Genomic DNA, 72,089 nt, shown 5'->3' on the forward strand with positions numbered 1-72,089 from the left:
ATAACCGTAGTTAATTGTAAAAATACTAGTGTTTTATCACCAACCTTATCAAAGACCAGTTTGTTGAAGAATGGAGATGCTTCTTCTTGCTTAAGTCCTTTCTCCATATTACCCAATTTACTGTTCAAAAATAATTTATTAGTTGGTACGAAGGTTTAAAGACAATTAAGCTTGAATATGCTTTGAAAATGGAACATACTAATTGTATGCAAACTGGAATAGCGAGTTTTTCAATACACCACTAGCCGCAATTTTATCCATGATGCCTACGAACACATTAGTAAATAAATTAATTTCACCAAAATGCCACTATTCTACAATATATAGCTTTGTTAAGATTCATTTTCAATTCTCAAATTACATTTCCATCATATTCTATATTTTCTTAGATTATCATGACTCCTGTTCAACTTTTCACTTCTTTCCAATAACAACTAAATTCTTATTCTAACCCAATAAATAATATCTTGAAATTGCAAGTATCCCACAAAATATTTAAATATCAAACTAACCTGAATATTTTATTTCTACATGACATAACATTTAAAGAGGAAAATGTGTCGTGTGGTAAATAAAAAACCAAACATTCATCTTACTCTGCAATCCATTTCAGAAAAGTACTTTTCTCAAAAAACATTTGCCGGAAAAACCCAAAAGTAATATCAAGCCTCCCTATAGTGTGCAAATAAAGGTGCAACAAAAAGTAAAGTTTGATTATAACTCAAGGCACCAATCTGTTTCAAATGTTGAGTAAATTGATGACAGACACAACAGAGGCTTAATTCCAATTATATCAATAAACAATTGTATACCAATGTATATCCTGTCAAAAACTCTAGGAACTCCAAAAAATAAAGTTGTCTTTAACATGAGGAGATCTTCAATCATGTACCTGATATCCTGTAAGTTTGATGTAAATCCTTTTCGGTGTAAGAAATCATCACTTCAAAATTTTTGGCACTAGAATGCATTAGATTACTGAAATAATTGTCGCAAAAATGAAAATCGTTAAATATTAATCTCACCGCCTACCAAAACCCAATTGAAGAACCTCGATAAATACAGTACGTAGGTCTCAATAATTTGATAAATATGGGCAAGAGGAAGAAAAGAGAAATACACATCCTCTTTTTTACCCTGCAGAAAGACGTGAAATGAAATCACTTAAAATTCTCGTGTCTTCATCAAATTGCAAACCTAACAAAGCAAAAACAGCCAAATTTTTACCACTTTATCTGTTTTTCTAAGAAGGTGATCCATAGAAAATACTTCTGCCACGAAAGCACCATTATTTATGATGACACCTTTAGGTTCTCCCGTTGTTCCACTCGTATACATTATAGTGCATACGTCAGTCCTTGATTTAGGAGGAAGATCATCGTCCAAATTTCCCTGCCAAAACAGATGAGAGAGTGTATCTGGTAAGTTTCCAGTATTTCTGGAAAATATTTTAAACTTTGCAGATAATGGTTGAATTGGCAAATGCGAAATTGGGTTGAAAACAATTGGAGGAAACTGCAACCATTGAGTTTCATCACAAAATTTTTATCCAGGAAACATTAAAGAACGATTCAAAAACTACAGTAAAGACTAGAAATTAGAAGTAGTAACACGTTAAGAAAGAGGAATCTCACATTGGTTGCATTTGGGTGGATGGATTTGGAGATGATAACAAATCCATTGTTCTGTTAGTGTAAATCCACTTGAAAATGGATTTCAAATCCTAAATAGCTAGTTATGTTTTGACTCATTCGCAGGTATTTCAAATAAAAAAGAAGAGAGAAGCAAAACTAACAAGGCAAATAGAGCAAGAGAGGAGAGTATTTCATTCGCGAGCCACAGTCGAGGGGAGAAAACCATCGAGGCAGTCCGCCGTAGGATGCCCTAACCAGCTCCACATAGTGCTTATAGTAATTTTTTATACTCAAACCGCCGCTCGGAGATGAAGCCTTCTCCATTACACTTTCCCTACGCTGGTACATGTCGCAAAGAAAAAGAACCCGCAGTCTCATGTCACGAAATTAGTCGACAGTCAAGCTTTGGGCCGAGAATCCTCAATATTTTGGTACTAATTGAAGCCAAGAACAAGATCTCGCCTTTGTCTAGCTTCAAACGGCATATTTCCGACGTCTAGGGTGGCGAATCGACCTCTTAGAGCGACGGCTAGGGCTAGGGGAGAAAGGGAATCGATAGTGGCAAAGGGGTTTGGGAGGGAGAGAGAAACGATCCTTTTCCTCTTATGTAACTATGTATATATGTATGTATCTATGTATCTATTGTATATCTCATAGACCTCATAGACTACAGTTAAAAAAACCGTAGTCTATTTATTTAAAAAGAAGCTCATAGACTACGGTACAAAAAAACCGTAGTCTATTTGTTAAAAAAAAAACGTTCATCGACTACGGTACAAAAAACCGTAATCTATTTATTAAAAAAACACGCTCATAGACTACGGTACAAAATAACCGTAGTCTATTTATAAAAAAAACGCTCATAGACTACGGTTTTTAAAAACCGATGTTGTAGAACACAAACAACTACGATTTTTACAAAACTGTAGACGTATATTTTTAAAAAACGTCCATTAACTACGGTTTCTGTAAAAACCGTAGTTAATTGTAAAAATACTACGGTTTTATTAAAAACCGTAGTCATTATGATGTAGTCTATTATCAAATTTCTTGTAGTGAAAGTCATTCATCTGGTTTTAGTTCAGTGGCAGCGCCGAGACACTGAGGAAGCTACTTGGGAGCTTGAGGACAGGATGCGTGAAGACCATCCTGAGTTGTTTTGATTTCATTCTTAAGTTGTATTCAGTTCCAAACTCTGTAAACGTTTGATTTGAATAAAGAATGTTTCTGATTTCTGTATTACATTCAGTACTTAAGATCTGATTTCGAGGACGAAATATCTTAAGTGGGGGAGAATGTAGTAGCCCGTAACCAAAATAAGTTATTAAGGGATTAATCAACGCTAATTCAATAGATTGGGTATCGGACAGATCGGAAGCTCCGAAGGCGCGATCGGAAGCTCCGATCGAATTACGTCAGGCATGACGTGTGGCAGGATCGGAAGCTCCAATCAGGATCGGAAGCTCCGATCACCCCTATCCGTAGTCAACCAGTGATATTTTGACACGTGGCAGATAATGATGTTCGGAAGCTCCGATGGCAGGATCGGACATTCCGATCGAGGATCGGAGGTTCCGATCGTGGTCTATAAATAGAAGGCCGAGGCTTCATTTTGATTTGCCAATTCCGAGAATTCCCTCTCCTCTTAGACGTTTTTGAGTTGTTCTATTCTTCTTACGCTTGGCCCGGAGGTCGGCAAGGCATTCGGGAGTCTTAGCGGAGTTGTGCCCAAGTTCTGGAGGAATCGACATCAAAGGGCTAACGACGGACGAAGGTATAGCTTTTGCTTCCTAAAAATATTTAGGAGTATGCAATAGCTTAGTTAAGGCTTTTAGAGCACTTTAATGATAGTAGTATTATTTGGCAGTGTAGAGCAGACTATAGGCGTGGACCTAGAGTTGGTAGAGCTTGCACTGATTTGAGGTACAAAAGTACTATTCGAGATATCCTGACTGAGTATGCATGTATTATGTGACTGCATTATTTATATATCATTGATTTATGCTGCATTCATTTGCATACTGAGCTATCTCCTTCGAGATGTCTATTAGTAGGGTTGTACCCTATCCTGTTAGTGGATGGATTTCCATTGCTTTGGGTCCGGTAAATCCATTGGTATTATGGTATGGGAGCCACCTCCTAAAACGACGGCACAGCGTGCTACATAACAGGGCCTGGTCTGTCTCTATTATCTGATCTTTGACCTCGAGTTATAGGGAGTTCACTTTGCATGCATGTATACTCATATTCTCGTACTGAGCGTTTTATGCTCACGTCTCGTACTCTGTGTTTCTGGACACCCTATTCCATGGGGCAGGTTTGCAATTGGACGAGGCGGGTGGATTCAAGAGGGACTAGGCAGTGGTTGGCCAGCTGGAGCTTCGCCTAGGTTTTATTTCTGTTGTTATTGGATTGATACAACTATTCGATTGGGTTGTATTATTTTTGGGTATTTACAGATTCCTTTGCTTGGGATTGTATAATGTCTATGGTTTCCGCAACTTAATTCTGATTACTGTTTTGATTAAGATAATTGCATGCCTAAGTTCTATTTAGTAGGTGATCCGAGTAAGGGTCACTGATCCTTCTCATGTTCTTCAGCCTGACGAAGCCGAACTTGATGAAACTCTGAGCTACTTCGAGAGACCGATTCAGATCCTTGACCGAAAAGAGAAACAACTCAGAACCAAATCAATTCCTTTGGTGAATGTTCAGTGGAGTCGTCACGGAGTCGAAGAAGCGACTTGGGAGACAGAATCGGATATGAGGTAGAGATTTCCAGACTTGTTTGTTTGACGTGAGTCCTTAATTCTGTTCTTGAATTCTTTATTCTTTCTTAATGAGTTGATATTATTGATTTCGATGACGAAATCTTTGCATAGAGGGGGAGAATTGTAACGCCCCAAATTATCTTAATTGACTTTATTTGAGATAATCAGTGATTTCAGAATTCGAGAGCCGACTTTTTATTGATCAGGGTCTATTTTGCAATTTTCAGAATTTTCAGGGACTGAAACACAAAAACATGAATTTTTATAAATTAGAGACTTTGACTAAGTCTCTTATTCCTCCCTTCATCACCTCCACAAAGTTCCCTTCTCCATTGAAGCGACCAAACCTTTTTCTAAGCTTTGTGATTTCATTTTCTGATCGATCCGTCCGATAGAATTTAATTCTGTATTGATATTTGCAGTCACGATATCGAGAGCTTCGTTCTGTCGTAAGTTTCTCTCCGATCAGTTATGTTTTATTTTTTGGAGGTAGTTGGAATTTGTTTCTTTTTGGGTATGATGTTCTTGAGATTATTCTTATCGTTTATTCTCAGACAGAATTGAAATAGAGTGTCGATTGGATTTGATATGAATTTTCTTTTGATTTTCGAAAATTTGGATTTTGAGATGTGTTGGTTTTGATTTGGAATGGATGTTTGTTGATTGGAAGGAGTTTATTTGGTTGATATTATGATGTCTGCATTTCAGGTTTGTCAAAATATAGTCGTTTTTCCGTCAGTTTGAGTTTTGGGAATATCGTTTGAATGTGATCGTAACGAGTTTTGAATGAGATTTTGAATACCGATATTGATCTTGTGACTTCTTATTTTAGATTGAATCGAAGTCAGTGGAGTGGTGAGATTGCAGCTTTGATCAGTTTGGAAGATTTGAGCCGGTATAGTATCGATTTTCTTACTTATCGATCGAAGAACTTGAATAGATATTGAATTGAGTTTTGTTGTTTTACAGATTGTAGATTGTGAAAAGACGAGAAGGTATCAGATGACTTTGGAATGAAATAGGGAGATTAACTCGAATCCGGATTGATTCGAGTATTCTAGAAGAAATCACATATTGCATGTTTAAATGTTTACTTGATTTATGATTGAAATGATATTTGAGTGCATGAGAATACATATGCATTTCATATTGAACCGATTGATTATTCATTTTTAATTAGACGATCTGGAGATTTTAGCTGAGTGGCCTTGGTAGGAAAATTACTACCAGTGTCGATTAACTCTCTATACTGCTCTAGAGTCTAGAGAATTAAAATATACCTCGTCCACCTCGAAAGGGGAGTTCGGTGTGATTGTGGATATTTTAACCTCAGGATCCCAAACCGAAGAAAGAAAGAAAGAATAATTCCTTTTGATTATCTGAGTCTGATAATCCAAAAGTTTTAAAGTCATGCATATCATTTTAATTCCGCGGTTAAATGAATTACTTGAGGATTTTGTGGAATTTGATTATATATCATGTTTTGATATATTATGTGATATTGTATTCTAGTCTTTTTTACTGGGAATATTATTCTCGTCGCATTATCCGGCTGTTGTCTTTGTTTGTATGTGTACTTGGCAACAGGTGGGGCAAGACCAAGTCAAAGGCAGCATGACTAGGTGGTTGAGATGATAAAAGTGAGGCTTTGATGTTCAGGAGTCGTTTATGCATTCAAACTCCTTTTCGTTTTTTTGAATATGATTCGAAGTAGTTGGATTTATGCTTGGTATATTTTGGAGGATTGTATGAATCTAGATTTGGAATACTTTCATACCTTGTTAAATGGAATTATTATGTTATTGTGGAAGTGCTTGAGTTGAGATTTGTTTTGAGAAAAAGAAAGAAAAACCAGAATTTTTCTGTTTCAGAGTGTAACACCTAAAATCCAATCTACTAAATCGCATGCATTAAATTAAATAAATATCAGGATTATGTTTTTTAACTTTAAGTTTAATTTATTTAAATTCTTTATGTGAATTATGTGTTAATAAAATATTTTATTATTTATTCCAAATGATTTTTATTTTTTTGACTATTTAATTAATGTTTTTAATTGTTTAAGGTTATTTGCCTAATTGATTTTATTGTGCAATTTAAATTGTTTTAAATTATTTTAAAGGTTTGAGCTTGCGTATTTAAATGATTTTAATGGTCTAGTTTTTTCTTTCAAATGATTGTAACTGTTTAGCTTAGTCGTTAAAATATTTTGATTTCCCAACGTATTTATTTTAAATAACTTAATTTTATCGGTTAGTTATTTTAAATTATTTTAAATGTCTAGCTTATTTATTTAAATCATTTTTTTAATTTTAATTGCTCAATTTATTTGAAAGGTTTTTTTTCAGCATGTGTATTTATTTAATGTGCTTTTAAACGTTTGTCTAGTTGTTTAAAATTTTTTTAAATCGCTCTGCTTGGTATTTAAATATTTTATTCGTTGCCGTGACATCTGAATATTTAAAGTGTTTAAATTCTTGGATTTTCAAGCTTGTGCATTTTATAAGTTCAATTAAATTTAAGACCCAAGTTTGCTAGATTGGAGTAGAACTTTTTAAAAGTGTGTAACATTTTTCCCATTACAAACACAACTCAAGATTCAACCCTAGCTTCTAATTTATACTTACACACACACACACTATCGCCAAAATACACACACACACACACACACACCGCACGAACAGGGAATGAAGTCCCCTTCTCTTCTCCTTCTTCGATCCGCCAGCCTTCTTCACGAGAGCTTCCATTTTTTTCCTTTTCTCTCCTCTTCAAGTAAATTGATCCTAGGATAGTTGGTGACGATTCTAGAGCTCGATTTTAGCTTTCTTCCAGCTCTTCTTCCCCAACCTTGCGATTGGCCGCAACTCACAAATCTGTTTCCATCGGCTTTCTTTGCTTGTTCTAGATAGGCAAGATTATGGTTCATTGCTTGCATTATATACTTTTAGCGTGTGTTTTGATTGGTGTTAGAATTATGTATTCCACATTTCCGAAAATTTATATACAACGTGCCCTGATTTTTTTTTTTTCGGTCTCACGGCCGATAACTTGTTGTTTGGTATTTTGATTGCAGTTGATTTAATGTTGCTCTTAAGTGAAGAATGATTGATTTTAAAGTCTTGGAATACAAATGAAATCATGCTAGTGTTCTTTTTCGAAAACCCTAGTATATTTTTTTTTGGCTAACATGTTTCGATTTTCTATGTGTTTGTTGATGGTGTTGGATGGTGTGGTGATTTAGGAGCTACCACGGGTGATACGTAGTTCACGTGGTAGTATTAGAATGAGCTAAGTTGGATTTGAGGTTTTAGAGGGGATATTTCGAACCTTACAGTCTATTTAGGGGTTGGTTTTGGTTGTTTGTGGAGGAGCAATCATGAGGGGTTATGGCAAATGTTAAGGGGTTTTTGGACGAGCCTAGATGTTGGCATTGATGCTAGGATATTGGTTTGAGGATTTAGGAACAATTCGATAGGCTTTGGGTTGAATTTGAGAAAGTGATGTTGAGCAGATTTTGGGGACTTCTTGGCTGTCCAGAAATGTGAAGTTTACAACCAGGTTAGAGGATGGATTTCGGAGAGGGGTTCAGGACTGGTGGTACCTTATAGTGTTGGGAAAAATGACGTTTCAAACGGAGTTCAATTTGGTGGAGTTTTCCCTAAGTTTCAATCCTTGGGACTTATGAGAGATATAATTTTAGACGACAAGTTGTTGTCGGGTTCGAACATTTAAAACAGTGTTAAGATCAAAATTTGGGTATGGGCTCGGGACTGGAAGAAGCTTAAGAGGTTAGGATTATGTCGTTTCAAGCGGAATTCCTTGTTGGCAAGTATTGAGTGAGTTATAAGATTTTAGGGCGTACTGCTCCATTTACCTAAGTGCTTTAACCATGGTTTAGATTCCCGCCCTTGCTACTTCCCTAAATCACCATTCCGGTCATTCACCATCGTGTCTCTTGCATGTTCATTGCGTAAATATTTTTGTTGGAGAATGCGGCGATCAGATCAATCAGAATTGATACCCGGTGCAGCGGAAGTTTAAAATTTTTATATGGAACAATTCCATAATGGGTATCAACCTTACGATTAAATTGTGTGTGTAAAAATTTAAATAACAATTATAAATTTTTACCTCCAATCTCGAAGCGAGATTATGGACACCAACAGATTGCTCTGCTCTTGTTGTATATCCCTGGAACTGATGGACGAACTGTTCTTCAATCAGGTCCACGAACGGATATTTAATCCCTCTGATAGATTGCACTAGAAAATCTATCAGAAGTTTCTACGAAGAGATTAACGAATTTGATCCGTTAAACCAAAATGTAAATCAAAATTCACAGACTGGATTTTCCGAGCAAAGGGGAGAAGGGGGGCGGCCACTACTGAGAGAAAAATAGGGTTTTTTCGAAAATTGTGACCTGTTGTGTCTAATTTCTGTACTGCAATAACTTATTTATAATGTAGGCCACTAACAGCTTAGGGCCCATTAGTCATAAGTTCAAGTCTGACAAGCAAAGCCCGCATGTTCAGAAATTAATATAAAATTCATCGTGACTCAGATTGATAAACCAATTTCACCAATGTTCACAGAAACCATTTCTGCATCTTTTAGAGTCAAGATAAATTTTCTGAATCCGAATTCAGTGATTTCCAAAAATGTCCATCCCTATGTCATTTTAGGAAATCTTACTCCTCTACTCATAATTAAGAAGTCCAACTTCTTTGTTCATTAAATTTAACTCTTTAAATTTAACTATCTCAACGGGGATTAAAAATTCATTACTCTGTGTGACCCTCAATGGTTCAGGGATACAGCTAGCCGTGGGCTCACAACTCCTTGTGACTCGGAACAACAATTTCCGACTTGCCCATCGAATCATGGTAAGAGCGCCTAGAAACATCGCCCCATGATTCCCTATGTATCACTGATAGTGCCTGCAAGAACCAATAGATTTTGGTTAGCGTACAGTACGGTCCCTTCATCCATATATCCCGATCGAATCAACAACCATTGGTATATCGAGAGTCGTTCGAGATTCGATAACTATGCAATACATCTTGAAGATCAAATAGTGACATCGCATGTGTTACTAAGAAACCATTTCTTAAAACACATCATGTACTCTGGCCAGAGATTCGTCACACTAATATCTCCTCAGATCGCATAGGATATCCACACTCGCAAGTATGTGGTGAATCCTTGACAACAAAGCATCGACTCCTATATGTGTTGTAACTGTACCCAATCCCGACACCTGATGACCCCAATAGAGTCGGTAAACAAGTCAAAGCACAGTACTAGCATATAGAGTCTCAATGATGTTTCAAGTAGTAAGGACTAATGGTGTACAACCAAAACCGCGGACTTTATCCACTCGATAAGTGATAACCACTTGGAAAGTCCGGATAGGGTAGTTCGATCATTCATCGTATGAATATCCATTTGCATGCTTCGAACATCTCTATGTTCCTTACCAATGAAACGTGGTACTCTGCATCGCAAATGCTAGTCTCAAACTCGAGCGATCCTTATCCTTATTATCGGACGGCTCAATCGACTAGGAACAGTTTAGAATATACAGTGACTATAAGATGTGTTTCATGATAGACATCTCCATGTTCTACCACATCTTACATACACTATAGTATATTCAAGGTCTTTATCAAAACAACAATAGTATATCTCAATATAACAATATGAAGAAAGATAAAGTCATTGCCATTAATAAAAGTGTAAATTATATTAAACAAAAGATTGTTTATACAAAGAGTCATCAAAGCCCTTAGCCACAAGTTGGCTCACCGGGCACCCACTCTTTCAATCTCCCACTTGCCCTAAAGTCAACTAGTCATACTACGTAGACCCATTGCTTCGCGATGTTTGTCAAATAATGGTCCTGGCAAGGGCTTAGTAAGTTGATCAGCGATATTGTCTGCAGAGGCCACTCTTTTGACAGTGATGTCTCCTCTTTCCACAATCTCCCGGATGATGTGGTATTTCCTCAGTACGTGTTTGGATCTTTGATGAGACCTTGGTTCCTTTGCCTGAGCAACGGCACCCGTGTTGTCACAGTACACCGGGACTGGACCAACAACTTCAGGAATGACGCCCAACTCTTGGACAAAATTCCTCATCCAAACGGCCTCTTTAGCAGCAGCTGATGCTGCAATGTATTCTGCCTCAGTGGTGGAATCCGCTGTGGTGTCCTGCTTGGAACTCTTCCAAGAGACAGCACTGCCATTGAGCATGAACACAAATCCAGTGGTTGACTTCGAGTCATCCACGTCACTTTGGAAGCTAGAGTCGGTATAGCCTTCCAATTTTAGTTCTCTTCCTCCATATACCATGAACATATTCTTAGTCCTTCGTAAGTACTTAAGAATGTCCTTCACGGCTTTCCAATGCATTTGACCGGGATTAGCTTGATATCTGCTCGTGACACTCAGAGCAAATGCTACATCCGGTCTGGTAGATATCATCCCATACATGATACTACCTATGGCTGACGCATATGGTACATGTGTCATTTTCTCTATCTCTTCATCCGTCTTGGGACACATAGACTTAGATAGAGAAACTCCATGACACATGGGTAGATGTCCTCTCTTGGACCCATCCATTGAAAACCGTTTCAATATGGTGTCGATGTAGGTTGATTGAGTGAGTCCTATCATTCTCTTATATCTATCTCTATAGATCTGTATCCCTAGAATATAGGATGCCTCACCCAAATCCTTCATCGAGAATCTACCTGATAACCATATCTTTGTTGACTGCAACATCCCTACGTCATTCCCAATGAGTAGGATGTCATCAACATAAAGTACTAAGAATGTCACAGCATCCTTAACTACTTTCTTGTACACGCATGGTTGCTCCGGGTTCTTGATGAAACCAAAATCCTTTATTGTTTCATCAAATTTCTGGTTCCAACTTCTTGATGCTTGTTTTAGACCATAAATTGATCTCTGAAGCTTGCATACCTTATGCTCGCTTCCCATGGATGTGTACCCCTCAGGCTGCTTCATATAGATTTCTTCCTTAATGTCTCCATTAAGAAAAGCAGTCTTCACATCCATTTGCCATATCTCATAGTCATACCAAGCAGCTATGGCAATAAGGATTCTTATGGACTTGAACATTGCAACTGGTGAAAAGGTTTCATTATAGTCAACTCCTTGTCTTTGAGTATAACCTTTCGCCACCAATCGTGCCTTGTAGGTCAATACCTTACCATCAGGCCCAAGCTTTCTCTTGTAGATCCATTTACACCCTATTGGAACAATTCCATCGGGAGGATCTACTAAAGACCAAACTTGGTTTGTATGCATCGAATCTATTTCCGACTGCATAGCTTCAATCCATAAATTTGAATCCGCATCAGAAATTGCTTCCTTGAAGTTTCTTGGATCACATCCAACATCGGGTTCATCTTGATCCCCTTCAAGAAGAAGACCATATCGAATAGGAGGTCTAGAAGTCCTCTCGGATCTTCTAGGTACAGGCGTGTCTATCAATGGTTCCTGAGGTGTAGGATCGTTATTTTGTATTTCGGGTTCTTCTCGAATTTCTTCGAGTTCCATCATCTCGCCTTTCTTATCCAATAAGAACTCCTTCTCCAAGAAGGTGGCATTCCTTGAAACAAACACCTTTGTTTCAGCAGGATAATAGAAATAATATCCGATTGAATTCTTTGGATACCCTACAAAATAACATAAGCTGGATTGACTATCCAACTTATCTCCCACTGTCCGCTTCACGTAAGCAGGACATCCCCAAATCCTCAAGTACGAATACTTAGGAGCTTTACCATTCCATAACTCGTATGGTGTTTTGTCCACTGCTTTAGTGTGGACGTTGTTTAACAACAATACCGCCGTTTCAAGCGCATAGCCCCAAAACGAAGGTGGAAGCTCAGTGAAGCTCATCATGGACCGAACCATGTCCAACAAAGTTCGATTACGACGCTCCGATACACCATTAAGCTGTGGTGTCATAGGAGGAGTCCACTGAGAGAGAATCTCATTCTCTTTTAGATAGTCCAAAAACTCGGTACTTAAGTATTCTCCACCTCGATCCGATCGAAGTGCTTTAATACTTTTACCTAGCTTGTTTTCTACTTCAGCCTTGAATTCTTTGAACTTTTCAAACGCTTCAGACTTATATTTCATTAAATATAAATACCCATACCTCGAATAATCATCAGTAAAGGTAATGAAGTAGGTGTGGCCATATTGAGTACCAACTCTAAATGGACCACAAACATCTGTATGGATCAAATCCAACAGATTTTGACTACGCTCAGGTTTCCCCTTAAAAGGAGATTTAGTCATTTTTCATTTTAGGCAGGATTCACAAGTAGGTAGAGAGTTAATATCAGACATATCAAACATGCCCTCTCCCACTAGCTTGTTCATCCTCCTTGAGGAAATATGACCTAGCCTAGCGTGCCAAAGGTTTGCCGGGTTTTGGCTATCGATTTTCCTTTTGTTTGTTGTTGCCGGTTTATCAACATAATTTATTGGAATTTCTTTTAGTTTTAAGTTATATAGATCATTTTCAAGTTGTCCATTTCCAATCAAACATTCATTCTTGTAAATATTGCAAATCCCATTCACAAAATTGCAAGAATAACCATCTCTATCAAGCATAGAAACATAAATAATGTTTTTAATCAAATCTGGAACAAATAAAACATCTCTCAAAAGTAACTTAAAACCGTTCTGCAAAATTAAATAAATATCTCCCACAGCTTTAGCTTCAACTCTGGAACCATTTCCGAGCCTCAGCTGGGTCTCACCCATCCTTAGCCTATTACTTCTTGTCATCATTTGCAACTCATTGCAAATATTAGATCTACATCTGGTATCCAATACCCAAGAAGTAGTATTAAGAAAAACATTTATTTCAATATAGAACATACCCTTCGCAGTTCGCAATTGCTCGAGGTATTCCTTGCAGTTACGTTTCCAATGACCGGGTTTCTTGCAGTGATGGCAAACTTGTTTAGACTTGTCCAATTTTGCATGTAACATTTGGCCTTGAGATCATGGTCCAACCATTTATCTAGTTCGGCCAACCTTTCGGCAGTTACATCAGCCGGGGCTGTTTTTCGGAGAAGCCTTTTCTAACACTTAGAAAATCTTTTCCGAACTTAGGACAATCTTAACTTATGGAATCATTCTGTATTGTTTGCGCCAATAAGTTTGTTTTGTTGGAGAATAGAAACATGTGGATTACTGAGATGAAACAGACAATTATCGATGATTGTTTAATTAATTTACTAAGACATAAAATAGGCGAAATTTATTTTATGAATCTCACTCCCACTATTTTAACGATTTCACTACCCTCTAGTGAAAACGGGAAACTGTTTTCCTTAGTGAGAACATGGAGTCCAATTGACAAACTATGGTCCCGAATAATATCAGCCAACCATAATTTTCAAAAGGTAGAGCCCAATTGCTTCCAAAGCAACCTCCACGTTTTTACCTCATGTCCAATAAGGGCCCAATAATATGACGCCGTTTATTGTGACATGTCAAGATGACCCATCAATATTAAGTTGTGATGGACGGTCGCCATGTGGATCCCCCAATAATATGAGCCGATCCCATGGGAGTTCCACCCAACTTACAACATGTGTCGATCCAATGTACAGCTTTCCGACGAACGGGCCCCCCCAATAATATGAGCCGGACCGTATCCGCGGGTAGCATCTCATACATTGATCGTTGATGGAAGGTAGGAACATTTAAACAAATTTAAATTTCCTTTATTTATCTTGATATCAATTTTAATTCATATTTAAAATGAGGGATTTTAATTTTGAAAATTTGTCTCATCATTTTTAAAATTTTGTATGTTTGCCGGATTCACACAATTTTGTCTAAAACATGCATACAACAATAATATCACATATTATATAGGATGATCGATTTCATTTCTAATCGACCCGTGGTTGCCAATCACGAGTCTAAGTCCAATCCTAGGTAATATGCAGTATGCAATGCAATCCTATTACATTTTGCTTCCAATTTACATTTCTTCTTTCTTTATTGTCTGCTGGGCCCACCTCCATCTTCAAATCTTCATTTCCCACTAAATCTAATGTATTTACAATAAATAACAATGACAAGTAGGGGATACATTTTTAAGGGGTGGAAACGGGCCATAAACCAAGCCCACTTTTATGACATATGACAATTCATATTGGGCCATAAACCAGGCCCATTAATAAAACCAACAACAATAAAAACAAATGTAAATTCCTAACATACACCTACAAAATTGGTCATGGCAATCGATCATCCTTATCCAATAACATTTAATTCAAAATTAATTTATTGGATAACATGCAATGGCAATTTAATTTAAAAGGATAAAATCATATTCCATATATAAAATCTTATTTTACATACAAAATCATATTTTATCTTTTTATCAAATAAAATCATATTTTATCTATAAAATCCAATTTTATACATAAAATCATATTTTATTCAATATATCCATAAGATCATATCTTATCATCAATTGTACCAAAAATAATTAATTTCAAAATTCAATTTAACGGATAAAATATTTAAATTTTCCAAAAATTCAAATTTATCCAAAAATCAATTTTAAAATTTTTGGACTCGAACAATTCGATCCGATGCCTCGTGGATCAATCAAAAACAATTTTCGATCGGACCAAAAATAGAATTTTAACATATTAAAATTTAATTTAAAAATTAAAAATTAATTTTTTCCCGCGGGCCGCCCGGGACATTCCCGGGCTGCCCGCGCCCTAATGGGGTCGGGCCGGGCAGCGCCGTGCGCCGCCTTGTGCAGCGTCGTGCGCTGCCCGGGTTTTTGCCCGAAACAAAAAAAATTTATTTTTAAAATATTTATTTTGTTTCAAAAACCGATGCTCAAAAATTTTTGTACAATCGATTAATTTAATCGCTTGATCTGAGCAACCTGCCTCTGATACCACTGTTGGAGAACGCGGCGATCAGATCAATCAGAATTGATACCCGGTGCAGCGGAAGTTTAAAATTTTTATATGGAACAATTCCATAATGGGTATCAACCTTACGATTAAATTGTGTGTGTAAAAATTTAAATATATAAATTTTTACCTCTAATCTCGAAGCGAGATTATGGACACCAACAGATTGCTCTGCTCTTGTTGTATATCCCTGGAACTGATGGACGAACTGTTCTTCTATCAGGTCCACGAACGGATATTTAATCCCTCTGATAGATTGCACTAGAAAATCTATCAGAAGTTTCTACGAAGAGATTAACGAATTTGATCCGTTAAACCAGAATGTAAATCAAAATTCATAGACTGGATTTTCCGAGCAGAGGGGAGAAGGGGGGCGGCCACTACTGAGAGAAAAATAGGGTTTTTTCGAAAATTGTGACCTGTTGTGTCTAATTTCTGTACTGCAATAACTTATTTATAATGTAGGCCACTAACAGCTTAGGGCCCATTAGTCATAAGTTCAAGTCTGACAAGCAAAGCCCGCATGTTTAGAAATTAATATAAAATTCATCGTGACTCAGATTGATAAACCAATTTCACCAATGTTCATTATCGAAATCACAGAATCACAGTTCAAGGATCTAAGTTCACCAAAAAATTATATGTTTATGTTTCAGACACTTATTCATTTACATTGATTATATTCGACTTAGCCATGCATATGTCATATTCATGTTCCCTTTAAATTTTCAGAAACATTTCATTTAAATTTAAGGGCACAAGAGTACTTTTAGTATCCGCTATTTTTAAGTCTGCATGTGCTTGTATTTATGTAGTACTCGTTATTCCCCCCCCCCCCCCCCCATATTCTTGCTGAGTCTTTTTGACTCACTACACTTATTGTTTTCAGGTGAGGATTATTTCATAGAGATTGAGGGGCAAGACTATCAAGTAGACTGCGATGCGGGCACGGCACATCCTTCCGACCTATGATAGTCTTCCGCAAAAGTTTATTTTAATATTTGATAGTCTTTTATTTTGTTACTTGGATTAATGTAAAAGTAAAGATTCATTGATCGTCTTTGGGCATGTAAATTATCAAAGTGTTAATTATTTTTATGGTTGAATTGTCAGATCTTCTTCTCAGGTTTTCGTTCTTTTCTCGGTCTGAATTATTTAGTGTTGTTGATTGTTTTATTTTTGACTGATGTCTGTGTCAGGTGGGTTGTTATATAAACAGAGAGGTCATGCCGAAAGTTTTAAGAAATTTTTTTGAAAATCCGTATTTTATTTAGTTTAATTTAAAATCAAAGTTAGGGACGTTTCACAGAGCATCTCGCTCGATCGGTTGAATATTACCGATCGAGCGAGCACCCCTGTACCGAGGCCTAAAGTTGGGCTTTTCTTGCCCGCTCGATCGGTAAGATTCAGCCGCTTGATCGGTTGAATCTTACTGATCGAGCGAGCACTATTAAAAAAATATTTCTTTTTCTTTAATCATTTTTGTTTATTTGCGTTGGTTGATTGCATTATCCTAAGATTAGTTGATTAGAATCGAGGCCTCACAAGTGTGGCGTGACCATTTGGAATTGGTGGAGTTTGCTTATAATAACAGTAACCATCGCAGCATTGGCATGGCACCGTTCGAGGCTTTATATGGAGGCCGTTGTCGCACGCCTTTGTTTTGGGACGAAGTTGGAGAGCGTCAAGTTGAAGGTCCACAGATGATCCAGCAGATGACCGATGTAGTGGAGTTGATCCGTAAGAGGATTAAGGCGTCCCAGTATCGACAGGCTAGCTATGCTAACACTCACCGCAGACCTCTACATTTTGAGGTAGGAGAGCACGTGTTTCTTCGAGTGTCACCTTTCCAAAAGGTGATGAGATTTGGACTCAAGGGTAAGTTATCGCCGAGATTTATTGGTCAGTTCGAGATTCTCGAGAAGGTTGAAGACGTGGCTTACCGTTTAGCCTTGCCACCATATATTTCCAGTATCCATGATGTGTTTCTCGTGTCCTTGATGAGGAAGTACGTGGTAGATGAGTCGCACATCTTGTATCCGACTGAGGTGCAATTGGATCAAGATCTGTCCTATGTGGAAAGACCTCTCAGGTTTCTTGACAGGAAGGACAAGGTGCTTCGCAACAAGTGCATACATCTAGTTATGGTACAGTGGCAGCATAGGGGAACTGAAGAAGCAACTTGGGAGCTGGGGAGCCGGATGCGAGCTGAGCATCCAGAGTTGTTTTCAGTTTTGTACCTTCCTTTGTAAGAAATATTTGTACTATGTTATTTGTAATAAAGAACACTTGTGTTTATTTATTTACTTTCCTCAGACTTAAATTTCGAGGACAAAATTTTTTAATTGGGAGAGAATGTAGTGACCCATACCCAAGTAAGGTGATTAAGTAATCATAATTAATATTTCTAAGTTTGGATGGCCCGAAGTGGAGAATCGAAGGATCCGAAGGTGTTCAGACGATCCGATCAGAGTTCGGAGGCTCTGAACTCAACCATCCAGCTCTCCGAAATATTAAGTCATTGGTGACATCACTGAGGGAAGTTTGGACGTTCCGAAGGTGGATCGGAGGCTCCGAACTCGTGTCGGCAGGCGTCCTCTAGAAGCAAGACATGTGTTTGGCCACGAGAGTTTGGATGCAGGGATCGGACGGTCGAACTAGACCTGAGGCTCCGAATCCGAGATCGGATGCTCCGATCTCCGCCTATAAATAGGGGTGCCGAGGCTCATTTCACTTGCACCTCAAGTTCTTCTCTCTCTCGTCTCTTAAACTATTTAGCTTAGATCTAGGAAATTCTAAGAGTTCCTTTCAGAATCCGGAAGAAGAAAAGCGATCCGGGTGTCGTAGCGGAGCTGTGGCCTAGTTTTGAGTCAAGCGACAACAAAGGGATGACGACGGACGCATGTAGTAACCCGTATCCGAAATTAACAATTAATGCGTAATTAATCGTGTATTCATGTTTAGATTAAGTAAAACATGATTAAGAAAATTTCAAATGGATTAATGGAGTCCAGAAATGGATCCAGGACTCTCCAAAATGGTGGGTAAGGTTCGGACGATCCGAACTAGGGTTCGGAGGATCCGAACATGGACGGAGCCAGGCTTTGGAGGCTCTGAAGGCTTCGGATGATCCGAATATTGTTCGGACAATCCGAACTATAGCCCAGCCAGCTGTCCCAAAATATTATGTCATTGGTGACGTCATCCAGATAGAGTTCGGACGATCCGAAGGAGCAGAACGGAGGCTCCGATCTGTAGTCCCGGACAGGTGTATGGTTGCATGTGTGAGTGTTGACACGTGGCAGGCTACGGACGGCCCGATGAAGAGATCGGAGGATCCAATCGGGTTCAGATGATTCGAAGACTAGTTCGGACGATCCGAATGTGTTCTATAAATATGAGGTTCGAGCTCCTCATTCGTGCGAATTCCGAAATCCTCTCCTTCGCCCACGTGGCTATATTTTATGGCTTTGGGTACTCTAATTTTAAAGTTTGAGTAGGGAAAATATTCTAGCATAGTAAGACAGTGTCTGACATAGTAGCGGAACAGTGCTCATTTAGTCGAGCCGTGCTCGAGGCTGTGGAGCTGCAGCAGGGGTGTACCCCTAGTTGCGGGATAGTCGCCATCAGTGGGCTGACGACGGACGCAGGTATAATTATGGTCTCCTTAAAATATTTAGGAGTATTCAATAGCTTAGTTTAGGCTTTTAGAGCTTAAATAATGATGCATGGATATTTGCATTGTAGAGTTGTTGATAGGCTTGGAACCTAGAGTGGGACTGCTAGGACTACCTGTAATAAGGTACGTAAGTAATGACTGAGATAGCTAGCGGGTTTTGCATGCTTATATGTTGCATTTGTGTGTCATATTATTATGCGGCATGTGCATATCATATTGTGCATGTACATGTTTTGAGATGAGCTATGGAGGGCCGCTCAGCCCTGTTTGGACGGTTGATGTCGAGCGCCCCGCGATCGACGGGCTTGCCGGCACTGGCATCTGTAAGACACGGTCTACATCCATTGGGAATGAGCATTAGACACAGGGTTTGCTCCTCGGGTTGTACCACTCATGTCCTAGGCGCCATTACTGAGCAGTTTTATATAGTTATCCCAGATATGGATACCCTGTCATTTGCATGCATCATGTTTGTATGTTTTACCCGTGCTTTTTTATTGAGCTTAGAGCTCACGTCCATTTTTTTGTTGTATCTGGACACCGCATTCGACGAGGCAGGTGTAGGTGCAGGATTGAGCACCAGGAGCTTGGAGTAGCCAGTGACCAGTGAAGACAACAGGATTAGCTGTAGGTTTTGCCCTTTAGGCTTATTCATTCGATTGGGTTGTATAATCAAATTTGTTTAACTGGTTGTATTCTGACGGTCTGCTTTTATTTAAGTCTTCCGCAGCGATTTATTTTAATGCATGCTTAATTATGCTCTTAACTTTGATTAGGTAGTGGATCCGGGTTGGGTCGCTACATTTATTTGTATCAGAGAGCATGCATGCAAGAGACTTGGGATATAGTAATGAGACTTTGGGTTATCCTTATAGGATTGATGAGACCTTGGAAGAGGTGATGATGCGGCGATTAGTTTGCCCAGAGACTATCATCATCGACAGGATTTTTGAAATTTTGGCTTATGGAATACCAGCAAGTGCGGACAGGAGTGATGGATCATGTCCGAGCGTTCGAGATTTCTACTCATGTGGATCCTAGCTTTGGATCAAGTACCAGATTCCAGAGGCAGTGGCAGATGATTGGTGGGGACTTACTTGATGCTTGCATCTGTACCGTCATTACCATGATTACACTACTCTGAAGATTCTCCAGTCGTAGTTGGAGAGATTGTCAAATAGACCTTTACCAGGGAATGCCTCGAGTGCCTAAGGCATGACAGGTTTCGAGCGTAAGGTCTTTAAACTCATGCAGAACATAGATTTTCCGGTATGCTTGTATCGATGCGTTCGGTAGGAAAACGGGAAACTTCATGTTCAAAAGTATGATTTGGTTACAAGAAGAAGGCTGACGGTAGATCGTGAGTAGAAGAGGTCGACTCACATGCACTAACGCAGAGCATAGCTGGTTAGCGAGCTCGAGTTAATTCTCTGGAAGTCTTGGCAGGACGAGATACGGAGAGGATTGGTTGGGAGTATGCTTGTATCGATGCGTGTGTCGATTAGAAGCTTCATGCTCAAGAAAAAAAGACTTGTTCAATGATTTTAAATATTGTATTGATGTAATTTGTAAACAGTATTTCAGTTGTAATGAATCATCATACTTTGGTTGTATCATTTCAAGTTCGATTGTACATTTCATTGTATTTTGATTACTGTATGTATTACATGAGATTGTAATAAAGAGAATTGTACATAACTTGAAATAAGTGATACATGTACTTTTTATCCAGCAAATCGTGAATGATTGCAAGTGATTTTGCTAAAGTTTGGATTGGGTTTAGTTGATTAGTGTTCAACTATTGCAACTCATGAGATTTGAGTGGGCCGACTGTGACTGTTTGACTTGTGGTTAGTCTAGGCGTTTTCCTAGAATTAATCTAGTTAGTCAGTGGACTAAGATAGTGCTAGCAATGATTGGACTCATCTAGAGGCATTAAGATTATTGTTCGGTTTAGAACATTGGCTTTGTTCTAGGTTGTTTTCTTAGAACAGTAAGTTGTTTGACCTTCGTTAGGTTGATACTTTTGATGATGGGTTTTTCATCAAGATACTAGGTCCAGTATATGCCAAGAGTTGTGGACTATGACCATGACTAGACGGATGGAGCGCGACCCTATGCCTGTGTTTCTCTGGGAGTCCTTGTACTTCAGAGGGTACCTGGGAGCCTCCGTGCTTCAGAATTGGCGGTGGGAAGGCTACTCAGTCTAGGGATTTGGTAGCAGTCACGACGAGGTATGACCTTGGATTAAGATATCAGGTTTGATATCGATGGTTCGATATCAGGTTTGATACGTCTGGTGTGCCAGAGATATAGTTTGAGTGTTCTGCTATGGGAACCAGTCATGGAGGAATTTCCTTGACAAGTGTGTACTCTGAGCAAATAGGTTTTAACCTTTGGGTTACTGCTAGACGTGTGAATCTAGTAGGTGGACGGATTTCTACCAGCGATGACTAGAGGTTGTCATCAGAGTTGTGGTTAGAGTTTCCCTGTGATATGAATCATCCGAGAACTTGGATGGGGTGTTGTTTTAAGACTTCGACTCGAATACGAGGACTATTCCATGATGAATGATTTCATATGTAATAGGATTATGTCAGACGCTAAGGATTGTATAAGACTAATTGAGGCATGAGGGAAGTGTGATTTATGCTAGTGTACACTTGGTCGTGATTCCAGGTGGGACATCGTGGTAGGCTACCTCAGTCTTAAATTGTTCTACAGTCTTAGCAAGGGATATAGTCAAGAGCGTTTCCGGAGATTGTAAGAATCTTTGGAATTCGTTAGTTATTATTTTAGGACTTGACGAGCCATGGTGTTCATTCTGGATGAACGAAGAAAGGATAGTTAGGGCAGTGTTTGCGCTAACTACTGTCTGATATTCTCAGAGATTGAGCGTAGGATTTTCCATGGGATGGAAATGGGCTTAGTTTATCTTGATGTTTTTCTTGGGTGAACAAGACAACGATTGGTAGTGCTTAGGTGACATGGGATTTGTGCTAATGACTACTAGTGATTGTGTCGATAGGCTACTAATAGATATTTTCTAGTTATCAAGTATGGGTGTGTTGGAACCAGAGCAATTTGGGTATTCCAAGTGTTTGGAAATAGTTTTTCATGGCAGCTGAGTCATGATTATTGATTGAGCCACGTAGGCTTAGATGATCAGGGAATGTTTGATCGGACAAGTGCGAGCATCAGTAGTTCGACGAGATCGATAGGGTAAATCCAATCAGTGATGATTTGGATAGAGCTATCGAGAAATACTTGGGATAGTATTTTGTCGCTTAGTACTTAGGAGATGAGTACTTAGTACAGTCTCAGAGCAGGTGATGATTTGGAATCTATAGGTTTGCCAGAGCCGAATATACTGGAAGATTTCAATTGACTTGTATGGTCAAGTTAGATGTTAACTTGACAGGAGAAACAAGCAAGTAAATTGGTAGTTCCCAGGATAGTGTTCTTGTGATGATGTCTTAGTATACCGTTGTGTTTGAGATCCAACGAGAATTGTGTACTCGTATGAACATCAATGGATGATCGTGAGATGTGACATTAGCTGAGATCTAGTTCTTGAGATCCAGCAGGTGGTGTCACTAATATTTTAGCGAGTGATGTGCGATATCTCTTAAGTGACTGAGATAGTCAAGGATCGACTTAGTAGCCAACGAGGTTTGCCTTTGGGATCAAAGATTTCGCAAGATCGTGACGGATCGAATTTTTTCTTTTGACTCAGTGAGTCATATCCATGCAGACTGTTTGTCAAAGATATTGCATTTTAGCAATGAACGACAATCAGAGGCATTTTGGGTGACAAGTTACTTCGAGCATAAGTGTTTTTCCCGGAGTGACTAGGGAATAGATGAATTAATGTTTTCAGCGCTAAGGCCGATGCCTTCAAAAAAAAGGAATGATTTGACTCTGGAGGATCCGTTGGGATTTAGTTTCCAGGATCTTTATGTTCAACCTTGGGAAGTTGGGATGAGCGATGGTGGTATCACCAGAGACTCCGAATTGAGTTATATCAGATGCATGTAACTGTCGTGTGTCAAGACGGAATAGGAAGAATTTCCATATGTCTGTGTACTGTGGAATGTCACAGTCGGGCATATTGATGGGAGCTTGTCTTAGTCTTGATATGTGTACAGTGATTGCGAGTATGTATAACTATCAGGAGGATGTATATCGATTGAATTCGTGGGTGAATAACCTATGATCGAGATGATGTAGATCATCAGAGGTGTGATACCTTCTATTGCAATGTATGCGTGACTTTGCAGGCCGATGGTTAGAAGATGACTTAGTGTCATTATCGGTGAGCGATGATAGTTTTCATCAGGGCACAGTGTTGAGTTATACTAAGAAACATGAACTGTGATTGGTACTAGACTGGATGGTCTGAGTTTCCAGAAATTGCTTGGGAAGATCGTTTGCTTCGGTGGAGCATGGGATGGATGACCAGTTTGGATTCACGTTAAGCAGTTATGTTGGAGTATAGCATTGGGTCAACAAGATTCTCTTGAGAGGGAATTCTGGTTTTGATGTGTCAACACAGTGTTGGGATTAGTGTTTCCTGACTAGAGGTGTTGAGCACTGAAAAGTTTTGGAACCATTAGATGGTTAGATCGAGTTTCGGTTAGTGGTTCGACGAATGTCTTAAGCCGGTCAGGTTATAACTTAGCCTTCGTCAGTCTAAGACTTTTCCTTAGGACGATGATCTCGATCAAGTAGGTGTTTGTATCTTTTGTGATCAGAGAGATCGTGGTCAGAATGGAAGTTGTATCAGTGTTGCGACACGCTAGCGCTAGAGGAGTTCGACTGTCAACCAGCAGCGCAGTAATCTTCAGTTGAAAGAATATTAATGCGGTGCAGCATTAATGGATGCTTACAAGCAATTTGACAAGAGTCTGAGTTTTTCGGAAGCTATTTTGATCAGACACTCAGGCAAGTGTTTTTAGTACGTTCTCAAGGTTTTACTCTAGATTTCGAGAATGAAATCTTTTAAAGGGGGTGGGAGAATGTAGTAACCCGTATCCGAAATTAACAATTAATGAGTAATTAATCGTGTATTCATGTTTAAATTAAGTAAAACATGATTAAGAAAATTTCAAATGGATTAATGGAGTCCAAAAATGGATTCAGGACACTCAAAATGGTGGGTGAGGTTCGGAAGGTTCGGACGATCCAAACTAGGGTTCGGAGGATCCGAACATAGACGGAGCCAGGCTTCGGAGGCTCTGAAGGCTTTGGACGATCCGAACTATAGCCCAGCCAGTTGTCCCAAAATATTATGTCATTGGTGATGTCATCCGGATAGAGTTCGGACGATCCGAAGGTGCAGAACGGAGGCTCCGATCTGTAGTCCCGGATAGGTGTATGGTTGCATGTGTGAGTGTTGACACGTGGCAGGCTTCGGACGGCCCGATGAAGAGATCGGAGAATCCGATCGGGTCGGACGATCCGAAGACTAGTTCGGGCGATCCGAAGACTAGTTCGGACGATCCGAACGTGTTTTATAAATATAAGGTCCGAGCTCCTCATTCGTGAAAATTCCGAAATCCTCTCCTTCGCCCACGTGGATCTATTTTAGGGCTTTGGGTACTCTTATTTTAGAGTTGGAGTAGGGAAAATATTCTAGCATAGTAAGACTGTGTCTGACATAGTAGCGGAACAGTGCTCGTGTGGGGACCTCGGGTTACTAATCTCATCTTAGGGCAATTAATGAACAATTAACATTCATTAAACATCAAATGAATAAACCAAGAGCCAAGTAAAAAATAATAATTTTTCTTTAAAAAATCAGTTTCTCGCTCGATCGGTGAAAAACACCCGATCGAGCGAGCACAATTGCTCAACTCTCGGATGGAACACAATTTGGCATCGCTCGATCCTTCAACTTCTGCGGATCGAGCGAGCCAAAAACTCGAATCCTCTGTTTGCAAAATTACAGGGCTCGCTCGATCCGTCAACTTCTGCGGATCGAGCGGCCTCCAAATTCCTGAAAAACTGCATGATTATTTTTGCTGTCAAAACCGAGCATTATCACTTCTTGTCATCAAGAACAACATGAGGCATGGTTTAAAAGTTCCAAAACTTGCATATATACATAAACAAGGTCTCAAACATCTATACATGCATTTTATTACATCAAACAAGTCGCTAAAGATCGTAAACGACAACAACTATAACAAGTTTCATTCATGTATTCCAAAACCAACATAACTAAGGTTTAATGCTTCTAAGGTTCAAGACATCATCTACAACCCGAGTCCTCACGTGATAGACTCTCTCCAAGCTGTCAATGACGTCGATGACTAGCTTCTGCCCCATCTGTTGTCATGCACACATACAAAACAAGACAACAGCCGGATAAACTCCGGTGAGAAATCAATCTCAGTATAACCAATATATAGAAAGAGTTAAATCAATAGTATCAACTCTATTTAAATTCGACTCAACAAATAGAGTAAATTAACGCTTCGAATAAGAATTGATTCATATAACTTCGTGCCATCAAGATTCGTAAATGATCTTGACATGGATATCCATCTAACGAGTTCGTAAACGACTCGCAAATAAGGTTAACCGCAACCTTGGCATAGAATCGAATTCAATATAGCATCATAACAACTCGAATATAAAGATCCACTACCTGAGATGGATCGACAACATCACAATCAAATCAAAAACATAAACAAGTATGTGGTTTTTGCGGGCCAACTCAAGATTAGTCGTTGTTGAGTTTCAAAGTTCCTACTTCGCGATGTCGTCATTATACCTTCGTTTATCGAGGTTCTGAACTCTTCAAATCTAAAATAGAACAACCAAAATACTCATATCAAACTTCATTCAATATTATTTTTTCAGAAACAAATCAAAACCATTAATCGATCGTCAATCAAACTCATTTCAAACCTCAATCCACTTTCTTTGGTTCAAAGTCGTTGTCTCGAGTCGTTGGCCTTCCAAACTCAACTGAAACTGAAGAATAAAATTCTATAATATTCACATCATCAAGATAAGTATTTCAGCTTAGCTATCGAATATCAAAACAGTCCAAAAACTCGATTAAACGGCGTAGCGATTGAAAATCGTTAACCGACGAAATCCCGAAACCATTTCTAACTTCTAACCAACTCATACATGTATTTCGAATCAATAACCAGCTGATATATCATTCAAATCTTCATCTCAATAGCTATAATCAACAACTATAAGCTGGAAATCATGTTTAGATGCATTCAATACAAACTTCTCAATCCGATTTCGACATAGAATCGCATAAACGTCGATAAACATAATCGAAAACTCAACATATGATATCTGTCAACTTTAGAGCTTCAAACCATACTGAAAGATATAAACACTTACACTAGATCAAAGCCCTCGTCGTAAGGATTCCAGAACAATTTACGGAATCAAAATCGGATAACCGGTGCAAAAGTTATAAGGATTTGAAGATCGGAAAATCAAAAGAAACGAAAGATCTCGGCTTGCTCTGTTCAACTTTCTCTCAATTTCTGAATAAGGACTGAAGGTACACGTGCATAAGCTGAGTAATCAAACACAAATCTGATAACTTTAATTCTATTTGCACTTTAGTCCCTCAATCTTCAATAATTGCAATTTGGTCCTCGGCCCTTATTTTAATTCAATTTCAATCCTAAATAATTTAAGAATATTAGAATTTAAATCAAAACTCAAAATATTCCCAAATTAAATATACTCGGATTAAAATTAAATAAATTCGGATTAATATTAATTAATCCCGGGCCTTACATTTCTCTCCCACTAAGACATGAGTTCGTCCTCGAATTCATAAACAGTATAGATATGCAGACTGCATGCTCATAAGAATAAATAATAACTGAAAACTGAATAAGAACTCACATTAGTGGAATAGATAAGGAAATCGTTGCTTCATATCATTTTCAACTTCCCACGTCGCTTCTTCAACTCCGTGCCGACTCCATTGAATCTTCACCAATGGAATGGTCTTCGATCGGAGTTGTTTTGTCTTCCTATCAAGAATCTGAATAGGTCGTTTGAAGTAGCAAAGAGTGTCATCCAACTCCGCTTCATCAGATCAAATTACATGAGATGCATCAGATATATACTTCCTCAACATCGATACATGAAAGACATCATGTATTCCAGATAAAGACATAGGAAGAGCGAGTCGATAAGCTAAATTGCCTATCTTCTCGAGAATCTCATACGGCCCAATATACCTCGGAGATAATTTTCCTCGTTTGCCAAATCGAACTGTGCCCCTGAACGGTGAAATCTTTAGAAACACTTTATCCCCCTGATCAAAAGATAACGGCCGTCGTCGTACATTTGCATATCTCGTCTGTCTATGTTGCGCTGTTCTCATTCTCTGCTGTATCAGTTTCACCTTCTCAGTCATCTGTCTGATCATATCTGGCCCTAACTCAGGTACTTCAAAAACATCATCCCAATAAAAAGGCGATCGACACTTCTTCCCATATAATGCTTCAAATGGTGCCATCTCTATACTCATTTGATAACTGTTGTTATAAAAAAATTCCATGAGAGGTATAGAATTTTGCCATGTAACTCCAAAATCAAGTACTACAGCTCTAAGCATATCCTCAAACGTCTGAATAGTTCGTTCAAATTGACCGTCAGTTTGAGGATGATAAGCGATACTCAAATGTAAACGCGTGCCTAGAGCTTCCTGTAGGCTATGACAAAAGTGCGAAGTAAACCTCGGATCTCGGTCAGATACAATAAACTTTGGCACACCGTGTAGTCTTACCACTTCTCAAATATAGAGATCCGCCATTTGATCATGATGATAAGTCATTCGGTAAGGAATAAAGCACGCAGATTTCGTCAATCTGTCGATGATCACCCAAACAGCATCGCATCCTCGAGATGATCGTGGTAACTTCGTTACAAAGTCCATGGAAATGTGATCTCATTTCCATTCAGGAATCGATAAACTCTGTAATAAGCCACCTGGTTTCTTTCTTTCAGCTTTCACCTGTTGGAAATTCAAATATTTAGATACAAATTCAGTCACATCAGACTTCATTTGTTTCCACCAGTACTGACTCTTCAAGTCGTTGTACATCTTTCTGCCTCAAGGGTGAACACTATAGCGACTGCAATGGGCTTCTTTTAAAATATTCTGTCTCAAGTCTGCAATATTGGGAACAATTATTCGGTCATTCACATACAAGATATCATCGTCACTAACCTTGTACTCAGACTGATGTCCTGATCGGATCATTTCAATCGATTTCTGTACATTCTGATCAACTTTCTGTGCTTCTTTGATACGAATTAGAAATTTTGGCTCAGCACTGATTGCATACACTCTCATCGACCTTCTATCTGTCTCAAATACATACCCCGAAATACAACAATCTTCAATCAAATTAGATACACCTATCGTAGACAAGGATAAAGCACATACCTTTCTACTTAGGGCATCCGTTGCTGCATTAGATTTTCCCGGATAGTATTTGATTTCACAATCAAAATCCTTCAACAAATCAAGCCATCGTTGTTGTCTCATATTCAATTCAAATTGTGAGAATAGATACTTCAGACTTTTGTGATCAGAAAAAATTTCAAACTTCTCGCCATATAAGTAATGTCTCCATATCTTTAATGCAAAAACAATTGCAGCCAATTCAAGATCATGAATCGGATACCTGACTTCATGTGGTTTCAGTTGTCGAGAAGCATAAGCGACAACATGTCCTTTTTGCATTAAAATACATCCCAAGCCCTGGTGAGAAGCATCACAATAAACAACAAAATCACCAGTACCTGTAGAGATTATTAAAATCGGCGCCATAGTCAATCTCTTCTTAAGTTCGATAAAAACTTCTTTCACAAGCCTCGGACCAAATAAATGTTGCATTCTTCTGTGTAAGCTGTGTAATAGGCTTCGCTATCGATGAAAAATCTCGAATGAAACGACAGTAATAACCAGCTAAGCCCATAAAACTTCGAATTTCTGGCACAGATGTCGGTCTCTGCCAACTGATCTCAGCTTCAACTTTACTCGGATCCACCGAAATGCCATCTCCTGAAATTACATGTCCAAGAAAAACAACTCGCTGCAACCAAAACTCACATTTGGATAACTTGGCATACAATTTCTCTTCTCTTAATGTTCTCAACACAGTACGGAGATGATCAGCATGTTCACACAGATTCTTATAGTATATCAAAATATCATCGATAAATATAATCACAAAATCATCTAAATATCTTTGAAATACTCTATTCATCAATCCCATAAAAACTGCCGGTGCATTCGTTAGACCAAAAGTCATGACTATGAATTCATAATGGCCATACCTGGTTCTAAATGCAGTCTTAGGAATGTCTTCGTCTCTAACTCTCAACTGATGATATCCGGATCGGAGATTAATCTTCGAATATACCGACGAACCCTGCAATTGATCAAATAAATCATCGATATGAGGTAAAGGATAGAGATTCTTTACCGTTGCCTTGTTCAATTGCCAGTAGTCAATACATAATCTCATCAATCCGTCCTTCTTTCTAACAAATAATACCGGAGCACCCCATGGGGATACACTCGGTCTGATATATCCTTTGGCCAACAAATCTTCAAGTTGGTCCTTCAATTCTTTCAGTTCGATCGGTGCCATACGGTAAGGTGCTTTTGATATCGGTTGTGTACCTGGCATTAATTCAATACCAAAATCTAATTCTCTGTATGGTGGCAATCCTGGAATCTCATCAGGGAATACATTTGCAAACTCACTCACCACCGGTATATCAGTCAATTTCGGACTAGACTTCAGCACATCAACTGCATAGATCAAAAATCCCTCTACTCCCTTTTGTAACAAATCAGTCATAGCAATAACAGATATCAAAGGAATTCTGGCTCGTGATCCCTTACCATAGAACTTCCATTCATCAGTCATATCAGGTTTGAACTTCACGATCTTCTGAAAACAGTCAACTGTTGCTCTGTACTTGGTTAGCATATCGATACCGATTATACAGTCAAAATCAGACAAACCAAGAACGATACAGTCAAGCTCAACTTCATTACCTTCGTACTGTAGTACACAGTTTCTAACAGACTTCACTGATACTATACATTTTCCCAACGGTGAAGATATAGACACTACAGTAGTTAATGACTCAACAGGAAATGAATACAACTTAACAAATTGTTCAGATATGAAGGTATGCGACGCACCAGTATCGAATAAGACATAAGCAGGATAACCATAAATGGAACAGTTACCTGCAATCACATCGTCTGGTGCCGTTTGTGCTTGCTCTTCGGTCAATGCAAACACTCTTGCTTGTTGCCTCGAAGGTTTTTTCACCGTCTGACCTCCTCCTCTACTCGGTACTGCAGGATGTGGTTGAAAAGAGTGAACAAAAGATGTAGATTGACCTACCGGTCTCGATGATCCCGCACCCTGTGCACCTTCAGAACCTCGTTGTGGACACACCCTCGCAAAGTGTCCCATCTTATTGCAAATGTGGCAGCTTCCAAATACACCTCGGCATTATTCATTGGTATGGCTACCACCACACTTGGTGCAATACACATCAGACCTCTGTCCAGCTCTAGACTATCGGGAACTACCTGAACTCGAAGAGTTACTAACACCAGATCTCTTGAATTGTTTGCTCTTGCCCTTGAAAAAACTTTTCTTTCCACTACTGCTACCTCCAGCTTCAAATCGATGTGGCGGTGGAATCTGTGACTGTTCTTGGGACTGTCTCACTGGCTGTGGCACAAACTGTGCTCCTCGTTATTTCAGTATCCCTGCTTCAACACCCTTTGCTCGATTCAGAGCATCAGCAAAGGTATTCGGTCTTCCCGAATTCACAAGTGTAAACACATCAGGATTCAAGCCATTGATAAATTGATCGGCTTGAGGTTCATCACTAACAGCAATATGTGGAGCAAACATCAACAAGCTAGTGAACTTTGCAATATATTCTTCGATATTTAACTGTCCCTGTTGTAAACTTGCAAACTCTGCTCCTTTGTCCTTGCGATAAGACACAGGAAAGAAATGCTGATAGAAAGCAGTTCGAAATACAGACCAGGTAATAACAGTACCTTGGTTTTCCAATGCTCTCTTTGTCGCTATCCACCAACTCTTGGCAAGGCCATGCAGTTGATGAATAACCAGTCTCACACGACGATCATCTGAATAGTCAATAGACTCGAATAACTGCTCAATATCCTCCAACCAGTTCTCGCACTCTATAGCATTCTCAGTTCCTTGCAACTTCGGTGGTTTAAATGATTGGAATCGTTTCAGAAGTTTCTCCATCGGATTAGCATCACTGAACTCATCAGTAGAAGTACTACCCTGTCCATGTTCAGACACTGTCACTGGGACCTGTGCAACATTTGTCTGTTCAGGCTGATTCATAGCCAACGTCTATCTAACTCTCGGTGCTGATCCATGAGGCATATTTAATAATCAAACAGATTAGTGTACAGTTCAATCTCAATGAAAACAAGTCTGTTGCAGTCCACATTGCCTTCATAAAAGATCGAGTTTCGATTCATCCTCATAATACATGCTAGTACTTCAATCAAATAACCAGATAGCATGTAATTCAAACCATTGTATAGCATATTCTTCGCAAATTATCACAGCATCATGTGACAATTTATTATCTGTAATCAATCAATCATATACCATACAATTATGAAAGCAATAAATAAATCAGAATAGAAGACTCGATCTACCCCGCTTATCCAATCTCAGTCCAAGAAACTTATGCTCTGATACCACCTGTTGTGGGGACCTCGGGTTGCTAATCTCATCTTAGGGCAATTAATGAACAATTAACATTCATTAAACATCAAATGAATAAACCAAGAGCCAAGTAAAAAAAAATAATTTTTTTAAAAAAAAAATCAGTGTCTCGCTCGATCGGTGAAAAACACCCGATCGAGCGAGCACAATTTCTCAACTCTCGGATGGAACACAATTTGGCCTCGCTCGATCCATCAACTTCTGCGGATCGAGCGAGCCAAAAACTCAAATCCTATGTTTGCAAAATTAAAGGGCTCGCTCGATCCGTCAACTTCTGCGGATCGAGCGGCCTCCAAATTCCAGAAAAACTGCATGATTATTTTTGCTGTCAAAACCGAGCACTATCACTTCTTGTCATCAAGAAAAACATGAGGCATGGTTTAAAAGTTCCAAAACTTGCATATATACATAAACAAGGTCTCAAACATCTATACATGCATTTTATTACATCAAACAAGTCGCTAAAGATCATAAACGACAACGACTATAACAAGTTTCATTCATGTATTCCAAAACCAACATAACTAAGGTTTAATGCTTCTAAGGTTCAAGACCTCATCTACAACCCGAGTCATCACCTGCTAGACTCTCTCCAAGCTGTCAATGACGTCGATGACTAGTTCCTGCCCCATCTGTTGTCATGCACACATACACAACAAGACAACAGTCGAATAAACTCCGGTGAGAAATCAATCTCAGTATAACCAACATATAGAAAGAGTTAAATCAATCGTATCGACTCTATTTAAACTCGACTCAACAAATAGAGTAAATTAACGCTTCGAATTAGAATTGATTCATATAACTTCGTGCCATCAAGATTCGTAAACGATCTTGACATGGATATCCATCTAACGAGCTCGTAAATGACTCGCAAATAAGGTTAACCGCAACCTTGGCATAGAATCGAATTCAATATAGTATCATAACAACTCGAATATAAAGATCCACTACCTGAGATGGATCGACAACATCACAATCAAATAAAAAACATAAACAAGTATGTGGTTTTTGCGGGCCAACTCAAGATTAGTCGTTCTTGAGTTTCAAAGTCCCTACTTCGCTATGTCGTCATTATACCTTCGTTTATCGAGGATCTGAACTCTTCAAATCTAAAATAGAACAACCAAAATACTCATATCAAACTTCATTCAAGATTATTATTTCAGAAACGAATCAAAACCATTAATCGATCGTCAATCAAACTCATTTCAAACCTCAATCCACTTTCTTTGGTTCAAATTCGTTGTCTCGAGTCGTTGGCCTTCCAAACTCAACTGAAACTGAAGAATAAAATTCTATAATATTCACATCATCAAGATAAGTGTTTCAGCTTAGCTATCGAATATCAAAACAGTACAAAAACTCGATTAAATGGCGTAGCGATTGAAAATCGGTAACCGACGTAATCCCGAAACCATTTCTAACTTCTAACCAACTCATACATGTATTTCGAATCAATAACCAGCTGATATATCATTCAAATATTCATCTCAATAGCTATAATCAACAACTATAAGCTGGAAATCATGTTTAGATGCATTCAATACAAACTTCTCAATCCGGTTTCGACATAGAATCGCATAAACGTCGATAAACATAATCGAAAACTCAACATCTGATATCTGTCAACTTTAGAGCTTCAAACCATACTGAAAGATATAAACACTTACACTAGATCGAAGCCCTCGTCATAAGGATTCCAGAACAATTTACAGAATCAAAATCGGATAACCGGTGCAAAAGTTATAAGGATTTGAAGATCGGAAAATCAAAAGAAACGAAAGATCTCGTCTTGCTCTGTTCAACTTTCTCTCAATTTCTGAATAAGGACTGAAGGTACACGTGCATAAGCTGAGTAATCAAACACAAATCTGATAACTTCAATTCTATTTTCACTTTAGTCCCTCAATCTTCAATAATTGCAATTTGGTCCTCGGCCCTTATTTTAATTCAATTTCAATCCTAAATAATTTAAGAATATTAGAATTTAAATAAAAACTCTAAATATTCCCAAATTAAATATACTCGAATTAAAATTAAATAAATTCGGATTAATATTAATTAATCCCGGGCCTTACAGCTCGTGTTGTGGAGCCGTGCTCGAGGCGGTGGAGCTGCAGCAGGGGTGTGTGTAGTGACCCTACCCGGATCCACTACCTAATCAGAGTTTAAGAGCATAATTAAACATGCATTTAAATAAATCGCTGTGGAAGACTTAAATAAAAATAGACCGACAGAATACAACCGGTTAAACCAATTCGATTTATACAACCAAATTGAATAAATAGACTAAAGGCAAAACCTACAGCTAATCCTGATGTCTTCACTGGTCACTGGCTACTGCAAGCTCCTGGTGCTCAATCCTGCACCTACACCTACCCCGTCGAATGGGGGGTCCAGATACACATAAAAGACTGGACGTGAGCTCTAAGCTCAATACGAAAGAACTGGGTAAAACATACAAATATGATGCATGCAAATGATAGGGTATCCATATCTGGGATAACTGTATATAACTGCTCAGTAATGGCGCCTAGGATATGAGTGGTACAACCCGGGGAGCAAACCCTGCGTACACTGCTCATTCCTACAGGACGTAGACTGTGTCCCCAGATGCTAATCACCCATGACCCGTCAGTAGTGGCCCTAGATATCAACCGTCCTAACATGGCTGAGCGGCCCTACATGGCTCATCTCAAAAGATGGACAGGCACAATAAAAGCAACATATAAGCATCCAAACCCGCTGGCTATCTCAGTCTGTACTTACGTACCTTACTACAGGCAGTTCCTAGCAGTCCCACTCTAGGTTCCAAGCCTATCATCGACTCTACAATGCAAATACCCATGCATCAATAATTAAGCTCTAAAAGCCTTAATTAAGCTATTGCATACTCCTAAACAATTTAAGGAGACCATAGCTATACATGCGTCCGTCGTCAGCCCGCTGATGACAATTGCCTCAAAACTTAGGCACATCTTCGCCTCGACGTCGGGATCGCTATGCCACTTCCGGATTCCCAATAGGATGCCTAGAACTCCCTAGATCTGAGTTAGAAGGCTTAGAAATCAGAGAGAAGAGAGGAAAAGGTGCACTTGAAAATGAAATCTCGGCCCTCTATTTATAGAAGAAGTTCGGAGCCTCCGAACCCGGTTCGAAACTGAAACGACCCAAACATTCTAAAATAATATATGCGGAAATTTTTTTTTTTTTATCCTAAGTAAAATAAATGTACATTCATGCCCATACATATATGCACAACAATAAACAGATTTAAAAATAACTTAAATAAAATGCAACATTTTATACTTAAATATCTTAGTCAAACTTAAATAAAATACTGTCAAAACAATTAACTTAAAAGTTTGCATGCAATAAATTACTTAATAAAAATAGTATTAAAATTCGCCACTGAAATGACTTAAAAGAAATAAATAAATAACAGGGTTTAAAAATTCTTAAAAATATTCATATTGACTCAAACGACGGCTGCGTGGGATCAATGCCTGTCTGCTCATACGTCCTCGCCGCCGGTAGGTACTACATCTTCCTCTACATACTCACCTGCACCATATAAGTGTAGTGAGCCTAGAGGCCCAACATGCTAACATAACAAGGATTTAAAATAATTTAAATCACTGAAATACTAATACATAACATATACATGAATGGGCATGCTTAAAAATCATGAATCATAACTTAAAATCTTACTTAAACTTGATCTTAAATATAATCATATAATACATACATAAACATTGTTGAGCATAACATTTTTCTAACATCGCATGGTCATATCCATAGTGTAACCTTAAACTTAAAAGGTTCGACTGATCAGTCTCTTAAAACCAACGTATGCGACGGTGATGAATCACCTCTTACTGGTAGTAAACTACCCTTAAATTGACAGTAAACTGCCCTTAACATGTGGAGGCTTGCCCCCTTAAATTGTCACACTACTTCAACTTCCAACATAAAATTATTTTCTTGCTCAACCTTAAACATTAAATCATGCCATAAAAATTATTTCATGAATGCATGTACTTAAATAAAAATATGTGTCCTTCATATATATTTAATTTAATTTTTATACTAACATATAAATATTAAAATAATTTTCATGCATAAAATAATTAAATATATAATTAGGACACATGAAATTTCTCATGGTTTGAACTGAACTGCTGGCCCTAACACTCAAGCCCATTTTCTTACATTCTGGCCCATTAACACTGAGACTGGCCCATTTACATACTTAAGCCCATTATCACATTTCTAAGCCCAATAAATCAATTAAAACCCATTAGCACATAATTGGCCCAATAGCAACTCAATCTGGCCCAATGGGCCCAAAAGCCCAAAGACTGGCCCAATAACTTTCATGGGCTCCCAAGCCCATAAAAATTATCGGGCTAACTTAATTTAATTTAATTAAGCCTAATAACAATTAAATTCAACTCAAATAATTAAATGAAACCCAATTAAATTTTTGGATTTAATTAGGCCCATTTAACACATAATTAAACTTAAAATATGATTTTATGTATAAAATTGAGTAAAATATGATTTTATGTATAAAATTGGATTTTATATGTAAAATATGATTTTATTTGATAAAAATATAAAATATGATTTTGTATGTAAAATAAGATTTTATATATGGAATATGATTTTATCCTTTTAATTTAATTGCCATTGCATGTTATCCAATAAATTAATTTTGAATTAAATATTATTGGATAAGGATGATCGATTGCCATGACCAATTTTGTAGGTGTATGTTAGGAATTTACATTTGTTTTTATTGTTGTTGGATTTATTAATGAGCCTGGTTTATGGCCCAATATGAATTGTCATATGTAATAAAAGTGGGCCTGGTTTATGGCCCAATATGAATTGTCATATGTAATAAAAGTGGGCCTGGTTTATGGCCCGTTCCCACCCCTTAAAATGTATCCCCTACTTGTCATAGTTATTTATTGTAAATACATTAGACTTAGTGAGAGATGAAGATTTAAAGACGGAGGTGGGCCCAGCAGACAATAAAGACTGAAGAAATGTAAATTGGAAGCTCAATGTAATAGGATTGCATTGCATACCTGCATATTACCTAGGATTGGACTTAGACTCGTGATTGGCAACCACGGGTCGATTAGAAATGAAATCGATCATCCTATATAATATATGATATTATCGTTGTATGCATGTTTTAGACTAAATTGTATGAATCCCACAAGCATACGAATTTTAAATGATGAGACAAATTTTCAAAATTAAAATCCCTCATTTTAAATATGATTTAAAATTGATATCAAGATATATAAAGGAAATTTAAATATTGTTTAAATGTTCCTACCTTCCATCAACGATCAATGTATGAGATGCTACCCGCGGATACGGTCCGGCTCATATTATTGGGGGGGCCCGTTCGTCGGAAAGCTGTACATTGGATCGACACATGTTGTAAGTTGGGTGGAACTCCCATGGGATCGACTCATATTATTGGGGGATCCACATGGCGACCGTCCATCACAATATTGATGGGTCATCTTGACATGTCACAATAAACGGCGTCATATTATTGGGCCTTTATTGGACATGAGGTAAAAACGTGGAGGTTTCTTTGGAAGCAATTGGGCTCTACCTTTTGAAAATTATGGTTGGCTGATATTATTCGGGACCATAGTTTGTCAATTGGACTCCATGTTCCCACTAAGGAAAACAGTTTCCCGTTTTCACTAGAGGGTAGTGAAATCGTTAAAATAGTGGGAGTGAGATTCATAAAATAAATTTTGCCTATTTTATGTCTTAGTAAATTAATTAAACAATCATCGATAATTGTCTGTTTCATCTCAGTATATCATTAAGATGAATCTTCGTAATCCACATGTTTCAATTCTCCAACAAAATAAACTTACTGGCGCAAACAATACAGAATGATTCCATAAGTTAATATTGTCCTAAGTTCGGAAAAGATTTTCTAAGTGTTAGAAGAGGCTTCTCCGAAAACAGCCCCGGCTGATGTAACTGCCAAAAGGTTGGCCGAACTAGAGAAATGGTTGGACCATGATCTCAAGGCCAAATGTTACATGCAAAATTGGACAAGTCTAAACAAGTTTGCCATCACTGCAAGAAACCCGGTCATTGGAAACGTAACTGCAAGAAATAACTCGAGCAGTTGCGAACTGCAAAGGGTATGTTTTACATTGAAATAAATGTTTTTCTTAATACTACTTCTTGGGTATTGGATACCAGATGTAGATCTCATATTTGCAATGAGTTGCAAATGATGACAAGAAGTAATAGGCTAAGGATGGGTAAGACCCAGTCAAGGCTCGGGAATGGTTCCAGAGTTAAAGCCAAAGCTGTGGGAGATGTTTATTTAATTTTGCAGAACGATTTTAAGTTACTTTTGAGAGATGTTTTATTTGTTCCAGATTTGATTAAAAACATTATTTCTGTTTCTATGCTTGATAGAGATGGTTTTTCTTGCAATTTTGTGAATGGGATTTGCAATATTTACAAGAATGAATGTTTGATTGAAAATGGACAAATTGAAAATGATCTATATAACTTAAAATTAAAAGACGTTCCAATAAATTATGTTGATAAACCGGTAACAACAAACAAAAGAAAAATCGATAGTCAAAACCCGGCAAACCTTTGGCATGCTAGGCTAGGTCATATTTCCTCGAGGAGGATGAACAAGCTAGTGGGAGAGGGCATGTTTGATATGTCTGATATTAACTCTCTACCTACTTGTGAGTCCTGCCTGAAAGGAAAAATGACTAAATCTCTTTTTAAAGGGAAACCTGAGCGTAGTCAAAATCTGTTGGATTTGATCCATACAGATGTTTGTGGTCCATTTAGAATTGGTACTCAATTTGGCCACACCTACTTCATTACCTTTACTGATGATTATTCAAGGTATGGGTATTTATATTTAATGAAATATAAGTCTGAAGCATTTGAAAAGTTCAAAGAATTCAAGGCTGAAGTAGAAAACAAGCTAGGTAAAAGTATTAAAGCAATTCGATCGGATCGAGGTGGAGAATACTTAAGTACCGAGTTTTTGGACTATCTGAAAGAGAATGGGATTCTCTCTCAGTGGACTCCTCCTATGACACCTCAGCTGAATGGTGTATCGGAGCGTTGTAATCGAACTTTGTTGGACATGGTTCGATCCATGATGAGCTTCACTGAGCTTCCACCTTCGTTTTGGGGCTATGCGCTTGAAACGGCGGTGTTGTTGTTGAACAACGTCCACACCAAAGCAGTGGACAAAACACCATACGAGTTATGGAATGGCAAAGCTCCTAAGTATTCGTACTTGAGGATTTGGGGATGTGCAGCTTACGTGAAGCAGACAGTGGGAGATAAGTTGGATAGTCGATCCACCTTATGTTATTTTGTAGGGTATCCGAAGAATTCAATCGGATATTATTTCTATCATCCTGCTGAAACAAAGGTGTTTGTTTCAAGGAATGTCACCTTCTTGGAGAAGGAGTTCTTATTGGATAAGAAAGGCGTGATGATGGAACTCGAAGAAATTCGAGAAGAACCCGAAATACAAAATAATGATCCTACACCTCAAGAATCTTCAGAGGACACGCCTATACTTAGAAGATCCGAGAGGACTTCTAGACCTCCTGTTGGATATGGTCTTTTTCTTGAAGGGGATCAAGATGAACCCGACATTGGATATGATCCAAGAAACTTCAAGGAAGAAATTTCTGATGCGGATTCAAATTTATGGCTTGAAGCTATGCAGTCGGAAATAGATTCGATGCATACAAACCAAGTTTGGTCTTTAGTAGATCCTCCCGATGGAATTGTTCCAATAGGGTGTAAATGGATCTACAAGAGAAAGCTTGGGCCTGATGGTAAGGTATTGACCTACAAGGCACGATTGGTGGCGAAAGGTTATACTCAAAGACAAGGAGTTGATTATGATGAAACCTTTTCACCAGTTGCAATGTTCAAGTCCATAAGAATCCTTATTCCCATAGCTGCTTGGTATGACTATGAGATATGGCAAATGGATGTGAAGACTGCATTTTTTAATGGAAACATTAAGGAAGAGATCTATATGACGCAGCCTGAGGGATACACATCCATGGGAAGCGAGCATAAGGTATGCAAGCTTCAGAGATCGATCTATGGTCTCAAACAAGCATCAAGAAGTTGGAACCAGAAATTTGATGAAACAATAAAGGATTTTGGTTTCATCAAGAACCCGGAGGAACCGTGCGTGTACAAGAAAGTAGTTAAGGATGCTGTGACATTCTTAGTACTTTATGTTGATGACATCTTACTCATTGGGAATGATGTAGGGATGTTGCAGTCAACAAAGATATGGTTATCAGGTAGATTCTCGATGAAGGATTTGGGTGAGGCATCCTATATTCTAGGGATACAGATCTATAGAGATAGATCTAAGAGAATGATAGGACTCACTCAATCAACTTACATCGAAACCATATTGAAAAGGTTTTCAATGGATGGGTCCAAGAGAGGACATCTACCTATGTGTCATGGAGTTTCTCTATCCAAGTCCATGTGTCCCAAGACTGATGAAGAGATAGAGAAAATGACACATGTACCATATGCGTCAGCCATAGGTAGTATCATGTATGGGATGATATCTACCAGACCGGATGTAGCATTTGCTCTGAGTGTCACGAGCAGATATCAAGCTAATCCCGGTCAAATGCATTGGAAAGCCGTGAAGGACATTCTTAAGTACTTACGAAGGACTAAGAATATGTTCATGGTATATGGAGGAAGAGAACTGAAATTGGAAGGCTATACCGACTCTAGCTTCCAAAGTGACGTGGACGACTCGAAGTCAACCTCTGGATTTGTGTTCATGCTCAATGGCGGTGCTGTCTCTTGGAAGAGTTCCAAGCAGGACACCACAGCGGATTCCACCATTGAGGCAGAATACATTGCGGCATCAGCTGCTACTAAAGAGGCCGTTTGGATGAGGAATTTCGTCCAAGAGTTGGGCGTTATTCCTGAAGTTGTTGGTCCAGTCCCGGTGTACTGTGACAACACGGGTGCCGTTGCTCAGGCAAAGGAACCAAGGTCTCATCAAAGATCCAAACACGTACTGAGGAAATACCACATCATCCGGGAGATCGTGGAAAGAGGAGACATCACTGTCGAGAGAGTGGCCTCTACAGACAATATCGCTGATCCCCTTACTAAGCCCTTGCCAGGACCATTATTTGACAAACATCGCGAAGCAATGGGTCTACGTAGTATGACTAGTTGGCTTTAGGGCAAGTGGGAGATTGAAAGAGTGGGTGCCCGGTGAGCCAACTTGTTGCTAAGGGCTTTGATGACTCTATGTATAAACAATCTTTTGTTTAATATAATTTACACTTTTATAATGGCGTTTACTTTATCTTTTATCATATTATTATGTTGTGACATACTATAAGATGTTTAGATGAAGACCTTGAATATACTATAGTGTATGTAAAATGTGGTGGCACATGGGGATGGCTATCATGAAACACATCTTATAGTCACTGTATATTCTAAACAGTTCCTAGTCGATTGAGCCGTCCGTTAATAGGGATAAGGATCGCTCGAGATTGAGACTAGCATTTGCGATGCCGAATACCACGTTTCATTGGTATGGAACATAGAGATGTTCAAATCATGCAAATGGATATTCATACGATGAATGATCGAACTACCCTATCCGGACTTTCCAAGTGGTTATCACTTATCGAGTGGATAAAGTCCGCGGTTTTGGTTGTACACCATTAGTCCTTACTACTTGAAACATCATTGAGACTCTATATGCTAGTACTGTGTTTTGACTCGTTTACCGACTCTATTGGGGTCATCAGGTGTCGGGATTGGGTACAATTACGACACATATAGGAGTCGATGCTTTGTTGACAAGGATTCACCACATACTTGCGAGTGTGGATATCCTATGCAATCTGAGGAGATATTAGTGTGACGAATCTCTGGCCAGAGTACATGATGTGTTTTAAGAAATGATTTCTTAGTAGCACATGCGATGTCACTATTTGATCTTCAAGATGTATTGCATAGTTATCGAATCTCGAACGACTCTCGATTTACCAATGGTTGTTGATTCGATCGGGATATATGGTTGAAGGGACCGTACTGTACGCTAACCAAAAGGTTCTTGCAGGCACTATCAGTGATACCTAGGGAATCATGGGGCGATGTTGCTAGGCGCTCTTACCATGATTCGATGGGCAAGTCGAAAATTGTTGTTCCGAGTCACAAGGAGTTGTGAGCTCACGGCTAGCTGTATCCCTGAACCATTGAGGGTCACACAAGTAACGGATTTTTAATCCCCGTTGAGATAATTAAATTTAAAGAGTTAAATTTAATGAACAAAGAAGTGGGACTTCTTATTTAAGAGTAGAGGGAGTAAGATTTCCTAAAATGACATAGGGATGGGCATTTTTGGAAATCACTGAATTCGGATTCAGAAAATTTATCTTGACTTTAAAAGATGCAGAAATGGTTTCTGTGCACATTGGTGAAATTGGTTTATCAATCTGAGTCACGATGAATTTTATATTAATTTCTGAACATGCGGGCTTTGCTTGTCAGGCTTGAACTTATGACTAATGGGCCCTAAGCTGTAAGCAGCCCACATTATAAATAAGTTATTGCAGTACAGAAATTACATAACAGAGGTCACAATTTTCGAAAACCCTAGCTGTTTTTCTCTCTAAGTGGCCGCCCCCCTCTCCCTCTCTGCTCGAAAATTCCAGCCTGTGAATTTTGAATTTGCAGTCTGGTTTAACGGATCAAATTCGTTAATTCTCTTCGTAGAAACTTCTGATAGATTTTCTAGTTCAATCTATCAGAGGGATTCGAATTCTGTTCGTGGACCTGATTGAAGAATTGTTCGTCCATCAGTTCCTGGGATATACAACAAGAGCAGAGCAATCTGTTGGTGTCCATAATCTCGTTTCGAGATTGGAGGTAAAAATTTAATTGTGATTTAATTTTTACACGCACAATTTAATCGTAAAGTTTTGATACCCATTATGGAATCGTTCCATATAAAATTTTTAAACTTCCGCTGCACCGGGTATCAATTCTGATTGATCTGATCACCGTTTTTCCAACACACACGTCTAGCAGTATCCCAAAGGTTAATACCTATATGCTCAAGGTACACACTCGTCAAGGAAATTCCTCCAAGACTGGTTCCCACAACAGAATACTCAACCTATATCTCTGGCACACCAGACGATATCGAACCATCGATATCAAACCGGATATCTTAATCCAAGGTCATACCCTGTCGTGACTGCTACCAAATCCCTAGACTGAGTAGCCTTCCCACCGCCAATCCCGAAGCACAAAGGCTCCCAGGTACCCTCTGAAGTACTTCCCAGAGTAACACTGGCATAGGGTCGCGCTCCATCACGTCTAGTCATGGTCATAGTCCACAACTCTCGGCATATACTGGACCTGGTATCCCGATGAAAACCCATCATCACAAGTCTCAACGAAGGTCAGACAGCCTACTGTTCTAAGAAAACAATCTAGAATAAAGCCCAAACATTCTAAATCGAAAAATACCCTTAATGCCTCCAGATGAGTCCACTCATCGCTGGCACTAACTTAGTCCACCGGCTAACTAGGTCAATCCTAGGAAAATGCCTAGACTAACCGCAAGTCACACTGTCACAGTCGGCCCACTCAAATCCCATGAGCTATAGCAGTTGAACACTAATCAACTAAAACCAAGTCAACCTTCCGAGCAATCATGCGATCATTCACGAATTGCTGGATAAATAAAACATGTATCGCTTATTTCAAGTTATATACAATTATCTTTATTACAATCTCATGTAATACATACAGTATTCAAAATACAATGAAATGTACAATTGAACTTGAAATGATACAACCAAAGTATGATGATTCATTACAACTGAAATACTGTTTACAACTACATCAATACAGTATTTAAATCATCGTACTAGTCTTCGTTTCTTGAGCATGAAGCTTATAATCGACACACGCATCGATACAAGCATACTCCCGACCAAGTCTCTCTACATGTCCTCCTATGAAGAACTCTGGAGAAATGGCTCGTGATAGCTAACCAGCTATGCTCTGCGTCAGTGCATGTCAGTCGACCCCTTCTGCTCACGATCTACCATCAGTGTTCTTCTTGTATTCATATCATGCTTTTGAACATGAAATTTTCCGTGTGCCTACCGAACGCATCGATACAAGCATACCGGCAAAACTATGTTCCGCATGAAAATCTCTCCAACTACGACTGGAGAATCTTAAGAGTAGTGTCATCATGGTAATGACTGTACAGATGCAAGCATCAAGTAAGTCCTCCCAATCCTATACCACTGCCTCTGGCATCCGGTACTCGATCCAAAGATAGGATCCACATGAGTAGAAGTGTTGAAAACTCGGACACGATCCATTACTCCTGTCCGCACTTGCTGGAATCCCATAAGCCAAATCTTTAGAAATCCTGCCGATGATGATAGTTTCTGGGCAAACTAATTGCCGCATCATCACTTCTTCCAAGGTCTCATCCATCCTATAAGGATAACCCAAATTCTCTTTTACTATATCCCAAGTCTCTTGCATGCATATGCTCTGATACCAAAAATGTAGTGACCCTAATCCACTACCTAATCAGAGTTTAAAAGCATAATTAAACATGTATTTAAATAAATCGCTGCGGAAGACTTAAATAAAAACAGACCGGCAGAATACAATCGGTTAAACCAATTCGATTTATACAACCAAATTGAATAAATAGCCTAAAGGCAAAACCTACAGCTAATTCTGCTGTCTTCACTGGTCACTGGCTACTCCAAGCTTCTGGTGCTCAATCCTGCACCTACACCTGCCCCATCGAATGGTGGGTCAAGATAAACAGAAAAGACTGGACGTGAGCTCTAAGCTTAATACGAAAGCACTGGGTAAAACATACAAATATGATGCATGCAAATGATAGGGTATCCATATCTGGGATAACTATATATAACTGCTCAGTAATGGCGCCTAGGAAATGAGTCGTACAACCCGGGGAGCAAACCCTGCGTACACTGCTCATTCCAACAAGACGTAGACTATGTCCCCAGATGCTAATCACCCATGACCCGTCAGTCACTAGGCCCTAGACATCAACCATCCAAACAGGGCTGAGCGGCCCTACATGGCTCATCTCAAAAGATGGACAGGCACAATATGATATGCACATGCTGCATAATAATATGACACATAAATGCAACATATAAGCATGCAAACCCGCTGGCTATCTCAGTCTGTACATGCATACCTTACTACAGGCAGTTCCTAGCAGTCCCACTCTAGGTTTCAAGCATATCATCAACTCTACAATGCAAATACCCATGCATCAATAATTAAGCTCTGAAAGCCTTAACTAAGCTATTGCATACTCCTAAATAATTTAAGGAGACCATAGCTATACCTGCGTCCGTTGTCAGCCCGCTGATGACAATTGCCTCAAAACTTAGGCACATCTTCGCCTCGACGTCGGGATCTCTATGCCACTTCCGGATTTCCAATAGGATGCTTAGAACTTCCTAGATCTGAGTTAGAAGGCTTAGAAACCTTCGTGGTTGTCCAGGTGGGTTATTTAGGTAAGCTACCTTAGTCTTGAACGGTTGCACAATCTTAACAAGGGATATGATCAGGAGAGTGTCCGAAGATTGTGGAAATCTTTGGGATTCTTTAGTTATTCTTCTTGGACTTGACGAGTCGTGGTGTCCATTCTGAATGAACGAGGTAAGGATAGTGAGTCCAGTGGTTGCGCTAAGTACTGTCTGATATTTTCAGAGGTTGAGCATAGGATTTTCCATGGGATGGAAATGGGCTTACACTACAACAAAAATGATTTTTAGCAGCACGCAAATCCGCTATCCGCAGCGTGCATCAAACGCTGCATAATTAAAAGCTGTTGAAAATCATGGGCTATCGACAGCTCACAATGCACGCCGCGGAAATTCACATCGACGGCGCACAGAGCACGCCGCGAAAACTCACATCGGCAGCGCAAAATGCATGCCGCGGAAACTCACATCGACAGCGCACAAAAGCAAGCTGCGGAAACGCACATCGACGGCATGCAAAAGACGTCGCGAAAATTCATATCGGCAGCCCGCAATGCACGCCGCGAAAACTCACATCGGTAGCGTGCAAAGCACGCTGCGAAAACACTATTGAAAGTACACATTTTCATCACGAAAAAATATTGACACCACCGTTTATAGTCATATATGATTCAAATGTAACATAAAACTTCAACCAACAAAATATACTAATTAAAATGAAAAACTAAACAAAATATTCCAATTTCATTCATGAAAATCAAAAAAATCATATCTTTACAATTAAGCACAAATTTTAACTATAAACACAAACTAGATACACATAACAATGATTAGAGTTTTAATACACTCAAAGCGTTTTAATACACTCAAAGCAGTAGAATCTATATCAATCACACAGAGCTCCAACTTTTGATTATGAATGCCAACGCCCATTGCGCGCACTCTACTCGAGCTTCTTTGCCAAATACAGGGCTAATTGCATCATTTACAATGTTGTGTTTTGAGATTCAGGTGGACATTCTTCTATTTATTTCTACAAATAAAAAAAGATAATATCTAATAAAATAAAAAAATTAGGTTGCCCATTTTTTCTTTTGAACTTCTGCAAATAATCAAAATTGTAATTTTTCTTGTGACCTTTTGCAAATTTGAATTCTAATTCAACGCAAGCATGAGTTAAAAATACATTATTTTTCAAGTTTCGAATCGAAGTCAAACTAGCTCAATAAAATATATCAGTCTTAAATGTAAAACATGAGTAATATATCCCTGGTCTTCATTCGTTTGAATATTTTAGGTTGTGTGACACGAATCAAAATGCAGAGGTAACTTATATTCTGAAATTAAAATAGAAAAAAAGTAACAAATGTGAAAAATAGTGCGTACCGACCCATATGAATTAGAAGAGGGAATACAGTAGCTTCTGCTGAACCATAAGAGGGAATTAGATGCTTGTCAATGACTAAGAATATCAAAGCAAATTTTGGATAGCTCATCCTCCACCTTCTAGTGGTAATCTTTAATCAGTTTAACATTGTTTTCGTTTCCTTTGGCCTCTTCCTTCTGCTCAATCGACGACATGATGCGCCATGAAGCTCTGCGTTCACCGATTACATTCTTGTATCCAATGGAAAGTATGTTTCTCTCATCGACCGATGATTCAACATTTATTTTTGCAACCTTTTTCATGCTTTCAACCATTTCTGAGAAGAAAATTAAATATGTAACAGTACCAATCAGCAGAACCAACAAAGTGGAAAAATTTGTTTGACCATTACCAATTGGCAAAGCACAATTAAGTCACGTAGTCACAACTTTCCATCTACTGTAAACTTGTTGATTTTTAAGAGGAAAAAAAGTGGGAGGGGAGAAAGGCCTGCTTAAGATGTCAAAGAAATTCAACATCTTAACAGTTTTCAAATGAACGAATAACTGAATTCGGAAAATAAACAGAGTAATCCTGTCGGGAGATTTAATTTCTAGAAAACTAAAAGCATCAAGAACACATAATTTTGGTATCAACCCTTAATTTAAATATCAGACAACCAGCACCATGCTACTTGAATGAATAAGCAAATCTTTATCAATGCTCAAAGATAGGCCTGGATCGACCTGTGAAAAAGCTACTGTATTAAAGATTACCGCCAGAAAGTAAGAAATGTGAATCAGGTGACAAAGAAACTATGTTCTGAGATACTATGTTCTAAGGCTTCAAACTTAGTCAATCTTATTCCACAATAAATTTTTAAATCAAGAGACTTTGATAAAGAAACAATCTGGAAATATATTATCTAACTCAGATAAGTCAAGAAAAACTCTCAAGTCAATTTCTAATGCTTGTCATAAAATATATAAGATTCTCATACTGCACAAGTAACCAAAACTGGTATTTTTTCCAACCTGAATGATGCCAATATCAGTTTCAACTCCCACAAGTAGAAGCAGCAGATATAAAATTTATAAATTAAACCAATGGAAAAGGGGGAAGTGTGCAAATTACAATAATGAAGGGCGAACATATTTTGTGGCATACTACTTAATCTAAGTAACTTATAATTATAATAAAATCTGGACACCGTAAAAAACCTATCTTATTAATCAAAGATACGTATGATTTGTTTTCAACAATTGAACATATTTTTTGAAAATGTAAACAAACATTGCATTAGTAATTTGCTTATTTATCCTTATTAATTCCTAAAAAAAACTTAAAAGTCTCTAGAAATTTTTCAGAAAATTCCTAAAAGTAAATAGTATGTCTTCAGAACGGAACTTTGTCACATTATACCAGCATTTTATTAGTTCAGACCATGAATAAATCTTTACAAGACAAGAGCATAATTCAAGAATCTTTGCTATTATTTTTTTTGCTTTCTAAGAACGACCACTATCCAGTAAACAAAAAATAATAATTCTCCCTAACTTATTTTATTTACTAGTTAACAACTTTAGAAATAAGAACAATAAAAATCGTATCTCAAGCAATCAGAATTTATGATATTCTCCAAAAATCGCAAAAACGAGAGACTATAAATCTGCTATCACTAGGCACTAGATGGTCAACAAAATCATTAATCAGCCAAGGAACTGCGAAACAACTATTTATGAAAGCCTATAATCATGAGGCTGTACAAAATAGATAGCACTGAAAGAGGCAGTAAATAAGATTCAGCTCTTACCTCATTGGGATCAAAATAAGTCCGAACTAACAGATGCTCAAGCCGTAGGTATCGTTCCGGCTGCTCCTGTTTCACGAAACCCATCACTTGGGTTTGCCTTAATATAGCGCGTGCTGTATCAATTTCTCGAAGTTCAACCATTTCCAAAACGCATCATCAGAAAAAAAATACCTGACAGGTCAAGGAAGTACAAAACGTACCAGCATAACGCCAAAAAATGCAACATTATACAACATATGCAAACATGTCTATTGTGATAAAGTCATCTTACAGGAAGATTCTTCTCCAACAAATTAAAACACTAACCTCGAGCAAATTATTTCTAGAATCAAATTAGAACCATAGTAATTTCTAATAATGAAACCACACAAGAAAAAGCTACAAAACAATACGAGGAAACTTAGGACTTCAGCAATGAATTATGCTCCATGGCAGGTGTGTATAATGACAATATTGGAACTGGGTCGCAAAATTAAAAGAACCTAAATCAGCAACATTTTGTTCTCCACAGACTGCTGAAAAGCATAATAAACTCCAATATTTAAAAAAAATTGAAACTTTCCAAACGGAAGAAGTATTCTCAATTACAAAAGAACCTTGACAAATGAAAAATGGACAATTCCAAGAGCAAAAAAAAAAATAGCTGTTTTCTCATATAAAAACATGTAATTGAAAAAAAAAATGGTACAGAAAATACCTTGTTTTTCATGTGAGAACAGATGAAATGGTGGAAATAGGAAAGACGCTATAGAGTTAGATTAGCTTCACTGTAGAAATTCTATTGCTACGCAAAAGTGTTGGTTTTGGAAGAAATCTCAGATTCATTGGCTTCGCACGACCGAGCAAATTTTTTTTTTTTTTTTTTTGCAATTTTGTATGGAATCGATCGAGGAATCCCTTGTCACGATCCCTGGTGCCATTCTTCACTTGATCGACAGACACTACTCCGTCGAGCTTGCCACTGGTGATTTTCGGATCCTCCGCCTCCTTTCAGGGGAGCAACACTATTGCATCTCTCGCATCCATCTTCGACGACATCTAGTGGCCCTTAACCAAGGATCTCATCGCCGTCAAGCTCGACCATTCGCATTATTTCTTCTACTTCAAGCCGAGGATTCAGACTCTAGCGATGATGAAAATGAGAGCCGCAAGAGAAGGACGTATTTCTTCCGAGGGTTTCTATCAGAGGGGAAAGAGGAGAGAGCGGAGAGAAGGGAAAGAGATTTGGGGACTTTTGGCGGTGTGTTTTTTTAACGGCGTGTTTTACTTTACGCGACCTTGAAAATAATATTTTTATTTCACAATATTCAAGGCGCGCAGATTGCACGCCGTTGTTAAAATTTTGCACAGCGTGCATTTAATTGCTCGCCATTGAAACTATAATTTACAGCATCCAACTATTGCATGCTGTTATTTTTATAAGATATCAATATATTAACAGCACACATAAATGCACGCGCTGTTAATAATAACATCAACGACATGCTTTTATTGTGTGTCGTTGATATCGCGCTGCGAAAAGCCATATTTGTTGTAGTGTTAGTTTATCTTGATGTTTTCCTTGGGTGAACAAGACAACGATTAGTAGTGCTAAGGTGACACGGAATCTGTGCTAAAGACTACTAGTGTCAATTGGCTAACTCTGTCAGAGTTAGGTTGATTAAGTTCATCATACGAGGTAGCTGTCAGTAGTGAGGCACGAGATTGTGTCGATGGACTACTAATAGATATTTATTGGTTATCTATCATGAGTGTGTTGAAACCAAAGCGATTGTGGTATTCCAAGGTGTTTGGAAATAGTTCTTTGTGGCAACTGAGTCATGGTTATTGATTGAGCCACGTAGGTTGGATGATCAGTGGTGGTCTGATCTGATAAGTGCGAGCTTAAGTAGATCGACGAATTCGATTGGTTGAGCCAATCAGGGTTGATCAGGATGTAGCAATTAAGAAATACTTGGGATAGTATTTTGTCGAGTAATGCTTATGGGAAGAGTACTGAATACCATCTCAGAGAAATCGTAGATTTGAGTTATTTAGTCTCAATGATCGCCAGCGATGAATCTTCTGGGATTGTTGTAATTGGGAACGATTGCAAGTGGACTTGTATGATCAAGTTAGGTGCTAACTTGACAGTGGAGACAAGCAAGGGAGTTGGTAGTTTCCGGTATGGTGCATTCTTTTTAAGAAGGAAGCTGATATTGATCCAATCAATTGCTTAGTGATAGCAATAGGTCAGGAAAGGATCATGTTGTTGTTTCATGTGAGAGTTTTTCATTGAACAACAATAGTGAAGATTGTTGACCGGACATTTCGGTTAAGTGAGGGCATCTATGTGTACCGTTGTGGTTGGATCCGACGAGTAGTTAGAAATGCTAATGGACATTAGCAAGGAAACATCAGTTGTCTGATCTGTGTGACATTAGCTAGGATCTGATCCTTGAGATCTAGCAGGATGTGTCACTAGTCTTCTAGCGTGTGATGAACGATGTCTCTGAAATGACAGAGATAGTAGAATTTCAACTTAGTAGCCAACAAGATTGTTGTGGGAATTGAAGATTTCGCAAGATAACGATGAAGAAACTTTGTTCTTTCCAGTCGACAAGCCACATCAGTGCGGACCATTCTTCAAGGATACGTGCTTTAGCAATGGACAATATTCGGATGTGCGTCGGGTGGCAAGTTACTTCGAGCACAAGTATTTCCCAGGATTGACTAGGGAATCGACGAATTAGATCGTTCAGTGCTGAGACTGATGCGTTCGGCAAGGGAGCGATTTGACTATTGAGAATCCGTTGGGATTTAGTTCCAGGATCAGTATGTTCAACCTTGGGAGGTTGGTATGAGCTGATGGTATTATTAGAGACTTTGAGTTGAGTTATACCAGGTGCAATGACTGTCGAGTTTCGAGACGGAATAGGAAGAGTTTCCATATGTCTGTGCACTGTGGAATGTCCCAGTCGAGAATATTGGTGGGAGCTTGCCTTAGTCTTGATGAGCGTACAGTGATTACGAGAATGTATAACTATCAGGAGGATGTCCAACGATTGAGATTCATGGGTGAATAACCTATGGTTGAGATGATGCAGATCATCAGAGGTGTAATGACTTCTATTGCAATGTATGCGTGATTTCGCAGGCCAATGGCTAGGAGATGACGTAGCATCATGAATGGCAAGTGATGATAGTTATTGTCACGCCCCGCTCCCGGGGGTCGGGTGACATCGCCGTTGCTTTCAAATAAAATTCGAAAACAACCAGGCTCTTAGTACAGAATTTAACTAAAACCAGTCTATTTCATGAATAAATTCCAAAATAAATATTCTGTACAACTCAAAATTCCTAAAAATAGAATAAACTTACGGAAGCGTCTTACAACTTAAAAATAAGAATAAAAGCTCAAAAATCATCTTCATCACCATCTCCAAAGCATGTTTTGTTCTTTCTTCTCTAATTGTTCTTCGGTACCATCTGGGAGGAAAAGTAAGGGATGAGTGTTTTGGGAAACACTCAGCAAGTGGGGGCCGATCGATCATACCAAAAATACATATATATATATATATATATTCATTTGAGAAAACTCATACTTGTATTTCAAGCATGTCATATTTCAAAACATATCATCTCATAACATGTCTCATCATAACATAACATAAACATCATCATCATAACAAAATCAACATGATTTACATATTTTGGCCAGACACTGAAATTTCTCTCATTATTCGTGGCTAACTGATCAGTCCCCTATATGTAATCCCTCTAAGGGGTGAGGTCATAGAACGGTTATTATTACCCACTGCATCAGGGCCATAACATATCATGGTTCGGAAATTCCATTTCCACTCCTAATTTGAGTCATAACAGTGCCAAAACATACTTATAACAAATTCATCAAGAATATCAATTACATAGCAAAATTCGAAAGAATATCATGAACGATCGAAATTTTAAATCATACATAAGGTTTTAAAATAAAAGCCCACTTACCGAATAACTTGTGCGGAAACAAAAATCAGAAACTTGAACAGATGGGAAAATCTTCGACCGAAATCTTAGAAACAGGTCCACGAAATAATCAGCCTTAATTTCTCAAACTTCCTACTGTTGAGTCTCCTCGGGAATTGGAAAATTGATTGAATTATTACTTTCTCTTCACAATTCCTACTCCAACTCCACGTGCATGAAGAAAAAAAAAGCCAACTTCTTGACTCAAACTTAAAGCTTTGACTTTCAAATTATAAAAGTGAAGGTATACTAGAAATTGACTCAAGGGAAAACCTTATTCATTCGAAGGTTTGCTTCGAAAATAAGGAGAGGAAATAGAGATAATTTAAGTGTGATTTTCATCAAGGCTTGCTCATCTATTTATAAGCACAAAAAGAAGTTTAAGATTGACTAGGATTTTGATAATCAAAGTTTGAATGGAAATCATATCACTTAAAGATTTTACTCCATCTATATCTTGATTACTTATCTTAATTTTGTAAACTAAATATCTCACAAAATTAATAAATAAAATCTAAATATATACTATATCTCCAAAATTATCTCGGAATATATAATTATACCATGAATTAAAAAATATAAATTCTAAAAATCCGGGGTTTCACATTCCTCCCACCTTATTGGAAGTTTCGTCCTCGAAACTTGATTTAACTTAGTTGAAACTAGAATCTCATTACTATTAATTCTAGAATAAATCCAAAATTTTAACTTAATTTTTCAGCCCAAAAGGTAAAACTTAAATCTAAAATTTTATAACTTAATATACAAGTCCTAATATCAAAGTCAAACTTAAATCTCAAATGTCAACTTAAATCTCAAAAATCAAAACTTAATCTAATTCCCAAATGATTCCCTATGAATCCAAAAATAATGACTTAAATATTTCAATCTAACTTAAACCAAGAATTCACCAACAAAAACAATCTCAAATTTTATACTGACTATGCAATATAAATACTACACCCAAGTGGTTCCTTCCCATGAAGATCATAAATTCTTAATTATAATTTTCCATCAAGACCATGAACCTGGTTTTGCTTTGATACCACTTCTGTCATGCCCCGCTCCCGGGGTCGGGTGGCATCGCCGTTGCTTTCAAATAAAATTCGAAAACAACCAGGCTCTTAGTACAGAATTTAACTAAAACCAGTCTATTTCATGAATAAATTCCAAAATAAATATTCTGTACAACTCAAAATTCCTAAAAATAGAATAAACTTACGGAAGCGTCTTACAACTTAAAAATAAGAATAAAAGCTCAAAAATCATCTTCATCACCATCTCCAAAGCATGTTTTGTTCTTTCTTCTCTAATTGTTCTTCGGTACCATCTGGGAGGAAAAGTAAGGGATGAGTGTTTTGGGAAACACTCAGCAAGTGGGGGCCGATCGATCATACCAAAAATACATATATATATAGATATATTCATTTGAGAAAACTCATACTTGTATTTCAAGCATGTCATATTTCAAAACATATCATCTCATAACATGTCTCATCATAACATAACATAAACATCATCATCATAACAAAATCAACATGATTTACATATTTTGGCCAGACACTGAAATTCCTCTCATTATTTGTGGCTAACTGATCAGTCCCCTATATGTAATCCCTCTAAGGGGTGAGGTCATAGAACGGTTATTATTACCCACCGCATCAGGGCCATAACATATCATGGTTCGGAAATTTCATTTCCACTCCTAATTTGAGTCATAACAGTGTCAAAACATACTTATAACAAATTCATCAAGAATATCAATTACATAGCAAAATTCGAAAGAATATCATGAACGATCGAAATTTTAAATCATACATAAGGTTTTAAAATAAAAGCCCACTTACCGAATAACTTGTGCGGAAACAAAAATCAGAAACTTGAACAGATGGGAAAAGCTTCGACCGAAATCTTAGAAACAGGTCCACGAAATAATCAGCCTTAATTTCTCAAACTTCCTACTATTGAGTCTACTCGGGAATTGGAAAATTGATTGAATTATTACTTTCTCTTCACAATTCCTACTCCAACTCCACGTGCATGAAGAAAAAAAAAGCCAACTTCTTGACTCAAACTTAAAGCTTTGACTTTCAAATTATAAAAGTGAAGGTATACTAGAAATTGACTCAAGGGAAAACCTTATTCATTCGAAGGTTTGCTTCGAAAATAAGGAGAGGAAATAGAGATGATTTAAGTGTGATTTTCAACAAGGCTTGCTCATCTATTTATAAGCACAAAAAGAAGTTTAAGATTGACTAGGATTTCGATAATCAAAGTTTGAATGGAAATCATATCACTTAAAGATTTTACTCCATCTATATCTTGATTACTTATCTTAATTTTATAAACTAAATATCTCACAAAATTAATAAATAAAATCTAAATATATACTATATCTCCAAAATTATCTCGGAATATATAATTATACCATGAATTAAAAAATATAAATTCTAAAAATCCGGGGTTTCACAGTTATCATCAGGGCACAGCGTTGAGGTTATACTAAGAAACGTGGACAACAAAATGTACTAGACATGATGGTTTAAGTTCCCAGTATTCCTTGGGAAGCCGGTTGTGCTTCAGGGAGAGTGGGGAGGGTAACCAGTCTAGGGAACATTGTGAACAGTTACGTTGAAGTATAGACTTGAGTCAACTAGATTATCTTAAAGCGATATTCATGTTAGAATGTGTCAGCACAATTTTGGGATTAGTGTTTTCCTGACTAGAGGTGTTGAGCACCGAGAACTTTTGGAACCATTAGATGGTTAATTTGATTTATGATTCGACGATTGTCGTAAGCCAGTCAGGTTATGACTTGGTCTTCATTAGCTTAAGATATTACTTGAGATGATGATCTTGATCAAATGGGTGCTTGCATCCTTCGTGATCAGTGAGATCGTGGTTACGACAGAGGGCGTATCAGTGCTGTGATACGTTAGTGTCAAGGAATATTGGTTGTCATCAAGTAGCGCAGAAATTTTCAGCTGAGAAAATGTTAATGCGGTTCAGCATTAATGAAGCTTGCAGAGAATTCGACAGGAATCTGAGTGTGTCGGAGGATATTTCAACCAGACACTCAAGCAAGGGTTTCTTGTACGTTCTCGAGGTTTTACCCTAGATTTCGAGGACGAAATCTTCTAAGGGGGGGAGAATGTAGTGACCCGTATCCAGAATTAACGATTAATGAATAATTAATCATGTAATCATGTTTAGATTAAGTAAAACATGATTAATGAAATTCCAAAAGGGTTAACGGAGTCCAGAAATGGATTCAGGACACTCGAAAATGGTGGGTAAGGTTCGAGGGGTTCGGACGCTCGGAACTTGGGTTCGGAGGATCCGAACATGGACGGAGCCAGGCTTCGGAGGCTTTGAAGGCTTCGGACGATCCAAAGTGGGTTCGGATGATCCAAACCATGACCCAGCCAACTATCCTAAATATTATGTCATCGGTGACATCATTCAGGGTAAGTTCGGACGACCCGAAGGGTGGCTTCGGACCATCCGAACAGTGTATCGGACAGGTGCATGGTTGCATGCAATTGGATTGACATGTGGCGGAGATCGGACGATCCGATGAGACGATCGGACGGCCCGAAGCAGTTCGGACGGCCCGAAGCAGTTCGGATGCTCCGAAGGCTAGTTCGGATGACCCGAACGTGTTCTATAAATATGAGGTCCGAGCTCCTCATTTGGTGCAAATTCCGAAATCCTCTCCTTTGCCCACGTGGCTCTATTTTAGGGCTTTTGGTACTCTTATTTTAGAGTTGGAGTAAGGAAAAATATTCTAGCATAGTCAGACAGTGTCTGACATAGTAGCAGAGCAGTGCTCGTGTAGTGGAGCAGTGCTCGAGGCTGTGGAGCTGCAGGAGGGGTGTGCCCTAGTTGCGGGATAGTCGCCATCAGTGGGATGACGACGGACGCAGTTATAGCTATGGTCTCCTTAAATTATTTAGGAGTATGCATTAGCTTAGTTAAGGCTTTTAGAGCTTAAATAATGATGTATGGATATTTGCATTGTAGAGTTGATGATAGGCTGGGAACCTAGAGTGGGACTGCTAGGACTGCCTGTAGTAAGGTACGTAAGTACAGACTGAGATAGCCAGCGGGTTTTGCATGCTTATATGTTGCATTTGTGTGTCATATTATTATGCAGCATGTGCATATCATATTGTGCCTGTCCATCTTTTGAGATGAGCCATGTAGGGCCGCTCAGCCCTGTTAGGACGGTTGATGTCTAGGGCCTAGTGACTGACGGGTCATGGGTGGCTAGCATCGGGGGACACGGTCCACGTCCTGTAGGAATGAGCAGTGTACGCTGGGTTTGCTCCCCGGGTTGTACCACTCATGTCCTAGGCGCCATTACTGAGCAGTTATATACAGTTATTTCAGATATGGATACCCTATCATTTGCATGCATCATATTTGTATGTTTTACCCAGTGCTTTCGTATTGAGCTTAGAGCTCACGTCCAGTCTTTTCTGTGTATCTGGACACCCCATTCGACGGGGCAGGTGTAGGTGCAGGGTGGAGCACCAGGAGCTTGGAGTAGCCAGTGAAGACAGCAGGATTAGCTATAGGTTTTGCCTTTAGGCTATTTACTCGATTTGGTTGTATAAATCGAATTGGTTTAACCGGTTGTATTCTGCCGGTCTGTTTTTATTTAAGTCTTCCGCAGCAATTTATTTAATGCATGTTTAATTATGCTCTTAACTCTTATTAGGTAGCGGATCCGAGTAGGGTCGCTACAAAGATGGTCAGTCATAGCGCACTATCCGTACTTTGGAGGATATGCTTCGAGCTTGCACTATGGATTTTGGTTCAGCCTGGCAGGATTATTTGTCATTGATTGAGTTCGCGTACAACAAAAACTATCTTAGTAGCATTGGGATGGCACCTTTTGAGGAGTTGTACGGGCGACATTGTCGTACTCCACTCTTCTGGGAAGAAGTGGGGGAGAGACAGGCTGGGGGACCGGAGTTAGTCCAGCAGACAGCAGATGTTGTTGATCAGATCAAGAAACGGATTAAGACTGCACAGGATCGTCGGGCCAGCTATGCTAATACTAAGCGTAGGCCTTTGCAGTTCGATGTTGGGGAGAAAGTGTTTCTGCTCAGGATTCTTAGATTTGACCTTAAGGGCAAACTGTCTCCCAGATTTATCGGTCCGTTTGAGATCTTGGATAGCATTGGCGATTTAGCGTATCGGCTAGCCTTGCCACCGTATGTGTCCAGTATTCACGACGTGTTCCACGTATCTTTGTTGCAACGGTATGTGGCAGATCAGTCTCATATTTTGCAGCCTTCTGAGGTCCAGGTGGATACTGATTTGACCTCGTTGAGAGACCTATTCGTATCCTGGATCATAAGGATAAGGTCTTGCAAAATAAATTTATTCCTCTAGTTTTAGTTCAGTGGCAGCATCGAGGCACTGAAGAAGTCACTTGAGAACTTGAGAGCAGGATGCGTTCAGAACATCCTGAGTTATTTTGATTTTATTGTCATGCTGTATTCAGTTGTGAAATCTGTAAACGTTTTATTTGAATAAAGAATGTTTTTGCATGTTGTTTTACATTCAGTACTTAAGATCTGATTTCCAGGACGAAATATCTTAAGTGGGGAAGAATGTAGTAGCCCGTACTCAGAATTAGTGAGTAATTGTTATTAATCCAACAAATCATGTTAGTTTAGATTAAACATGATTAAGGGGACTTCTAATGAATTAGCGGAGTTCAGAAATAGACCCAGAATGATCAGAAATGGTCCGTAGGGTCAGGAGGAACGGACGCAATGTCCGGGGATCGGACGCAACGTTCGTGCCATCAGAATGCGTCTTTGCTTACGCACTTGATGGGACATCGGAAGCAACGAAGGAGAACAGAAGCAACCTTCGTCGGACGAATGGACACAACGATGAGGAACGGACGTTCCGTTCGGTGTCTATAAATAGAGGTGCCAAGATTCATTTTCAGATGCACCAATCACCTCTCTTCTCTCGATTCCTTAGTCTTCTAGCTTAGATCAAGGGAATTCTAGGCGTCCCATTGGGAATCCGGAAGTGGCATAGCGATCTTGGCGTCGTAGCGGAGCTGTGTCCTGGCTTTGAGGCAAGCAACAGCAACAGGCTGACAACGGACGCAGGTATAGCTTTTGCTTTTTAAAAATATTTGGGAGTATGCAATAGCTTAGTTAAGGCTTTTAGAGCACTATAATGATATTAGTATCATTTGGCAGTGTAGTGAGGATTATAGACGTGGACCTAGAGCTGGTAGAGCTTGCCTAGTAATTGAGGTACGAAAGTACTGTTCGAGATATCCTGACTGAGTATGCATGTATTATGTGACTGCATGATTTATATGACATGATTATATGCTGCATACATTTGCATCTTGAGCTATCTCTTTTGAGATGTATGTTAGTAGGGTTCTACCCTATACTGTTAGTGGATGGACTTCCATCGATTTGGGTCCAGAGTATCCACTGGTTATCGGTTTGTGAGCCACCTCCTAAAGTGATGGCACAACGTGCTACATACCAGGGCCCGGTCTGTCTTTGTTATCTGATTCTTGACCTCTAGTCAATAGGCGGTACACTTTCATTCATGTATACTCATACTCTCGTGCTGAGAGTTTTATGCTCACGTCTCGTACTCTGTGTTTCTGGACACCCTATTCCATGGGAGCAGATTTGCGATTGGATGAGGCGGGTGTATCCAAGAGGGGCTAGGCAGTGGTTGGCCAGCTGGGGGTTTATTCTTGTGTATTAGGTTGATGCAGCATTCGATTTGGTTGTATAACTATTTGGGTATTTGCAGATTCCTTTCCTTGGGATTGCATTAATGTTTATTGTTTTCGCAGCTTATTCTGGTTTACTGTTTGATTAAGTTAATTGCATGCCTAAGTTTTGTTTAGTAGGTGATCTCGGTAAGGAAATAAATTTAATAGAGGCAGATTCGATCAAGGACACACGCAGGTACCGAAAATATCATGCAAACAAGTGGCAGATCTAGGATTCAGATTTAATCTTAAATCACGTTGAATTATCCTATCTTTTTTAACACTCTATGTCTAGAATTTGTTAAACATATTCAAGTATTGATGGATTAATCAATAATTATAATCAAACGTGAATGCATTCAATATTTGTGATAATTTAGTTTTCACCTAAAACCGCATATTGAAACAGAATACAAGGTCTAGTCAGTTTAACGATATATCAATTATTGGGGTGATCGAAATAAATTCATAATCGGTTGATTCAGAATCAATTAACATGCAAGCTAATAATTGAACAAATCATTCACAAGACAAAATATAAAACCAATAATAAATAATATTAATAAAAATCTAAAAATACTAAATAAACATCCAAGTATTCAACAACAATCTGTTCGGCCCAATCTCGTGGGCTCGATCGAAAATAAAAGACTACTCAAAACTAAACATAATTCCCAACTAAAGTTTTTTCAACCAAAAGTACGAATAAAAAATGATAATAAAAATAAAGGAAGAAGATGGGAGAAATCTTCACTCCAAAGATGTTGTAGCCGCCTTCTCCTTGTGTTGTGATATCCGGAACGTATGTAACCCTCAATCTGATTGAAAAAATCCTTTTTATATGCCCAAGATCTCGAAAATATGAATTCCCATTCAAGCAAGAATTTTCCAAGAATAGGACTCCGCACGCGGTCTCGCTCGAGTGCAAGAAGTTGCGCTCGAGCGAGAAACTCTCTTCCAAAATTTTCTTTTTCCACCTCGCTCGAGCGGCAAGAAGTTGCGCTCGAGCGAGAAACACTCTGTAATTTTTTTCTTTTTCAACTGGGCTCGCTCGAGTGGCAAAAAGTTGCGCTCGAGCGAGGGACATTCTGCTCCAAAATTCCAGCCTTTTTTTAATTTCCTACAATTAAACCAGGGAAAATGTTTTGCAGACACGATGCATGAAATACGACTAAAACTCATTAAAACACAGATAAAAGAATATGAATGCATGCAAAATAGTATTCAAATGACATCAAAATATGCACACAAAATGCAATTATCAATTCCCCCATACTTGACTCTTGTTCGCCCTCAAAAGTAGGAAGAGTTCATTAGAATTTGCCTCAGCGAATTTCATGCATAACCAACATCACAAATTCTCTCAACCCTTCACGATACACCCTTGGTTTAGCGTGAACGTATGTGTGTGCGATGACATTCCAGTTACATGCAACTTAGACAGAATCCGTTTCAAGACTTCTTAGCGACCTGTGACATATCAGTGCAAGTTTCACACTCAAGTGTTCATTTCTTCTAACGACCTATAACAAAAACACACCTTCCTTGAGATAATTACTTACACATCTCCGGATTTTACACCCGATTTTATTGAGCCCCATAAATTACCCGCAAACTTAGCAATAACTTTGATATGATTCGAATTTCAATTCCATCGTCTATAGCTCGGATGTAGCATCAACCCAATATCATTCGCAAAATTAGCCATGGATTGGTGATTAGGATTTCAATCCCTTTCCAGGCCCGGATGGAGTTGTTAAAAAAAATTCGTTTATTAAATTTTTCAAAGTTAGGTGCGCCCAAGATCATAAGTGCCATGTTAGAGACTCATAAAAATTCATTTAACACAATTAAGATCTGGGATTATAGTTGAGTGGCTTTGTAGGCGATTTACTACAATTGCAGATTGATCCCTCTATAATGCTGCAGAGTCTAGAGGATTGAAGTATACATCATCCACCTCAAAAGGAGAGTTCGGTGTGATCGTTGTGATACTTTATCCTTGGGATCCCACCAGAAGAAAGAAAAGACTATACGCATTTTGATTATCAGAGAAGATAATCTAGAGATTTTGAAGTCATGCATTCATTTCACGTTCTGTAGATTATGTGAAAGTTGTTGTGCATCAAGTACTTGAAGTTGTTATTGAATGATATTGCATGTTTGTCTCTTTTACTGGGAATGTTATTCTCACCGGATTATCCGGCTGTTGTCTTGTCTTTGTATGTGTGCTTGAAAACAGGTGGGGCAGGACCGAGTCAGAGATTGCATGGATAGGTGGTCGAGTTGATAGAGTGAGGCCTTGGCATTTTAAAAGTTTATTTTTGTAATCGAACTTAGATTGGATTCATACTCGTTATGTGTTGTATTGAATAAGCTAGACGGAAGCATGTTCTACTAGTTCGAGATTGTATAACTCTAGAATTATCTTGTTTGGATCATGCTTGTTGATTGGAGTGAGTTATGCATGTTGATTTTGAGTTGGGTGAATTGAGCTTTTCTGCACGTTCTGTGTTCTGTGCAGGAGGCGCTCGGTCTGCAATTTTTAACAGACCGAGCGCACCCCCCTTCCGAGCGAGGCAGAAGCTTTGTTGCTCCACCCGCGTTCGGACTGCTGTTTTTAGCAGACCGAGCGCAACACCCTTTTTTAAAAACAAAACAAAACTTTCTTTGCTTTTGTCTTGGATCTTGTATGCTTAATTGTCGTTTAATCCGAGATTAGTTGTTTAGAATCGAGGTCTCACATTAAGTGGTATCAGAGCGATAAGTTCTTGGTCGAACTAGAGTGAGCGGGGTAGATCGAGTCCGCATGAATTGAATTCTCGCATGTGACTGAGTTATTTAAATTGATATTTTTAAATATCATGCGAGCATGCTTTATTAATTGAGAAATATTTGAATTACATGGCGTTGTGATTTAAATTTTAAAGCATGATTTACTTGAGATATAAATGTTTTGTTATCAACTGGTGTCCGAATTCTGAGAGGTTGCAAGGGCACAAAATTGCAGCGATTGAGATATCATGTGTCCTAACCTTTGATTATCAGATGGGTCCTCGTCGAGTTATTAACATGAATCCACCGCCAGTTACTCCTCCGAATGAGCAAGCTAGTATAGAAGTCGATCAGTTGGATGCCACAGCGACGCCAATGGAAACCTTGCTAAAGAGGTTTCAGTCGTTTAACCCTTCTTTGTTGCTGGGTACAGAGAATCCTGTTGACTGCGAGAGATGGTTGGATGACGTTGATAAGTTGTTTGATTCCATTTACTATTCGGATGACCGCAGAACCAGGTTGGTCATTCATCAGCTTCGTGGTGTTGCAAAGAACTGGTGGATCACGACGAAGAGATCCATGGAGAACCGAGGTACAGCTATTAACTGGAATCTGTTTAAGTCTGAGTTTTATAAACGGTTTTTCCCAGTTTCGTACCAAAAGGACAAGGGAGCCTAGTTTGCAAATCTGAGACAAGGGAATCTGAATATTGAGGAGTATGTGGCCAAGTTTTACAGCTTGTTGCGTTTTGCACCACATATCGCCGACAACGAAGAAGCAAAAGCCGACCAGTTCATTAATGGTCTGAACCCTAATATCTTCACGCTGGTAAACACTGCTAGGCCTGATAATTTTGCAGATGCCATGAATCATGCAAAAGGAGCTGAAGCAGGTTTGTGGAGACAGAGAGGAGGTCAGTTTGTGCCTCAGCAGCAACAAGGACAGTTCCAGGCATGACCTTATCAATACCAAAACCAACCGTCCCAATACCAGAATCAATCTTTTCAGATTCAGAATCAACCACCAAGTTTTGAGGGTGGTAGCAGTGGAGGTAATAAGAAGGATTACTATCTTCCGAAGGGGAAAAAGTTTAAGAAGCATGGAACCAGTTCTTCGAGCTCTAGTGGCTCGAGGCACTATGGATCGGGACAGAGTTCGGGTCAGTCAGGCATGTCTTGTGCCAGCTGCGGAGGTCGTCACTCCATTGATCAGTGTAGAGGTATTTTTGGAAGCTGCAATATCTGTAACCAGGCGGGGCACTTTGCCAGAACTTGTCCTCAGCATGTCCCTGAGCAAGCGCAGAGTGGAAGTTCTTCGAGACAGGCAGCTCAGCCTCAGCAGCAAGCACCTACTGTCCACTCTTTCCAACCTCAGCAGCAGAATAGACAGGAAGGTAATCAGTATGCAAGCCAGCCTCCCAGACAACAGGCACGAGTTTTTTCTCTGTCTGAGGATCCGCAGACTCAGGCTGCACCCGATAATGACAGATCAGGTAATGTTCGATTTCGGGTTTTCTATTCTTATTGACTGATAGATACGAGTGAGTCTCTTGCCTTCTTATTGAAGAATCTGTTTAATGTTTATCATGCTCCTTAACTTTGGTTGAATCGTTTGAATTGACGAGTACTCTAGTAGTGCTGTTAATATTTCTATTAACCGGATCTTTCAGAATATTAGTTGAAACTAGGAATTCTTATCGATGATTCTTGTCTTTTTGGTATAAGAGTCGTACTGATCATTCAGAGCTTTTGAGGATCGTATAGCAGATGTTTGTGCCGAGCAGTCGTATGTTATTCTTCGATGTCTGAATTCTTTTTGGATCGAATTGCCTTCCTCGATTTTATGATCTGGTGATGCAATTTTTGTCGATCAGCGCTCCAGTATACTGATTTTTTTTAGTGATGATCTTTCAGTACTTGGAATTCTTCTTATCGAGATTTTGGGATGTATTCTTATTCAGAGGAACCGCACTCTAGTCTAGACATCGAGACAGCTGAAGACACTCGAGACTCAATGTCTGAATCTGGACTTTGAGCTCGCAGCGTTCTTATTGATTAGAAGATATGTTATCTATTTTTTTCTTATGAGGGAATTTTCGCAATCCTTCCTAATCATAGGAGTTGTAGTAATTATTTCGCAGATGGAACTGATTTGGAGGCATAGAAGAGGATTAGATTGTATGAAATTTTTTACTGCGAATCTTTATCTGAGGAATTGTATGCAACAACTGATGTTTTGAGTTGATTCTATTTTATCTACTATCTAATTTTGATTTACTGATTGTTGGAATCTGCTACCGTTTTCCGTGCAGAATGATTTTTAGTCAAGACCCGAGGATTGATACCTTGTCAGAAGTCGTCAGGTGTCATGTTTTACCGACGTCTGTCAGTTTAGACAGAGATCCTCGCTGCACTCGTTCTTTCGGCATAGACTTCGAAGAGACTTTGTTGTTTGATTACAACTTATTTCAGTTCAATACCCTCATATTGACGGACAACCAGGTCAAAAGAGTCGACTTTTGATTGACGGACTAGAAGGAGTAAATTGAGAGACACGGTTCGTGCTGAAACCGTGTTGATTTTGAGGACGAAATCTTTTCATAGAGGGGGAGAATTTTAACGCCTCAATTTTATCTTAATTGACTTTATTTGAGATAATCGAAGATTCCAGAGTTCGAGAGCCGACTTGATTTTGATCAGGGTCTTTTTTGCAAATTTTGGATTTTTCAGGAACTAAAATGCAAATTTGGGATTTTTTAGATATTTATAGCTCTTTTGACTATTCTTTTCACTCCTTCATCCCATTCATCACGCCATCCACCATTTGAGACGCCTCCCAAGCTTCTCCAAGCTTTCAATTTTCTCCCCGAGCTCGATCCGTCCGTTGGAAATTATTTCTGAAGGCAGATTAACAATCACGGCTGCGAGAGCTTCGTTCTATTGTAAGTCTTTCTACAATCAGATACATTCTAATTTTCGGATGTTGTTAGAATCGTTCGAGATTCGAGTATGTTCTTGGCAGAGTTTTGATCTTTTATTATCTGTCGATTTTGAAATATAGCTTCGTTCGGAATTGTTATGATTTTCGAAGTGATTTTTGAAAATGTGAGTTTGGAGATGTGTTGGATTTGAGTTGGAATGTTTGAATGATGATTGTTATAAGTTGTTTAGATTGATATTATGATGTCTGCGTTTCCGGTTTATCAGAATATAGTTGTTATGCCATAAGTTTGAAGTTTGGATATCGTTTCGTTGTTTTGATTGATTGAGGTTTGATTTAGAGATTGAATCGATATTGATATTGATGGCTTCTTTTGATAGATTTATTTGAAGCCAGTGGACTTGCGAGGTTGCAGCTTCGTGCAGTTTGAATATTGTAGCCGGTATAGTATCGATCTTCTTATTATCGACTAGAAAGTTTGATTGAATCTTGAATGAGTATATTGTTGTTGTTTCCAGGTTGGAGCATCGACGTTTGAGAAGGTATAAGATGACTTAGACTGGAATGGAACGATTAACTCGAATCCGACTTGATTCGATTGTTCCGAAGAAATCACATACTTGCATGTTTACGTGAACTAATTGAGTTTTGATTGAATGTATTAGAACTCATTTGCATTCATATTGAGCGAAGCGATTGTTTTCATTTTGAATTATACGTTATGGGATTATAGTTGAGTGGCTTTGTAGGCGATTTACTAAAATTGCATATTGATCTCTCTATAATGCTCCAGAGTCTAGAGGATTGAAGTATACATCATTCACCTCGAAAGGAGAGTTCGGTGTGATCGTTGTGATACTTTATCCTTGGGATCCCACCTGAAGAAAGAAAAGACTAGATGAATTTTGATTATCAGAGAAGATAATCTAGAGATTTTGAAGTCATGCATTCATTTCACTTTCTGTAGATTATGTGAAAGTTGTTGTGCATCAAGTACTTGAAGTTGTTATTGAATGATATTGCATGTTTGTCTCTTTTACTGGGAATGTTATTCTCACCGGTTTATCCGGTTGTTGTCATGTCTTTGTATGTGTGCTTTGCAACAGGTGGGGCAGGACCGAGTCAGAGATTGCATGGATAGGTGGTCGAGTTGATAGAGTGAGGCCTTGGCGTTTTAGAAGTTGATTTTTGTAATCGAACTTAGATTGGATTCGTACTCGTTATGTGTTGTATTGAATAAGCTAGACGGAAGCATGTTCTACTAGTTAGAGATTGTATAACACTAGAATTATCTTGTTTGGATTGTGCTTGTTGATTGGAGTGAGTTATGCATGTTGATTAGATGTGGTTTTGAAGATTTTGAGTTTGGTGAATTGAGCTTTTCTGCACGTTCTGTGTTCTGTGCAGGAGGCGCTCGGTCTGTAGTTTTTCGCAGACCGATCGCACCCCCTTTCCGAGCGAGGCAGAAGCTTTGCTTGCTCCGCCCGCGCTCGGTCTGCTATTTTTAGCAGACCGAGCGCACCACCCTTTTTTTAAAAAAAAACTTTCTTTGCTTTTAGTCTTGGATCTTGTATGCTTAATTGTCGTTTAATCCGAGATTAGTTGTTTAGAATTGAGGTCTCACAAACGTAGTGGCGGATCACCTTTCTAGGCTTGAGTATGTCAGTGAGGACACGAAAAAAGAATAGGGTGATATTGATGATTGGTTTCTGGATGAAGAATTGTTTTCATTAAAATATTGCCCATGTTATGCGAATTTTGCTAATTATCTGGTGACAGGCACGCTTCCACCGAATTTGACATTTCACCAACGAAAGAAATTTTTATCTACTGTGAAATATTATTTTTGGGAGGAACCATTTTTGTGTAAGATCTGTGCAGATTCCATGATACGGAGATGTGTGCCGGAAGAAGAGATTCAACCAATCTTGAGCCACTGCCACGATCAAGAGGTAGGCGGTCACTTTGGACCGACAAAAACAGCGGCAAAGGTATTGTTGAAAAAACTGGCGGTCAGATCAATCACGATTGATACCCGGTGCAGCGGAAGTTTAAAATTTTTATCATGGAACAATTCCATGGTGTGGGTATCAACCATTCAACGATTAAATTATTGTGTGTGTAAAATTCAAATAACAATTATTAAATTTTACCTTCAATCTCGCAACGAGATTACTGGACACCAACAGATTTTATCTGCTCTTGTTGTCTCTCCCTGGAACCGATGAACTCCTTCAATCAGGTCCACGAACAGAGGTTTAATCCCTCTGATAGATTGCACTAGAAAATCTATCAGAAGTTTTCTGCGAAGAGAATAAACGAATCTGATTCGTTATTCCTTACTGCAATTCAAAATCACAGACCGGAATTTTCTCTGACAGAGTGAAGGGGGGGCGGCCGAAATATCTTTGAGAGGAACTAGGGTTTTCGATTTTTGCTCTCAAAAATTATGACCTGTTGTGTGTAATTTCTGTACTGCAATAACTTATTTATAATGCAGGCCACTAACACCTTAGGGCCCATTAGTCATAAGCTAGGGCCCGACAAGCAAAGCCCGCACGTTCAGAAATTAATATAAAATTCATCGTGACTCCGATCGATGAACCAATTTCACCAATGTGCACAGAAACCATTTCTGCACATTTTAAAGTCAAAATAAATTTTCCTGAATCCGAATTCAGTGGTTTCCAAAAATGTCCATCCCTATGTCATTTTAGGAAATCCTACTCCCTTACTCTTATTTAAGAAGTCCAACTCCTTAGTTCATTAAATTTAACTCTTTAAATTTAACTATCTCAACGGGGATTAAAACTCCATTACACTGTGTGACCCTCAATGGTTCAGGGATACAGCTAGCCGTGGGCTCACAACTCCTTGTGACTCGGAACAACACTTTCCGACTTGCCCAACGAATCATGGTAAAGCGCCTAGCAACATCGCCCCATGATTCCCTAGGTATCACTGATAGTGCCTACAAGAACCAGTAGATTTTGGTTAGCGTACAGTACGGTCCCTTCATCCATATATCCCGATCGAATCAACAACCATTGGTATATCGAGAGTCGCTCAAGATTCGATAACTATGCAATACATCTTGAAGATCAAATTAGTGACATCGCATGTGCTACTAAGAAACCATTTCTTAAATCACATCAAGTACTCTGGCCAGAGATTTGTCACACTAATATCTCCTCAGATCGCATAGGATATCCACACTCGCAAGTATGTGGTGAATCCTTGACAACAATGCATTGACTCCTATATGTGTCGTAACTGTACCCAATCTCGACACCTGATGACCCCCATAGAGTCGGTAAACGAGTCAAAGCACAGCACTAGCATATAGAGTCTCCATGATGTTTCAAGTCGTAAGGACTAATGGTGTACAACCAAAACCGCGGACTTTATCCACTCGATAAGTGATAACCACTTGGAAAGTCCGGATAGGGTAGTTCGATTATTCATCCTATGAATATCCATTTGCATGCTTCGAACATCTCCATGTTCCCTACCAATGAAACGTGGTACTCCGCATCGCAAATGCTAGTCTCAAACTCGAGCGATCCTTATCCTTATTATCGGACGGCTCAATCGACTAGGAACGGTTTTTAGAATATACAGTGACTATAAGATGTATTTCATGATAGACATCTCCATGTTCTACCACATCTTACATACACTATAGTATATTCAAGGTCTTTATCAAAACAACAATAGTATATCACAATATAACAATATGAAGTAATATAAAGTCATTGCCATAAAAGTGTAAATAATATTAAACAAAAGATTGTTTATACAAAGAGTCATCAAAGCCCATAGCCACACAGTTGGCTCACTGGGCACCCACTCTTACAATCTCCCACTTGCCCTATAGCCAACTAGTCATACTACGTAGACCCATTGCTTCGCGATGTTTGTCAAACAATGGTCCTGGCAAGGGCTTAGTAAGCGGATCAGCGATATTGTCTGCAGAGGCCACTCGTTCGACAATGATGTCTCCTCTTTCCACAATCTCCCGGATTATGTGGTATTTCCTCAGTACGTGTTTGGATCTTTGATGAGACCTTGGTTCCTTTGCTTGAGCAACGGCACCCGTGTTGTCACAGTACACCGGGACTGGACCAACAAATTCAGGAATAACGCCCAACTCTTGGACGAACTTCCTCATCCAAACGGCCTCTTTAGCAGCAGCTGATGCTGCAATGTATTCAGCCTCAGTGGTGGAATCCGCTGTGGTGTCCTGCTTGGAACTCTTCCAAGAGACAGCACCGCCATTGAGCATGAACACAAATCCAGAGGTTGACTTCGAGTCATCCACATCACTTTGGAAGCTAGAGTCGGTATAGCCTTCCAATTTGAGTTCTCGTCCTCCATAAACCATGAACATATTCTTAGTCCTTCGCAAGTACTTAAGAATGTCCTTCACGGCTTTCCAATGCATTTGACCAGGATTAGACTGATATCTGCTCGTGACACTCAGAGCAAATGCTACATCCGGTCTGGTAGATATCATCCCATACATGATACTACCTATAGCTGACGCATATGGTACATGTGTCATATTCTCTATCTCTTCATCAGTCTTGGGACACATAGACTTGGATAGAGAAACTCCATGACACATGGGTAGATGTCCTCTTTTGGACCCATCCATTGAAAACCGTTTCAATATGGTATCGATGTAGGTTGATTGAATGAGTCCTATCATTCTCTTAGACCTATCTCTATAGATCTGTATCCCAAGAATGTAGGATGCCTCTCCCAAATCCTTCATCGAAAATCTACCTGATAACCATATCTTTGTTGACTGCAACATCCCTACATCATTCCCAATGAGTAGGATGTCATCAACATAAAGTACTAAGAATGTCACCGCATCCTTAACTACTTTCTTGTACACGCAAGGTTCCTCCGGGTTCTTGATGAAACCAAAATCTTTTATTGTTTCATCAAATTTCTGGTTCCAACTTCTTGATGCTTGTTTTAGACCATAAATTGATCTCTGAAGCTTGCATACCTTATGCTCGCTTCCCATGGATGTGTACCCCTCAGGCTGCTTCATATAGATTTCCTCCTTAATGTCTCCATTAAGAAAAGCAGTCTTCACATCCATTTGCCATATCTCATAGTCATACCATGCAGCTATGGCAATTAGGATTCTTATGGACTTGAACATTGCAACTGGTGAAAAGGTTTCGTCATAGTCAACTCCTTGCCTTTGAGTATAACCTTTAGCCACCAATCGCGCCTTGTAGGTCAATACCTTACCATCAGGCCCAAGCTTTCTTTTGTAGATCCATTTGCACCCTATCGGAACAATTCCATCGGGAGGATCTACTAAAGACCAAACTTGGTTTGTATGCATCGAATCCAATTCTGACTGCATAGCTTCAAGCCATAAATTCGAATCCGCATCAGAAATTGCTTCCTTGAAGTTTCTTGGATCACATCCAATGTCGGGTTCATCTTGATCCCTTCAAGAAGAAGACCATATCGAACTGGAGGTCTAGAAGTCCTTTCGGATCTTCTAGGTGCAGGCGTGTCCAGCAATGGTTCCTGAGGTGTAGGATCGTTATTTTGTATTTCGGGTTCTTCTCGAACTTCTTCGAGTTCCATCATCTCGCCTTTCTTATCGAATAAGAACTCCTTCTCCAAGAAGGTGGCATTCCTAGAAACAAACACCTTTGTTTCAGCAGGATAATAGAAATAATATCCGATTGAATTCTTCGGATACCCTACAAAATAACATAAGCTGGATCGACTATCCAACTTATCTCCCACTGTCCGCTTCACGTAAGCAGGACATCCCCAAATCCTCAAGTACGAATACTTAGGAGCTTTGCCATTCCATAACTCGTATGGTGTTTTGTCCACTGCTTTAGTGTGGACGTTGTTCAACAACAATACCGCCGTTTCAAGCGCATAGCCCCAAAACGAAGGTGGAAGCTCAGTGAAGCTCATCATAGATCGAACCATGTCCAACAAAGTTCGATTACGACGCTCCGATACACCATTAAGCTGTGGTGTCATAGGAGGAGTCCACTGAGAGAGAATCCCATTCTCTTTCAGATAGTCCAAAAACTCGGTACTCAAGTATTCTCCACCTCGATCCGATCGAAGTGCTTTAATACTTTTACCTAGCTTGTTTTCTACTTCAGCCTTGAATTCTTTGAACTTTTCAAATGCTTCAGACTTATATTTCATTAAATATAAATACCCATACCTTGAATAATCATCAGTAAAGGTAATGAAGTAGGTGTGGCCATGTTGAGTCCCTACTCTAAATGGACCACAAACATCTGTATGGATCAAATCCAACAGATTCTGACTACGCTCAGGTTTCCCCTTAAAAGGAGATTTAGTCATTTTTCCTTTTAGGCAGGATTCACAAGTAGGTAGAGAATTAATATCAGACATATCAAACATGCCCTCTCCCACTAGCTTGTTCATCCTCCTTGAGGAAATATGACCTAGCCTAGCATGCCAAAGGTTTGCCGGGTTTTGACTATCGATTTTTCTTTTGTTTGTTGTCGCCGGTTTATCAACATAATTCACTGGAACGTCTTTTAGTTTTAAGTTGTATAGATTGTTTTCAAGTTGTCCATTTCCAATTAAACATTCATTCTTGTAAATATTGCAAATCCCATTCACAAAATTGCAAGAATAACCATCTCTATCAAGCATAGAAATAGAAATAATGTTTTTAATTAAATCTGGCACAAATAAAACATCTCTTAACAATAATTTAAAACCGTTCTGCAAAGTCAAACAAACATCTCCAATGGCCGTAGCTTCAACTCTGGAACCATTCCCGAGCCTCAGCTGGGTCTCACCCATTCTAAGCCTGCGACTTCTTGTCATCACCTGCAAATCATTGCAAATGTGAGATCCA

General features: G+C 38.8%; 1 long non-coding RNA gene across 5 annotated transcripts; it reads right to left on the bottom strand.

The window, feature by feature from the left end:
• Window positions 1–35,421: 35,421 nt before the first annotated feature.
• Window positions 35,422–49,936, bottom strand: LOC140890558 (uncharacterized). Of its 5 annotated transcripts, none has more exons than XR_012152214.1 (3): window positions 48,700–49,936; window positions 46,907–47,223; window positions 35,422–35,465 (listed from the first exon to the last, which is right to left on the bottom strand). It is a non-coding gene; the product is annotated as an uncharacterized lncRNA (long non-coding RNA). The 5 variants fall into 5 exon arrangements; XR_012152210.1 differs by lacking the exon at window positions 35,422–35,465 and adding an exon at window positions 46,262–46,553 and having other exon boundaries at window positions 46,911–47,223; XR_012152211.1 differs by lacking the exon at window positions 35,422–35,465 and adding an exon at window positions 46,262–46,553.
• Window positions 49,937–72,089: the final 22,153 nt, after the last annotated feature.

Source organism: Henckelia pumila, chromosome 3 (assembly GCF_033568475.1).
Source record: "Henckelia pumila isolate YLH828 chromosome 3, ASM3356847v2, whole genome shotgun sequence".
Lineage (NCBI taxonomy): Eukaryota > Viridiplantae > Streptophyta > Magnoliopsida > Lamiales > Gesneriaceae > Henckelia > Henckelia pumila.